Consider the following 72,089-nt stretch of genomic DNA (forward strand, 5'->3'; position numbering starts at 1 on the left):
TTCGCGCTTACAGAAATGGTTTACAGAAATATTTGAGACCCTTCGTGAACGCTACAAAATAGGCATGGAACTAATCGAGGGTATCTTGAATATTGGTTTTAAGTTCTGAATAATTACTATCTGCAAGGCTCATATTTACACTCTGGGCAAAAATTAACCGGCCACCTTAAAAATGGGTCATTTTTGATGTCTTCTATCTCCTAAACTTGTTGTCCGATTTAAGTTATTTTTTAATAGGTTATAGCTATATTCCTTGACAATATCGTTTTAATAATATTGTTGCTAAACAGGTAAAGTTTCATAGTGTGTTTCATACGGAGTTTACGAATCAAACTGTGTTTTTTTCTTAAAGTTTGCATCACCCTGTGGAATATTCTATCATTTGTAGGATACTGACATTAAAACCTGACTATAGCCTTATGCTTTCTCAACACTTTGTTGTTTGATTGATTCACTTATGTTGGATAATAAAAAGTTAGGTGCTTTAACAACTAGACATGTTTTTTTTCAATACAGGTTGTTTTTAAAAAATTTTGGCAAACTTTAAAGGGTAATTCTGCATGAAAAAATTATGACAGTTTACTTTATAAACTTATTTGTGCAAATGTTTTGTTTCCGAAATAGGGGGTCTTGAAATTTTTCTGACAAACTGACGATTTATTTATTGCTTTAAAACCGGTTGATATATGCAAATGCAATTTGGTGGGTTTTTTGAGGTAGTTATTGCATATTTTTTGACATAATATTAAGAATTTAATATTAACTATTGGCGCGCATACGGTTAATATGAGCCATCATATTACCCGTATACGCGCCAATGGTGAATATTTAATGCTTAATTATTGTATGCCAAAAATGTGCGATAACTACGTATTAAAACCCACCAAATTTCATGTGCATGTCTCAACCGGTTTTAAACTAATAAATAAATCGTCAGTTTGTCAGAAAAATTTTAACACTCCTTAACTCGGAAACGAAGCATTTGAGGATATAAGTTTATAAAGCAAACTGTCATTATTTTTTTAAACAGAATTACCCTTTAAACTTTGCCAAAGTTTTTTATAAAACTCCCTGTATTGATAAAAAACATGTCTAGTTGTTATAGCCAGTAACTTTTTATTATCCAACATAAGCGAATCAATCAAACAACAAAATGTTGACAAAGCATGAGGCTATAGTTAGGTTTTAATTTCAATATTCTACAAATGCTAGAATACTCCACAGGGGATGCAAACTTTAAGAAAAAACACAGTTTGATTCACACACACTGTATACAATGAAAATTTACCTGTTTATCAACAATATTGCCAAAACAATATTGTCAAGGAAAAAGGCTATAGCATATTAAAAAAATCACTTAAATCGGACAACACGTTTAGGAAATTTGAGACATCAAAAATGACCCATTTTTTATGTGGTCGGTTAATTTTGGCCCAGAGATATAAAAAGAATAATATTATGCATTTTAATATTCATTTCAGAACTGTTTATTTTGCCGCATACTGTATTATTTGCTACGGCTTTTTGTAATCCAATGTAACATACTCTTTCATTACTTAATAGTTTTTATCCCATTTCTTAGACAATAATCGTAATCGGAAAAGGACGGGACCAAAAACTTGCACGCTACGGGCAGTATTATTACGAAATTGACCGTTTCGTTATGGGCGAGAGTAAATAAAAAATCACTTTTATCTTACTTTTTTACTGATTGTATACTTGCACGCAAAGTACGCTAAATTGATTGGGTCAATATATTTTACTTGATTGTACTTTTTTGATGGCACGTAGAAATTTACCCCTGGTTATTTATTTATAAATAAATTCTTTTTCTTTTTTTTTATTTACACAAAGATACCCACATCAACCACCAAGGGCTTATTAGAGTGGACATGCAAAGACAGCAAGATGCATTAAAAATACTCTGTTATTTGTCGTATCGTCTAGTTATTTTGTATTAGTATTATTTATAAAATACTAAAATAGGGTGTCCCAAAAGTAGTGGAACGGTCAAATATTTCGCGAACTAAACATCGGATCGAAAAACTGAAAAATACGTGTTCAGTCATATTCAAAAATCTATCCAATGACACCAAACACCAACCCCCCCTACAACCCCTGGAGATGGGGTGGGGGGTAACTTTAAAATCTCAAATGGAAACCCCTAGTTTTTCTTGCAGATTTGGATTCGTTACGTAAAAGTAAGCAACTTTTATTCAAGACATTTTTTCGAACTGTGGATAGATGGCGCTATAATTGGGAAAAACGATTTATCCTGATACCATAGGTAAATTATAGAAACGGTCTAATATCTGGAGGAATACACTTCCAAATGAGAAACCAAAAAACAGGTTTTTAATATTTGTCGAAAACCTATCGATAAACACCAAAAATGACCCTCCAACCCACCCCCTGTAGACGGGGTGGGAGGTAAATTTAAAATCTTAAATAGCAACCCCCACTTTTTATTGCAGTCATGAAAAATTAAGCAACATTTATTCGAAACATTTTTTAAAATGGCAGGTACTTTTAGGGGGCGGCAAAATTTAACAATAAATAATAAAAATATTTTGTAAATATTGGAAATATTTTATATTTTTATCGCAAACCATTTTTTTTTGCATCGAACAAAGTTTTTTAGGTTTTTGGATCATTTCAAACAGAAAAGGTCTTTAGTGACTTTTCTCTAAAGTTGATAGTTTTTGACATATAAGCGATTGAAAATTTAAAAATTGAAATTTAGATTGATTAGATTGAAATTGATTAGAAATAAAACCCTCAAAATCTATGTGAAACTCCCAAAAATTGGAATGATACCAAGGTAAGTAGATATTCTAAGAATATCTATTGATGAAATCCCGAAGAGCTTTTTGCAATACAATATCGAAAACCCCTTTGTTTTTTAATTGCTAAGCAAGCGAGAGCGACACTATTTTCAACCGTTGCATGTGTATACATACGTAATCGGAGAACATTTTAAGTTTAAAAAAATTGTTTAAATTCCTTTTGACACATTTTTGATCCTGGAAACATGCAAATTTGTTAATAGGGAACCTTTTTAAGAAGATGGTGAAAAAAAAATTTTAATCAGAATATTTTTCCGCACATATTATGTATATTTACGCATATTACATACAATGTTGTATACATGCAACGGTTGAAAATAGTGTCGCTCCCGCTTGATTAGCAATTAAAAAAAAACAAAGGGGTTTTCGATACTGTATTACAAAAAACTCTTCGGGACTTCATCAATCGATATTCTTAGAATTTCTACGTACCTTGGTATCATTGAAATTTTCGGTGTTTTACATAGTTTTTGAGGGTTAAAAATGGCCGATTTTGCAATTTTTTAATTTTCATTCGCTTATATCTCGAAAACTATCACATTTACAGAAAAGTCGCTTGAGATATGTGCTATTTGGAATGATCCAAAAACCTAAAAAAAATTGTCCAATGCAAAAAAATTAGTTTCAGGAAAAAACAAAAAACAAACGTTTAAAAATTTTTTTGACTTTTTGATTCTGGCAACAAACAAATTTGTTAAGAGGGGATATTGTCAAGCAAGATGGTGAAAAAAAATTGAATCGAATTATTTTTCCGCACATATATTTACGTGTGTTACATATACATGCAACGGTTGCCAATCAAGTGCCCGCTTGATTGGCAATTAAAAAACAAAGGGGTTTTCGATATTTAATCAATAGATGTTCAAAGAATATGTTCTTACCTTGGCAACATCGATATTTTCAGTTTTTCACATAGTTCTGAGGGTTAAAATGGCCGATTTCGCAATTTTTAAATTTTTAATCGCTTATGACAAAAACTATCAAGAGAAAAGTTACTTAAGACCTTTTCTGTTTGAAATGATCCAAAAAACCTAAAAAAAACTTTGTTAGATGCAAAAAAAAAGTTTAGGAAAAAACAAAAAAAAAACGTTTAAAAAAATTTTGACCCATTTTTGGACCTGGCAACATGCAAATTTGTTAAAAGAAGTGCTTTTTGAGCAAGATTGTGCAAATAATCCAAATCGGAATATTTTTCCTAGCGGATGCGCAGTGGCTTTCTGGATTAAATAGAAAAAACTTTTTCTGTTTTTAATTTGACAGTTTTTGGACAATTATATTTTAAAATAAACGGGCAATCCAAATCAATCGTTTATAGGTTGGCGCAAATGGACATTAGATAAACTTTTTTATATAAAATCTAACCTGTATAATGCAAAATAATGATGACTGTCCTCGCCGAAAAGTTCTATACCTATAATTAATGTATGTAATGTGTAGTATACATTAAATTAAAATATGTACCTAAATAAGAGGGCGGCAAAATTGTCTTCCGCCCCGGGCGACCGACACTCACGCTACGCCACTGGACGACCAAGAGGTAAAAATGTAGTCTCAACCTCGGAGTATTTATTTAACGAATACAGTAATCAGGACGACGTGCTTTAAATAAAAACTTTTTTGACGACGCCTATTCTATAAATAATACGTCAGGATCGATTTCTACGGTATTATTGTTAAGAGCACACAGTAGCGATCAACAGGTAGCAACAAACGCGGTCCAAGATTGCGAAAGTTCTGCGAACTTTCAAAAGTGAGGCAACAGTGCGGCGGTAACTCGACACTGACAGTGACGTTTATACTATCTTCTTCTTCTTCTTCTTCTTCTTCTTCTTCTTGTAATAGGACTATGTCCTGTTTCTTCTGTTACAGTCTTTGCTGCGATCCTGAGCTCCAACTCTCGTACCATCGTCTTTTGGGTCTTCCTATGGGTCGCTTGGTGTTGGGCTTCTGTGTTTTCGCCCAATGCGCCATACGTTCAGGGTCCATCCGATCTACGTGGTCCCTCCACATGCGTCGTCGCGCTCTTGTCCATCTCACTACGTCCTGAACGCCTAGCTCTCTCAATGTGTCTTCGTTTCGTACTCTATCTCTGAGTGTGATACCTCTTATGGATCTTAGAGTTTTCATCTCTGTTGTTCTCATTATCTGTTTGGTCTTTGTTGTCTCGGCCCTTATCTCAGCTACGTATGTCAGTACGGGTCTAACACATGTCTTATAAATGCGGACTTTGCTTTCGGTGCTCATATATTTATTCCGCCAGATTATATCCCTCAGGAAACCAGATATTCTCGCTGCTTTCATTGCCTGCTGTTTTGATTCTTGCCACAGATGCCTGTCGCTAGATATTTCCATACCTAAGTATCTGCAATCCATTACCTGTTCGATTATATGGTCGTCCACTACTAACTTACATCTAATTGGGTTCCTGGATATTACCATCGATTGGGTTTTCTCTTTGGATAGTGTCAGGTTATACTTTTCGGCGGTTATTTTGAATTTTTGTAGTAGGCGTTGTAAGTCATCTTCGTTTTCGGCTATTAAGATTGCATCATCTGCGTAGCAAAGTATTCTCATGGTTCGGTTGCCCATTTTGTATCCCTGATTCATTATGTTAACACTACCTATAACTTCATCCATTATTAAATTAAATAGGCATGGACTGAGGCTGTCCCCTTGTCTAATGCCTGCATTGATTTTGATTTCTTGCGTGAGCCCGTGTGTGGTTTTAATTCGTGTTTTGTTGGATCTATTGAGCTCTTTGATTATGTTTCTATACCTCTGACCTATGTTTTTCTTTTCAAAGATACTGAGCACGTCCTTTAATCGTACTCTGTCGAATGCTTGTTTCAGATCTACAAAGCATGTGAACATGGGCTTGCCGAATTCTATTGATTTCTCAACTAATTGTCGCATTAGGAAAATAGCGTCTATTGTAGATCTGTTTGGGCGAAAACCCTGTTGTTCTTCCGATACACCGGCTTTCTTATATATTTTTTGGGATAGAATTTTTGTCAATAGTTTTGATGTAGAATTGAGTAGTGTAATTCCTCGGTAGTTCGTAGGATCTGTCTTTACGCCTTTCTTGTAGATGGGTATTGTTATACTCTCTCTCCATTCCTCTGGTACTGTCATGTTGTTTACAATTTTTTGGAATAATGTTGTTATCTCTTCTATTATTTTTGTACCTCCGTATTTAATTAATTCATTTGGTATATTATCCGGACCTGGTGATTTTCTATTTTTTGATCTTTTGATTGCTTCGTTTACTTCTTCTTGGGTGATATTGTCATTCTTTGTTTCTTCTTGGTGAATGTTTTGTAGGTCATTTCTTTGTACTTCATTATTATCGTCGTTATCGTCTTTGTATAGATTCTCGAAATGAGTTACCCATTCTTCTGGTTTTATTGCGTTAATTTGTAATTCTTCGCTAACCGGCTTCTTCCTGTTCCTCAACATGTTCCATACCTTCCTTTGACCTCCTCGTAAATCATGTTCCATGTCATTTGAGAATTTTTCTAGTTAGTTGTTCTATTTCTTTCTGATTTATATCTTTAATACTCTTCTGGGGTCCTATTGTTAATATATCTTACGTATGCATCTTTCTTCTCTTTTGCTAAATCTTTGACTTCCTGTGTGAACCATGGTTTTTGGTTTCTGCCGCCGTTTAAGTCAATTGTTCTTTCTCCAATGGCTTCTTTTGCACTACTAGTTATATGATTTTTTATTTTTTCCCATGCTTCGTTTATATTGTCTGTGATTTCAATAGGGCTAAGATTGATCTTTTCCTCAAGTCTTTTTTAGTAGAGATCTTTAGTACTTTCGTCTTGTAGGGATTCTATGTTGAACTTGGTGATGTAGTTAGGTGGTTTCTTTCTCTCTATTATGTACGGGTGACGGTACTTACATATAACCATTCCGTGTTGCGTTCCCACATTCGCAGACGTCATTGTGCGTACGTCAAGTACTTCCCGTGGGTGAACTTTTCTGTTGGTTATCACATAGTCATTCATCGATCTGTGGCCCCTTGTGTTAGTGAATATATATTTATGTTATTCTTTGTGGTCAAAGTATGTATGGTTGATACGCAACTCGTTGTGTGCACATATCTCTATTAGTGAATCTCCGTTATCATTTGTTGGTGCTTCGTTGAACTTGTGCATTATTCCTTGGATGGGTGTATTTCCTATTCTTGAGTTGAAATCTCCCAACAAGAATATTTTTTCTGTTTGTGGCAATCTATCTACGGTCTCTTGAAGTTTTTCGAAAAATTCGTCTCTCTCGTTCTTTGGTTTGTTTACATCTGGTGCATAAATGCTAACAATATGGATTTTTTCATTAGCTAACATCACTGAAATATCCATTATATGCTGGTTGGTGTAATTAACCTCTTCGACGTTATTTTCAAATTTTCTGTTTACTAATATGCCAACACCTGCTTGTGCTCTGATGTTCTTGTCTACTCCGCAGTAGAAGAATATATGATTTCTGTATACTGTGTTACCTTTACCCTTTTTTTGTCTCTGAGACTGTACATATGTCTATTTTGTGCTTTTCTACTTCTAATATAATTTCTTGGTCTTTAGCGTTCCACGATGTAGTGTTCCAGGATGCGAATCGTAGAATATTTCTCTTCAGGTTTTTTTTCCACATTCGTTTTTTCCGTTTTCTCGCTAGGTCGTCATCGTTATTCCATCCAATATCCGAGGCTACTGTTCCAGTTCTTTGAGCATTGTTTTTTTTTTACGAAGGGTAGGTCGCTAGCCTTGCTCTTCAACCCTCCTCCTTTACCCGGGCTTGGGACCGGCAGTGATGGTGACTTCCGAGCTACTCGATTCACCCAGCATCACCACTCCAGGCTATACTATCCAGGTTTATACTATCAAAAACAATAATTTTTGATACAAATAAGCGCAAAATGTTTCCAAGTCAGTGACGTTTGGTTTCTTGTTATAAAAAATCGATTTCTGGTAGTTCCAATGTGACACAAAATCAAGGCACGGGATAAAATTTTATTTGAAAAATGTTTTTTGTCTGTAATAATGGCGGTACAGGCTCATTTTTTCAATATTTTATTTAGTTATAGAGTAATTTCCACATACTAACATACTTCTGAAATTGGGCTCTGTACCGTCATTCTTTATTATATTACGAATATGTGTGAAAAATATCTCACAAAATATTCAAAATTAGAGCCGCAATTTTGAAACACGTTTGTTGCTACCTGTTGATCGCTACTGTTTGCTCTTAATAGTAATTTTTAACCTTTAACTACACACGCTGGCGTATTTTGTATGCCAGATATAAAAATTCTACTGCAAACATTATATTTAAAAATTTAATTTTTGACATTGTTTATCTACCTAACCTATCACTAGAATGTACCTTACAATTGGTTTTAGTTTCGTTATAATCGGCGTTCTGGGAAGTTCGTAATTTAGATTTCAGTATTTGTTGTTACCGGTGGTGGACAATATACGCTTCAATTATATTAATATAAGTAGTAATATAAGTACATCTTTCATTTGTTTTTAACTGATTATGGCACAAAATATGTTTTTCTTTATAAACAATACTTTTCTCACGTAAAAAATCACATTTCAAAAATTTTTTTATTAGTAATTTTATTTATCATGGAATCAGATTACAGTTATAAATCCCAATTGGCTTACTGCGAAGGAATCCCAAGTATTCGCTTATGTCGAATAAGGTTTATAACAAACAAGTAAGTATATTTTTTCAAAAAAAAAAAAATAAACAAATCCGCTGTTTTTAAGTATATTTTCTGGTGGCGTACAAAGTACGCCACGCATGTAGTTATGTTATAACTTGATGCGCGGGTAGTTAAAGGTTAAGTAAGACCAAGCTATGGTTTTTACAGGTTTTGTATTCGATAATTTTAAGATAATACTATAAAAGTATTTTCAGAAAGTTTACTACTGAAAAATTCATATTGAGCGACTCCCAAAACCCCAAATAATGGTTATTGATTAATAGTGAATGATTATAACATAAAACTCCAGGCGACAGGTTCCGCTCTGGGCACTAGGTAAACTTGGAGACCATCGCCGACATGAAATTCGTGCTCAGCGGCCACCAAAACGCCCCGAGTAATGGTTACTGACTGATTTTGTATGATTATAACATAAAATTCCAGGCGAGGAGTTCCACCCTGAGTACCAACTACTTTGGAGACCATTTCCGGCATAAAATTCGTGCTCAGGGACTCCCAAAACACCCTAGTAATGGTTATTCGCTGAATTTGAATGATTATAACATAAAACTTTAGACGACGAGTTCCACCGCGGGTACCAGGTAACTTGGAGACCATCGTCGACATGAAATTCGAGTTCAGCGACCCCCAAAACTCCGAGTATAAAAATTGAACAATAATTGAACAATTGAATAAATCCATTGCAGGATGCTAGATGGTCGCTTTGTGGGTGGATTTTAAAGGTGGTTGGTGGAGGGACGCTGCATCCTGGACGCAGTGAAAGAGTAAAATGAAGTCAGAATCAGTATGCAACTGACTACTGAGGAATCGTTTGTTTCATTTGTTACGTTAAATTTGATTTATTTTTTAGCATATCATCCTATTAGAGGTAAAACTCACTAACTATACTTTTCAGAAAGTGAAAAAAAATCGACTTAAAGAATGCTTAAAGGTACACATTGTTTTTTAATTCACCTAACTTAAATATTGGATTTTTTTAATGCAACTGCAAAGAATAAATAAAAACGGATATTTTAAGCCATGGTTCGTCACATAGTGGGTCTGCTGGGTCCCAATTGCCCTTCTTTTATACACAGCACTTATTACGCTTTCCTTCATAGCCAGGCCACCCGCATGGAATATCAAACACGAATTTTGAAAAAGACATAAATTGATGGAATTTGTGTTAACCCTTAAATTGTTCGATTAAATTTAAGAAAACTTAACATTCTCGTTCACCCTGTTATACCTCATTTTAAACGGAAGTCCTGATTCGGGTAGATCTAAACTCTTACGATCGTAAATCATACTGGTACTTGTCTAATGATCTATGGCAGTCGTAGACAATGGAATTCCAAGGATGATGACAAATTTACTACAATAATCCACAGTTACTGCCATCTCATTTCTACCTAAATTTTCTTGTTTTACAAAAAAAGGTCATTTATTACATTTTAAAATATATCTTTTCGTTTGCTACGGAGCTCAAAAAGTTTTTTATATCTGACGAGGTTGATTACGACATAAAAATAATGTTGCAGTAGGAATTTCTTATAAATACCGAGTTACTTATAAAAGAAAAATGTCACGGTATCGTGTGATATACAAGGGTATTATAAGGATAAATAATAACGCTAGAAGTCAATGGTGTATACAGTGCGTCCATAAAGTAATGCATAAATTCATTATTTCGTAAACCGTCGACTTTAAGGAAAAATCCCGACACAGGTCGATTTTTATTTTTAATTCTAAATTTTTTGGCATATATATCATACTAGTGACGCCATCCATCTGGGCGTGATGACGTAATCGATGATTTTTTTAAATGAGAATATGGGTCATGTGACAGCTCATTTGAAAGGGTATTCAATTCTCTATTCCATAATATAAACATTAACATAATTATTTGTACAAGGAGTTAAAAAAACATTTTTTAATTAAAATAATTGAGAAAAAAAGAAGAATGTATGTAATTTATCTAATTCAAAATACGTTTTAATGTTGTCAGAAAACAGGAAAAAATGTTTATTTGACAAATAAATATTGTTTTTCGCTTAAATTCAATGTTAAAGCTGCCACCCACTTGTCTCTTGCCAGTTTGAACATTTCGTTTGAGCGAAAATAAAAGTTTATTTGTCAAATAAATTTTTTTTCTGTTTTCTGACAGTAGTAAAATGCATTTTGAATTAAATAAATTACATACATTCTTCTTTTTGTCTCAATTTTTTTTAATTAAAAATATTTTTTTGAACACCCTGTATAAATAATTATGTTAATATTTACATACGTGAATAGAGAATTCAATACCCTTTCAAATAAGCTATCACATGACCCCTATTCTCATTTAAAAAAATCATCGATTACGTCATCACGCGTAGACGGATGACGTCACTAGTATGACATATATTTCAAAAAATAGTAATTTAAAAATAAAAATCGACCTGTTTCGCGATTTTTCATTAAAGTCATCGGTTTACGAAATATCGAATTTATGCGTTACTTTATGGACGCACTGTATACCGAGGGCCTTTGGCTTGAGGGATATACGTCGACCGAAAGCGTTATTATCTATAATACCCGTGGTGCCTTCAACGTTTAATGTCCGACTAAAGTATTCTTTATATTATACAAAAATTTTGAATGAATTTTGAATTAATTAGGTTTCAAATAAGTACATTTACCAACAATAGTCGTAACGTAATTGTGGTTAGGTTGTTATTTGTGAACTTGACAGTATTTAACTAGTTATTTAAATTTAATGCTTTAGTGCGTTATTTTTTAAAATAACGCCCGAGGGCATTTTATCATTTTTAACTGACTTCGAAATCATAATTTTGTCAAATAATATACCAGTCTGACATTAATTTATATTGAACCGCAGAAATCTGTGCAAAATATAATTCATCGAATAAAGCTAAAAATTATAGTGTAACTGTATACTTTTCTAAGCCTGCAGTTTATCAACAAAAAATATTGTTATGAAAATGTAGCATATAAAAAAGGAAAGGTGGATTTTATTGTGTCTGGAGCCTAAATGTAAGCGGAGAAATGGCTTTGGGGAGAATGAAAGAGGAGGAATAAAATTTATCTCTAAACAATCCATGGTTCAGCTCTCCCCGCTGACAGTCTCCTATGAGGGCCCCTTATTTAAGGATATAGACGAAGCCACAACGTCCATGAAGGTGGATGAGTAGAAAATTTGAATCGGCGAATTCGGCGGAAATGGTAGCTTGGCTTTTGGGCACAGTACCTACAGAATCGTAAAAGTACAAGTTGGTCAATAGCTGGTAACCTTACCGGCTACCAAGGCTATACCATGTATAAATACTAAATATGTATAATGGTAGGGGAGCAAAGTATGATAAATTTGCAGTTACTCGAGCGTTATGGGGACCTATTAGGTTGTGATGATTAGGTCCTAAAATCAAAAAAATTGGGGTGGCGAATAGACTAATGCTGATTACGCAAATCAAATTTTGAGTGTACTGTAGGGAAATTATAACAAAAAAATTCTTACCTTATTTAACTGGTAGGTGTTGATGTCTTCAGTTATTACTAAGGAAAGAAAGGAAGGATAGAGGGTTAATTTATTTTTTAGTATAACTGAACCGGCGATTTTTTTGTGGCGGCACTTGTTACTATACGAAACGACTTAACAATTGAATGTTAATTCAATTACTGAGACTACGACTAGTTACTACTAATATCTAAAAGTAATTAACGAAAAACCGAAAAATTTAGTACAGTATCTGGACCAGTAAATAGACCAGGTACTTCGAATAAAATAAATATAATGAGGCCAAAACAAAAAGTTAAGTAAAATTTTTCATTTTAGGGGGCGCTTTCCATTTTTTGATTTGATTTGCCATGTACAACAATAGTTTTTTCCGATTATAGCGTAATCTATCCATAATTCGAAAAAATGTCTCGAATAAAATTTACTTATTTTTATGTAAAGAATCCAAATCTGCAATAAAAATTTGGGGGTCCCATTTAAGATTTTAAAGTAACCCCCCATCTCCGTGGGGGTCCTGTTTGATACTATTCGATATATTTTTCATAAACATTTTGAAAGTGTATTTTGGAGTTTTTCGATCTGATGTTCATTTTGCGAAATATCGCGGTTTTTGTATTTAAAATTTTAAATTTACCCCCACCCCTCTCCGTGGGGGTCATGCTTAGTACGATTCGATAGATTTTTGAAAAATATTGAAGACGCATTTTTTAGTTTTTCAATCTGACGTTCATTTCGCGAAACATTCGCTTGTTTTTGTGAAACTTTTTGACTCACGCCATTTCCTTACGCCCCGCTCAAATCGTCAGATTTTTGAAATATACACTCTTTTGCATGTACTTAACTTACCTTATCTTAATATGACAATTTCGAGCATTTTTGAGGATATATTTTTTTTTCTGGCCCCCCTTAACGAACTTCCCTGTGTTAAGAGCCAATATATGGTAGATGTACATCTGCAGGGTACCAGGTTTCTCCCCATATGATAATATGACGCGCTCGAGTAACTGCAAAAATCCCTGCTTTAAGTAAACCTAAATATTTCTATATTCATTTCAGTATTGTTTATTTTTCCGCATATTGTAAATGTTACTTAAACGTAGCTGATAAATTTTCTCAATATTTTTTTCATATTTCTCTGTACACGTAATTAGAAATCAGACATTTTATCTAATTAACATATCCTTACCTTCTATTAAGATTATATTAAATTCTAATAACAACGTAATATGTCAAAAGCGTGTATGTATGACTTAAAGCGACTTTACGTCTTACATTTATTAGATTATAAGCTAATAAAGAGCAAACGCGATCAAAGGGGTTGGTATTTTCTAGCTTCTCCAAATCATGTACAAAATTTCATTACGGTGTTACGTAAGTGGAGAAATGAGGAGTAGAAACAGAAAATGTATAAAACTTATATTAAGAAAAGAGATAATTATATGGCATAAGTGAATAGAATAAAATTAGTAGTGAACATAAACATTATTCACGGTAGATTGAATTTTTATGCCTGTGCTGTGCCTTTGAAACAAATAATCTCAATTGTCAACAAACAATTTCAATTAAGACTTTATTCTTGTTTTATTTTTTATGTTTACTTGTCTACAAAGCAGTTTTGAAGCCAATATGGAGTTACGGGATCCAACTTAGGGCCAATTTCTCATATCGAGTTCAACTCCAGTTTAACCTGAACTTCTAGTAAACGTCAGTTTAAAGTCAAAATCGTCTTTCTCAATTCGCACGTTCAACCGATGGCAGTTTAAACTTGAACGATGCTTGAACGGTGGAATTCGGCCGTTCAAAGATTTCAGAACTCAGTTCAGATGATTCCATGGACTACGCATGCGTTGTATTAACACGAAACGCTGTCATAATATAAATATATCCTATTTTATTATATTAAGCCTAACGATAAACGATAACATTATTTTTGTTTTTATAACATTTATTTATAATTATTAAAATGACTATTTGACTATAAATACTTAAATTTAACTTTATTCAAAAACAGCATAAAAATGGTAGTTCAAAATGGCGACAGTTTTTTACCTTTTGCCCTCTATTGGCATTTCTCGAAAGCTGTGGAACGAGCGCTGACATGAACGCGCAATGAGAAATGCATTTCAAACAAAACCACAGATCACGGGTGAACCTGGTTCAACTGAACCATAGATTAAAACCTGTATATACCATATACGTATAAACCATAGGTAAAAACCTGTCGCCATTTTGAACTACCTTTTTTATGCTGTTTTTGAATAAAGTTAAATTTAAGTATTTATAATCAAATAGTCATTTTAATAATTATAAATAAATATTATAAAAACACAAATAATGTTATCGTTTATCGTTAGGCTTAATATAATAAAATAGGATATATTTATATTATGACAGCGTTTCGTGTTAATACAACGCATGCGTAGTCCATGAAATCATCTGAACTGAGTTCTGAAACCTTTGAACGGCCGAATTCCACCGTTCAAGCATCGTTCAAGTTTAAACTGCCATCGGTTGAACGGGAATTGAGAAAGACGATTTTGACTTTAAACTGACGTTTACTAGAAGTTCAGGTTAAACTGGAGTTGAACTCGATATGAGAAATTGGCCCTTAGGGGTACTACATCACTCGATCCAGTACCCCATACATGCAGTGGGTACATGCAGTATCAAACAATATCGAAATCTTGGAGGGGTTCCAGTCGAAGATTCTTCGAATAATCACAAATGCCCCATGATATGTTACAAATAATATTATTAGACGCGATCTAGAAATTGCAACAGTAAAAGAAGAAATTACTAGCTTTGCACAGAAATACGAAGATAGACTGACCCAACATCCAAATGTACTAGCCAGAAACCTGATGAGACAACCAGTCAGACTAAGACTTAGACGAAATACACCTAGTGATTTACCATCGCGATTTTAGATATATATGCCGTAATTCCCAGAGAAAAACAATTTTATATCTATTATTGTGTATCAATTTATCAATCAAAGATAGAATAAAAACTTTATTAATTTTAATATAACGCGGGCACATAAATTTTATACACCCTGTATATTGATTTGTAACTATTTATTATAAGTAGTTTTTAAGAAGTGGGTTATCGTTAATGAGTTTTTTCCCTGAAAAATAAAAGACATTAGGAAAGAAAGTGATATAAATAGACAATAATTGTTCAGGGTATTTGGAGATTATAATGGTGCTTTGTTATGCACGAGGCCAAAAGCCACAGGTAATGATATCTTTAGAAAATAATGTAAAAGAAAGCTTGGAATTTTAATCTCTTTTTGTTTAACCCCGAATAAATGTAGAATTTCCCGAAAGTAATTATTATGATGGTAGGAATATTTTTGAAAGTATAAGTGGGTTTTTTCGAATGAAAAAAGAATGGGGAAGAAGAAATGTCTCTGATTGGTTTGGCAATTTGGAATGGGAAGGAGAGAAGGTTGAATTTTCAGATAGTTTTGGAAAAAGGGATGATTATGTGACCGGCATCCCGGAAGAGTAGTCAAAGTTTTCGTGGATAGTTAAAAAGCAAGTATCAGTGGTTGTTTGATAGTCGAGTGTGGAGCTGAAAAGTGGAACGAGAGACAGATCAAATCGAGAAGAAATACCTCTTTGATTCTGTATTATTGTGAGAAGGAGAGGAGAGAATTTTGGAGTTGTTTGAATCGAGTACTGGTTAAAAGAGGCCTGGCTCGTTGTTTTTTGGAGAATTAGTGTTGGTATGCTGTTGGATTGAAGCTTGAGAACGGAGAGGGCTTTGATGGGTAGCCTAACATAGTCAACAAGGGAGAGCTGTTTGGGTCAAGAGGAGACATCATTGTGAGTGGAGCAAAAGGTCAGTCAATTTATGTGAAAGATATTTTTATGTTCGAAAACTAAAATTTTGAGTAAAAGCATATGAATTAAGATTCCAATATTTCAAAAATTAAATAGGAAGTAAAAGTAATTTTGCGAATACTTAAATTTGTTTGTTTAGCTTGTTTTATCAAAGTCATCGGGAACAAACCGATAAATTTTTATTTGAACTAGAATAAATTTAAGTGGAAAAATTTCATTCGGATAGCTATGTCCACAAGTTTTAATTGATCGATTTTTAGAGTATTGATATTGATACTAAAAGATATTTCTTTATGCTTATTTTATATTTCTATTTATTTCCCTTTCTTATTTTTCTTCCGATAAGAACCAACTAAGATATATTGAAACCACGAGAGAAGATAAGTATAACATAAGATAATTTATATATTTTTTTGTATTATAAAAAGACACCCTGAGATTTTTTCTTAATTTTTTTGTATGATTTGCGACAATTGGATAATTGATTAAATAATTAATTGAAGTAATCAAATAAAGACTAATTGATAGAAAAGTAATAAAAAGTAGATCATAACACTATGTAAAATATTTGTAAAGATTTTCTTCAAGTCGCCTACACTAGTGTTGGTCACAACATTTACCCATTGTAACTTGTTTTACAGATTGTAAATAAATTGGGAGGTTAAATAAAAAAATTCCATGTATTCGTGACTAAATTGCTTTAGAATAAATATTCGAATTCGTATGTTATTTTTTTTAATTCGCTTGAAATAATACATATCAAATAATTCCATATAATTTTGGTAATCTGTATAATCTCTAGCCATACCAAATAATAATATATTAATCTGACCAAAAATTTATAACTAAGGTATAGAAAGTTAAGATCTAAGTCATTTGTCATAATTATTATTTTTCTTTAAAAGTATAAATGATTATAATCTTTCACCACAGGTATAAATAAAAGTTTCTCGCCCATATTTCACCCCCTATACTTAATGAAGTTACAGCACGTTTCATGAGATAATTACAAGTTGCAGTAGGCAGAGAAAAATAGCATAAATTATGATACACGCGACCTAGTTATTTTAATAAAACAAAGAAAGAACTTGTTAAATTAGAATACTTGATTAGCACCTTGTTTAATTTATTGTATTTTTCGATGTGCATTTTGCAACATTGCCGTAAAATTTAATTCCTATGTAGGACTCAAAACGTTAGCTGCACAATAATTAAATCTTTTTTTTATTAATTTGATGGCTTTGGTAGGGACTAATTAGCCAGATTATTTTATTCATAGGAGATTCTGACCAATAAAAAGCTACAGAAATCTAAATTAAACTGATTATTTTTTGATGATTTTAACTTCCAATCGTATAGTAAGATATTTGATCACGTGTTTAATTCTGTCCAATCAAATTAAAATTATACTGAGAATTATTTACTGTAGAAAATTCCCGATAGAATTTTTTTAAATAGATTGTTTCTGTTTAATGGCAACCAGTTTCCTAGTTTTGACTAAGAAAATATTCATAATATACGTATTAAAAAATAATCTTACGAATATCACACGACAGTAAGAATAAATAAGAAAATAATGCTTCATTTTTACTCAAATTTGTTGTCATTGGGCAATAGCCACTCGAGCCCTGCGGGCCCTCGTGTTTATTGCCAGACAACAAATTTTCGAAAAACTGTCGCATTATTTTCAATTTATTCTCACTCTCTTGCGATATTATACCCGATAATTTTTGACAATTTCCCGTCTTCAAATATATTACGTCAGATGCTCTTCGTTGCTACGAAAAAATACATTTAGTGGCATTAATGACAATTAATGTTTTAAAAATTATAAAATTGATGACTTTGAAACGTCAAATATTTATAAAAACTGTGTGTTTAATTGTACTAATTTGTACTTACATAAATAAATTACAATAAAATTTTGGTTTTGAACAGTTTTATTCATTAAATAATCGCAACAAATTGCACTCCATCTCTAAAATTAATATAGAATTTTAGAGCTCTTGTGCAATTACTACTGACAATTTTTTCTTTAACTATAACAATTCTTTTTATTTAAAACTCATCCTTCCTCACGATTACAATGCTGAAAATATTAGTAAGGTAAAATTAATGAGTGTAAGTAATTTTTCTTTTGTTTTCTTTATAACTTAATTTTTAATAATAATAATAGTCTCCTGTTTTATACCGCTGTGGCTTTGTGAGTATAGCAGGGTAGTCTACTATATCTAGGGCCTACGGTATACAAGGAAGGTAACAGGGCTAGTGTTACGCTTCAACCGCCTATTATTACCCCTGGTTTTACCCAAGGTACTCATTTTATTCAGGCTGAGTCGACCTGGGGCCTATAAACATTTTAAAAATGTCTAGTTGTTCTTGCCGGCGGTAGGATTTGAACTCCGGACCACCGGAATGCTAACCAAGCACACTACTACTTCGCTACGCCGGCCCTATAATTTAATTTTTACTTATATTTATAATTTAGTTTGTTTTTTTTACTTCCTATTATTCTTTTTTACTATTGTTTTTTTGTTGTGATTTTTGTTTTGTTTTTTTTTATTTATTTTTTTGTTTTTTTTGTTAACTTTTCTTTTGTTTTTTTTTATTTTTTTTATTTTTTCGGTGCATTGGATTGCATATACAGGGTGTTTCATTAATAATTGTCCATATACTAACTGGAGAAACCTTAGCACAAAATACGAAGATTTAGCCTAAAACACTTAAATAAAATGTGGTTCCTTACTAAGTTACAGGGTGTTTTATCTAAAAATTTAAAAAATATTTTTGCTCATCATTTTAAAACTATTTCACGTATCCTTTTCGTACTAGGCAGAAAGTGCGACTACTAGACAGCCTACTAAATTATAATAAACCAACGTTTTTAACTGCTACCAGAGGAGTACGACAGGGGATGGTGAATGGTTGACCCTTCTCAAATTCTACGCCACTGGAGGAATTACTATGTTAGTGCCATTTTTAGATTCTCCAATACTTTCTACGTAAATAATATAGTTTCATCGGTAACGATAAAGTCATTAGTTTTCGAGATATTTGCAGTTAAATATGAAACGGCGCAGTTATTTTGATTAATTTATATGATTCATATGATTAAAATTTAAAAACTATTTGTACCCAGTACCTACTTTAAAACTATTTGTCGTATCCTTATCATACTTGGCAGAAAGTGTAGGTACTGTACACCATACTAAATTAAGATAAATAAATAAAGATAATAAATAAATAAATAAATAAATAAGATAAATAAATTCTAGCTACTACCAGAGACGTACGACAGGGGATAGTGGCTGGTTTACCCTTCCCAAATTCTACGACACTGACAAAATTGCAATTTTAGTGTAATTTCTTGATTTTGCAATACTTTTATGTAAATAATATACTTTTCATTCGTAACGATAAAATGATTAGTTTTCGAGATATTTGAAATTAAAAATGAAGCGACACAATACATTAATCAAAATAACCGTGTCGTTTCATTTTTAACTTCAAAGATCTCGAAAACTAATGACAATGACTTTATCGTTACGAATGAAGAGTATATTATTTTGATAGAAGTATTGGAGAATCCAAAAATTGAACTAAAATAGCAATTTCGCCAGTGGCGTAGAATTTGGAAAGGGTCAACCATTCACTTTCCCCCGTCGTACGCCTCTGGTAATAGAAAGAAACTTTTGTTTTTAACATAATTTAGTAGTTTGTACAGTACCTATACTTTCTGCCAAGTATGAAAAGGATACGTCAAATAGTTTTAAAATGCTGAGCAAAAATAATTTTTAAATTTTTAGATAAAACACCCTGTAACTGAGTAAGGAACCATATTTTATTTAAGTGTTTTAGGTTAAATCTTTGTATTTTGTGCTAAGGTTTCTCCAGTTACTATATGGACAATTATTAATGAAACACCCCGTATATTTATACGTCGTATAATATGCGTCATATATATTTATGGATCTATAGTTGGGTCCTCTAAGGCTTTTCGAGCATGTATATCTGCCAGTTCATTTCCAGCGATTTCAATATTAGGTCTGGATCCCGTGTATGAAAAAAAAGTTGATTAATAGCAAGCTGAAAATTTGTTAATAGCTTAAGGGTGTCTAGTCGAATAAACTTTGATATATGGGAACACTGAAACAGGGGTAGTTTTAATTGTGGAACAGGTTAAAAATTTGGAACGGTCACAGCACGAAAACGGCACATTTATTTTGTCCGACAGAACAGACTTAAACTCTCCGAACAGAGATTAAACTCTCATGAAAAAATCAGACTGCTATTTATTACCTGTCATAATTCCTGTCATTTGACATATTCTACATGTTCCACTCATTAAAACGCCCATTTGGTGATAAATAGCAGTCTGATTTTTGCATGAGAGTTTAATCTCTGTTCGAAGAGTTTAAGTCTGTTCTGTCGGACAAAATAAATGTGCCGTTTTCGTGCTGTGACCGTTCCAAATTTTTAACCTGTTCCACAATTAAAACTACCCCTGTTCCAGTGTTCACACATATCAAAGTTTATTCGACTAGACACCCTTAAGCTATTAACAAATTTTCAGCTTGCTATTAATCAACTTTTTTTTCATACGCGGGATCCAGACCTATATGAGATGGAACCCACAGCAAAGCAAAGTTTTTGTGATTTACATTGTGCAATTCTTGTCTCATGAGTTTGGCCACAGGGTGGGGAGAATAGATTTTAGAGATGATTTCTAAAGAATTTATTGTATATACATTGTAAATTCCAAATAATGATTATTATTGTTCAAAGCGTGAACGAGTTTCTTCTGAATATTGGTTAATCTCGTTCATAATAGTTTCAGGATATAATAACAGGACAGTCATCTACAAAAGAAATTAAATTGTAGAGATTCAGGCTAAGAAATATGTCTGTAGCGCAGTGAAGTAAATAAAATGTTATAAATTAATTGTGTTTTTAGAATTTGAGTGAAAAGGCTGTGCATAAATTAAAATAAAATAAAATACCAGTTCAACTGCTTTAAGCACATGATCTAGACACAACAAACGATACGGCGACTTTGATGATGGACAAATAAAAAGTACACCGAAACGTAGTGGCTAAATTGAGATTTTGTTTGTTTCATGGCATAGACTTGGGTATCAATTTAGCCAGTCACAACTATTCATACATAAAGAAGGCAATTAGGTCCTTAGAGTTCCATAGCAAACTCTTCCACAGCTCCCTACTCAGTTCAAAAGCTGCAGGTGGCCGCTATGGACTGTCCAAGTTGCTGACCACATTTTGCCATTATACATCTTCTTCTTTTTCTTTTTTCATATGTACATAATATGTCAAATTATCAGGATTAATAAATTTAGAGGTTAATTTTAGTTTCAGAGATAAATTTCATTAAACAATCATATATATTTTTGCTGTTCAGAGACAATAGATAGGATATATTGAAAGGTGGAAAAACATTACATTTTATTAAATTTTCGATTAAATTATAGGTGTATGGAATGTATTTTGTGCACTCAAAGAAAGTGTGATTCAAATCACCCACCTTCTGACATTCAGTACAAAGATTTGAATCAAAAACTTTAATTCTTGCTAGATGTAGAGGGAAACATGCATGTCCAAACTTCATTCTGATTAATGTTGTTATATATCTTCGAGGTACTTCATAATTTTTAAACCAATATATATTTGGAACAGAAGGTTGAATCAGTGAATACTGAGATTTGGATTGTTAACAAAGATGATTGATTCCACTGATTTTTAACTCGATGCTTAATTGAGACAAAAGACAAAATAAGTAAGTATTTCTATTAGATCTCTTTGCTAAATATTTGTACCTATTGAAATACTTTTCTAATTAAGATATCTTAATACAAAAATGAATATACTGACCGAAAGATATTTTTTTATGAAAATGAGTATTGATCTAAAATTATTAATTAATATTACAGATTGCATTAAGAATAATTAATAATATTAATCCAATTTGTGATTTGATCCATTGAGCACTATTCTTTTTAAATAATATAACATTCTTAATACGTTGCCAAACAGTCAGTTCTTCTGTTATATTTAACTGCTTTCTCCTACTAAGTTTTATCGCAGACAAGGCGTTGCTAGGAAGACAATTTTCTGTTTGTATATCTCTAATGAAGCCCCATTTGCAAATGCACCTATAAAAAAAAACATAAAATATTGTAGCTTATAGAAAAAAGATAAAACAATAGGAAAGTAAATAATATGAACAATGGTTTAAAAAAAGTTCAAATATATTAGACCTGGATCCAGCGTCCCAAAAAATGTTGATTAATAGCAAGCTGAAAATTTGTTAATAGCTTAACAATGTCTAGTCGGACAAACTTTGATGTATGGGAACACTGGAAAAGGGGAAGTTCTAATTGTGGAACAGGTTAAAAGTTTGGAACGTCATACTACGAAAACGTTCCATGTATTTTGTCGGACAGAACTTCCAATTGATTTGTTACGATTTCATTAAACTCTCATGCAAAAATCAGACTGGTGTTTATCACCAACTAGGCAATTTAATGAGTGAAACACGAAGAACATATCAAATGACAGGAATCATGTTTGTTAGTAATAGCAGTCTGATTTTTGCAAGAAAGTTTAATGAAAGGGTAACAAATCAATTGGATTTTCTGTCCGACAAAATACATGGAACGTTTTCGTAATCTGACGTTCCAAATTTTTAAACTGTTCCACAATTAAAACTTCCCCTGTCCCAGTGTTCCCATACATCAAAGTTTATCCGACTAGACACCGTTAAGCTGTTAACAAATTTTCAGCTTGCCATTAATCAATTTTTTTTGGCACACGGGATCCAGGCCTAACCCGAAAAATATCTTAAATCCATAATAATTGTGCCAGTTCTCATATTTATGTTATTCCATCGCAAATTCCATTTGAAGAAATTTGCGATACATTTTTGGAAATTTTTATGGTTTTAAGTTATTTTTTCGGATGTAACTACAATGATATTACGCAAAAAATTATGTTGCCCCGCAGAATTAACATATTATACTCTGGGCTAATTAACAAAATACAAGGAAAAGTTATTTACCAGCAATTTTATTGCTGGAATCGAACCTTATTATTGTATGTATTAATAATATAGATATGCAAAGTCCGCAGATAGTGTGCTACTTTTTTTATAAACAAAATGGCGCCCGAAAATCGTGTTTTTTTTTCAATTTTTGCTCTATAACTCCAAAGATTTTAACTTTAGACCAAAAACACTCAAATAAAAATTCACCGTAATTAAATTCTGCATGGAGACGTGTTTTTTACGATTTACTTCGACGAAAACTTTCCCCGGAAAAAGCGGGTTTTTCCAACAACATCTTTAATTTTAAACTAAACTTTTAGATACGTAGTTGTTAATCAATAATTAAATAACTTGGTAACGTAAAAGCCCTTTCCGTATGTATTATAATTCCAGAAGTCTATAGAAATTGAGTTAACAGTTTAGCAACAATTAAAATATTAATTAAAAATTTACGGTCGCTATAATAACGACAATAATTATGATGAATAAGAATAACTATGATTTTTTCATAAAAAGACACTATACCTATCTAATTTACTTTACAGAATTGAAATTGAACTATTTAAGCGGCCTCAGGAATATTTTAAATTTATAAACAATTTTTTGGTTTAAAAACAAATAAAATATCTCGGGAAATATTAAACAAAATTAAATTGTGAAAACGGTATTTAAAAGACAGGGACAGCACGCTTCTTTTAAAAGAAAAGACGTTTAATTGTGACGAGTGGTTCCTGAGATAGAACCAGTCAAAGTTGAACGGAATTTACGGCAAAGATATAAAAAATAGGATCATAATTTTCAAATCATCACCATTTTGTTTTTATCCTCTTTCTCCATACCAGTTTTCATACCTTTAAAACCCTCATAACATATATTATTATGATAAAAACTATCGATAATACGTGTGAAAATTGACAAAAATAGCAAAATTCCAATCAAAAATTAGGTTGAAGAAAATGTAACCCTCAAAGTTCAAAATCGGTATACGTTAACAAAATGCATTTTCTCGGCTTCCCATGGAGCAATTTCCTTCATTATTTTTTTGTTCCCTAATAACTCGAGTAGAGCCATCGAACTAAAGCATTATTAAATGTCAAACTTGCTTTTGTTTTGTTATAATAGATTAATTTATTTATAAGAACAGAAAATTACCTATTTTTTCCAGTTGTAGGTTATTTTTTAGATAAACTTACTACAAGTGTACCTTTTAAAGTTAAAAACATATACATTCTCATTTTACAGCTGTATAAGTATTTAAACAATTTTTATTTAATCATATTAAAATATTGTGTTATAATAAATAAATTAATTTATTGTAAGAAAAGAAAAGCAAGTTTGACATTTAATAATGCGTTAGTTCGATGTGTCTACTCGAGTTACTTGGGAACAGAAAAAGGAATGAAGGAAATTGCTCCATGGGAAGCCGAGAAAATGCATTTTTTTAATATATACCGATTTTGAACTTTGAGGTTTACATTTTCTCCAACCTAATTTTTGACTGGAATTTTGCTATTTTTGGCAATTTTCACACGTATTATCGATAGTTTTTATTATAATAATATATCGCACACCTAGTTCAATAGTGCCACAAGTGCAAAACACAATATTCTCGAGAAATGAGCAGAACGTTCTGTAGTAAACGCGTTATGCCCTGTAAATAATTTATTTTGAGAATGACTGGCTTCAAAATGACAATTTAGGTAGCAAATTATACACTTATTGGCTGGATCTTATTACAATTTATTAAAAATAAAACGTAATTATTATTTTGATAGTTATGGCGATATTGCATTGTGAAGAAAGTCATTTATAAAACGATACCTAGTTGTGGCCGTATTGAATTATATCGGTTGTATTGTGGCAGTGTATGTTATCGCCACATCTCTCTTGATTTTTGCAGTTGTGGCCGTATTGAACGTATTGAATTACATCGGTTGTATTTTGGCAGTGTATATTATCGCCACATCTCCCAGTTATGGCCATATTGCATTTTCAAAACCTCCAAAAACCCTACAGTGAAATACCGAAGTAACTTACTTTATACTTATTCAAAACAATATTTTAGTTCAGGCTGTATTGCATTAGATGGGCCATTATATAGGTAATATTTTACAGCCTTAACCAAAAATTAGAATTTTTTTGCAATTGTGGCACAATTGAACTAGGTGTGCGATATGTTATGAGGATTTTAAAGATATAAAAATTGGTGTGGAGAAAGAGGATAAAAATAAAAAGGTGATGGTTTGAAAATTATGATCCTACTGTTTATATCTTTGCCGTAAATTTTGGTCAACTTTGACCGGTTGTATCTCAGGAACTACTCGTCATAATTAAACCTTTTTTCTTTTAAAAGAAGCATCCTGCCGCTGTATTTCGAACAACGTTTTCACAATTTAATTTAGTTTAATGTTTCCTGAGATATTCTATTTGTTTATAAGCCAAAAAATTGTTTATAATTTTAAAATATTCCTGAGGCCACCTAAATAGTCCAATTTCAATTCTGTAAAGTAAATTAGATAGGTATAGTGCATTTTTATGAAAAAATCATAGGTATTCTTATATATCACAATTATTGTCGTTATGATAGCGACCGTAAATTTTTAATTAACATTTCAATTGTTGCTAAACTGTTAATTTAATTTCCATCGGCTTCTGGAATTATGATATATATGGAAAGGGCTTTTAAGTTACCAAGATATTTAATTATTGATTAACAACTACTTATCTAAAAGTTTAGTTGAAAATTAAAGATTTTGCTGGAAATACCCGCTTTTTCCGGGGTAAGTTTTCGTCGAAGTAAACCGGAAAAAACACGTCTCTGTGCAGAATTTAATTGTGGTGAATTTTTATTTGGGTGTTTTTCGTCTAAAGTTAAAATTTTTGGAGTTATAGAGCAAAAGTTTAAAAAAACATGATTTTCGGGCGCCATTTTGTTTATAAAAAAAGTAGCACACTATCTGCGGACTTTGCATATCTATATTAATAATATATACAATCATAAGATTCGATTCCAGCAATAAAATTGCTGGTAAATAACTTTTCCCAAAATGGCCTATTCTCCGATAATCAGCCCAGACTGATACGTTTATCTCGAAAACGGTTAAGTTTAGCGAGATGAATGTAGTATACCTTTTTTAAGTAAAAATATTATAGTGTAGGAAACAAAGGTTGAACCTTGCAAAATGGACACAAGTCCGGTTTTATTTTTTTTCTGGTATATCAAGGGGTGTTTATTATAAGACTAACTTTTTCTGAAAAAATTTCGCCCCGGAACCTCCCTTTTCACCCCTTTAAAGGGGGTAATTTGTGGTTTTTGCGGAACGTAGCCCTTCCTGTAACTTTTACAAAAAATTTCTTTTACAGAAATATGAAGAGGACTATATTTTCTACGATTTATTTTCAACACCATCTCTCTATCATCCACCGTTTAGCGGGGGTGGCGCCCTAAAGTTGACAAGTTTTTAAAAAAGATGTTTTTAAAAAATATATATTTTTCCCTAACTGTAACGGAAATTAAGAAGAAATCCTGCGGCAATTATTCACAAATAATTGACTGATTTTTTGGTATAGGTTTTACTTAAGAATAATTGCCCTTTTTTTAATTACAGGGTGTTACATTTTAAAAAACCTCTTTTTATACCATCTGAACCGTTTATGCTAGAGTAAAAATACTTTCAGCGATTACTCATGTACTGGTGCTATTTACAAATTTGTATAATGCACCCCCATTTTTTCCCCGGAACCACCCCAAAAAAAAAGAAGAATTAATAAATAAATTGATTTTCTTGGAATCCTTCACACACAATGCCCTTTATTAATATGCTTCATACATCATTTTGTGGACGTTATTATTACCCATGCATGGACACCAAAAGCAATTTCCTAGTGCAACCCCTTAAGCAAAAAAAAATAAATAAAATGGGGTGTTGAAAATTCTTTTTTGTTTTTTGCTTTTTGATCCATATGGGCATATGCTTCATCAATAGTGCTTTTCAAAAATATATATGGTTATTGCAACATCTCTGCGAAAACCACCCCTATCCTTGAAAATGTACTGCAGAAACTACCCCTATCCCTTGGCGAGCATGTTTTTACGATTTTCTCATTACCTATGTATTATTTTTAAACAAAACTTATACAAGGTTAAAGACCACTATTTACTCCAAAAATTATGTCCCATTCATTTTTTCGTATAAGCAACGGTTACGGCACAGTGGCGCCGTAAACCTCATATATGCTTTGGCGGGCTCCAGTTTTTGTTTTTTTTTTCGTCATCTGTTCGTTTTATTGATAAAGTACTTATGCAAAATAAAACAACACAGTGTAACCTACAAATTATGACTTATGGACATTTTACATTCTTTGCTCCCCAAAGCCACAGTGGTGGCCCAAAATAAATTTTTGCATATTTTCGCCACCTACATGCATTTTATTGCATTAATGCTACCTTAACAGCACAATATTTACCCTTAGGTGGTCGCTACGCAGTGGCGGATCCAGGGAGGGCTGATGGGGGTGAACATCTCCCCCCCCCCCTCTCAAACCAAGTCATATTATATTCAAAGATTATAAAAATATTCATTTATTTTTATAGAAATTTAACCAATTGGCACCCCCCTCTTAACGATGCTGGATCCGCCACTGTCGCTAAAGCATAAAAAGTCATTCTTATAAAAATAATATTAATATTATATAAGTATTTCTATAAAAATAAATGAATATTTTTATAATCTTCAAATATAATATCACTTGGTTTGAGAGGGGTGGGGGTGATCGCCCCCATCACCCCTCCCTGGATACGCCACTGCTTAGCGACCACTTAGGGGTGAATATTGTGCTATTAAGGTAGCATTAACGCAATAAAATGCGTGTAGGTGGCGAAAATATGAAAAAATTTATTTTGGGCCACCACTGTAGCTTTGGGAAGCAAAGAATGTAAAATGTGCATAGGTCATGATTTGTAGGTTACACTGTGTTGTTTTATTTTACATAAGTACTTTATCAATAAAACAAACAGATGACGAAAAAATAAACAAAAACTGGAGCCCGTCAAAGCATATATGTGGTTTACGGCGCCACTGTGCCGTAACGGTTGCTTAAACGAAAAAAATGAATAGGACCTAATTTTTAGAGTAAATAGTGGTCTTTAACCTTGTATAAGTTTTGTTTAAAAAAAATGAATAGGTAATGAGAAAATCGTAAAAACATGCTGGATAAGGTATAGGGGTAGTTTCTGCAGTATATTTTCAAGGATAGGGGAGGTTTGCGCAGGGATGTTGCAATAACCATATATATTTTTGACAAGCACTATTGATGAAGCATATGCCCATATGGATCAAAAAGCAAAAAACAAAAAAAAAATTTTAACCCCCCATTTTATTTATTGTTTTTGGCTACAAGGGTTGCACTAGGAAATCGCGTTTAGTGTCCATGCATGGGTAATAATAACTTGCACAAAATGATATATGAAGCATATTAATGAAGGGCATTGTGTGTTAAGGATTCCAAGAAAATCACTTTATTTGTTAATTCTTCTTCTTTTTTGGGTGGTTCCGGGGAAAAAATGGGGGTGCATTATACAAATTTGTAAATAACACCAGTACATGGGTAATCGCTGAAAGTCTTTTTACTCTAGCATAAACGGTTCAGATGGTATAAAAAGGGGTTTTTTAAAATGTAACACCCTGTAATTAAAAAAAAGGCAATTACCCTTAAGTGAAACCTATACAAAAAAATCAATCATATATTTGTGAATAATCTCCGTAGCATTTCTTTTTAATTTCCGTTACAGTTAGCGAAAAATATATTTTTTCTAAAAACATCTTTTTTAAAAACTTGTCAAATTTGGGGCGCCACCCTTACTAAACGGTGGATGATAGAGAGATGCTGTTGGAAATAAATCGTAGAAAATATAGTCCTCTTCATATTTCTATAAAAGAAATTTTTTGTAAAAGGTACAGGAAGGGCTACGTTCTGCAAAAACCATAAATTACCCCCTTTAAAGGGGTGAAAAGGGGGGTTCCGGGGCGAAATTTTTTCAGAAAAAGTTAGTCTTATAATAAGCACCCCTTGATATGCCAGAAAAAAAATAAAACCGGACTTGTGTCCATTTTGCAAGGTTCAACCTCTGTTTCCTACACTATTAAGATAATATAAGTTTTGATTCAAGAAGTCAGTAGAGTGCGTAATAAAAAAAATAGAACATACTAAATGAGCGCTGAAATGCGTATGTGGCGCCCTCTAAGTAACACATCATTTTTGGCAACAAATTTAGATTTCTCGTTCCAAAAACCCCCTTTTACCAAATGTCGTGTTATTATGCCTTGCCTGCTAGGAAATATTCAAGAATAAATGATGAAATAAAAGTTTAACTTTGACACCCTCTATTTCGGTTATTATCAACTTTCGTACTAAGGTAAGTTAGCTTAAATCGACCTATTTTAACCTCAGAACTCAAAGGTTAAGCTATAGCTATAGCCCATTCTTTACCAAACACCCTGTATAATAATATTATTAAAAACAATACGCATGATTCGTATAGAAATATGTGTGTTAATAAAGTCAATTTTGCCGAATATTATTTTCATCTGAATTCATTTTTTAATACACCTACATAAAACCCGACAAAAGAATGCGTTAAAACACGTTGTCCTACCAAACCAACCTTCTTTTACTACCTACCTTAATCACATTATCTGTCCCTTTCCCACTGACTCACCTAAAACTCCCCGGCAAATTAAGGCAACTCTCGGAGTCCCGGTGGCAGTTATGAGTTTTCGATGCGCATTCATCCACGTCTATACAAATTCCGTAGAGCGAATTCCATTCGTAGCCTTCTCGGGGACATCCACAGCTAACGTTCCATCTATTCAGAATAATATCGCTGAAAATTGCCTCGAATTACTCTCTTGATTAAGCCGTTGATGAAATAGAAAAGATTTCGTTCTGGGTTTGGTCTATTTTCGTCAGAACGCGAAGTTTTATATTTGTAATTATGAGCACAAAAAAGTTGTTTTATAATAATTATTATTAGAAACTTCAATTTGGTGATTCTGGAAAATAAGTAAGTAAGTGGTAGAATATGTCTGAGAGAAACAGGTCCAGGGAAGCAAGATTTTTGTCAGGACTTTGAATATTCCAGGTACCTGACAACTTTTTTAGATATTGTTGACTATGGAAAGAGTCCCTACCTGTTTCCTGTCAAGAGTTCGGAGCCTTTTTTAATTATTAACAATTTAGTACTAAAAACGCCATTTGTTCGATTTTTTTCACCCCAATAAAAAGATGGCCTCAATATTTTCCTGGAGAAGAAGTCTTTTTTCATGACTTTCTGCGTGTTTTTGGATTTCTTTGTCGACGGGCTCCATTCGTAGATCCTTGTGGAGGTCGTCATTACGGATGTACCAGGGTGCGTTAACTATGACTCTTAATATTTTGTTTTGAAAAGTTTGTATTGTTTTCAAGTCCATAGTTGGATGCCATACGTCCATACTGGTTTTATAACTTGTTTGTAGATTAGCATCTTGTTATACGTTGACGACCCTGAGTATGTTCCCAGTAGCCAGTACAATTTTTAATATTTGATATTTAATTATTCCTTCTTTTTCTTTACATGGGCTTTCCAGCGAAGCTTCTTGTCTAGGGTTAAGCCCAAGTATTTGGCTGTGTTGGCATAAGAAATGTCTTGTCCATTAGTTTTTATTGGTGCGTACAGAATTTTTTTATTAGTGAAATCAACATGTATTGATTTGCTTTCATTCAATGTAATCTTCCACGTCTTAGTCCATTTTTGGAATTTGCTCATCGCATTTTGTAGTTTATTGGCTCTTTCTACGTTATCTTTATCTACTGCTAATATTTCGGTGTCGTCGGCAAAGGTAGCTTAACAGTAGTTATCGAATTCTGGTAGATCACATGTATAAAGGAGATATAGGACCGGGCCCAATACGCTACCCTGGGGGACTCCGGCTTTTATTTCTTTAATCTCAGAATAAGCATCATCTTGCTTGATTCTGAAATATCTATCAGTTAAGTACTATTTAATTATGTCTGTGTATGATTTTGGAAAAATAGTCTCTAATTTATGAAATAGTCCCCCATGCCAAACTCTGTCAAATGCCTGGGCAACATCTAAGAATAAAGCTTAACAAACTTTTCTTTCCTCTAGTGCATTTTCTATAATATCGGTAACTCTGTGGAGTTGGTCTATAGTTGAGTGTTTCTGCCTAAAGCCAAACTGGTGATTTGGAATTAATTTTTTGTTTACTATAATTGGTTGCAATCTTCTTAGGAGAAGTTTTTCAAATAATTTAGACATTGTGGATAGCAGTGATATTGGTCTATAGGAAGAGGTTATATGCGGTAATTTGCCTGGTTTTGGTATCGTTACTATTTCCGCCACTTTCCACAATGAAGGAACATATTTTAATCTGATCGCAGCATTAATTAAATAGGTCAACTTGACAACTGCTTTTCTTGGGAGCTGTTTTGGGAAAACAGAGAGTTAATGGAAAATGTGATCGCTAACATCCTTTAGTGGATTTGCATCTGAAGGAGATGAAGTCCATGTTCATTGAACTTTGTACTTGCTAAATAGTCCCAGAACCAGTTGGTTGCATTTAAATTAATAGCTTTAATTTAAAGCAAAATTATTTTTAGCGTCTCGACCATATGGAAGAACAAATAGTTTTAGTATATTGTGCCCAAATTTTAAAATGCACCAAAGTGTATATCTGTACATATTATATAGCTATTACACAACTTACTTAAAATTTATATTTGCCGTCTTATTAAACTCACAAGTTCTCTTTTTCTTCGGATTTAGTCGATAACATGGATTTTCTGGAGAGTCCCAACAATCTTTTAGATTCGTTAAATGTTTAAATGGACAACACGGATCTGGACAAAAGCTGTACAGGGCACAACTAAAATAAAAATCTAACTGTTTAAAAGAGTTGTTGCACATTTTTGTACTTAAAATAAATTGGCATAACTATAGTCATTCGTATGTACCTATATAATATGAATTTGTATTTTCCCTAAAACTGGTAAATTTTATCAATTAGGTAATAAAGGAAACGATATATTCCTGACTATTTCACTAGACTGTTTTTAACTGATAAAACGGCATAGCAACGCATTGTTTCCTACTGAAAAAACTCCTTAGCGACGTGATTTCTCAGCGACAAAACTATGACAGATCTGTCACGAAAGTGTATGGTAATAACTAGACTTAGGCAAATATGCAAATAAAAACCTGTGAAATATGCGCATAAATATGCAGTATTTTGCACAAAAATATGCATGTTTATCTCGAAAATATGCATGTAATAATAAGCAAATATTTAAACAAATATGTTGTTCAAAATTTTTTAACAAACACTTATGACTTCTGAGTGCATATATTTGTAAATGGAAAAACTTCTTTTTATATCAACTGATATAACTGAGGATTTTTTCAAATTTAATTCAAAATATTTAAATTTAACATATCAATAGAAATCGATGTAGGAATCTTGAAAATATCAAGATATGACTGCTAAAGGATGACACTTGGTTTTTTCTATTTATCGAAGAAAAAATACTGTGAGCATAAATTAAAAGCACTTAATTTAGTCCAATATATGTGATTTTATTTTTAGCCAAAAAAACGCAAACTGATACTATTGTGAGAAAACAATTTTTAGCCACCTTTTATCACATTATTAAATGATTTGAATTTTTGAGATATTATTTTTTCATTGCAAGAAATTTAAAATATATATGCCTGATAAAAGATTAAATACATGGGTCTATTGCGAACTAACCTTGCGTCGGCATGTATTAAAAATGATCCCATATAAAATAAACTAACACATAATACGTAGTCCTTCCGGTTTTACCACAAATTGAGCGGTAAACGTTATCCATATCCATAGCACTGTTTATTTTTGCCAGTTTCAAATCAAAATTCACATACAAAGACACTTGTTGAGATTTTAAAGCCATTTTTGTTGATTTATTTCATGAATATCTACAGTTACAAATACAATCTCAAATTGTAAATATGCACTTTATGCAAATTTTTATAAAAATATGCAAAATTTTACATTTTTGCATTTTTTATGCATAATATGCAAAATATGCAATTTGCATATTTGCCTAAGTGTAGTAATAACTAATAAATAAAGATTATATTTCGTTGATATGGTGCATTAATTGTCTCTTGAAATAGTCTTGTCGAATATCATTCGAGAGAAAATTATTTCCGGCAAAATTTTCTCCTGGTTTCATTCAAGTTCGTTGCCTTTTGGTAATTTTCGCTTATGAAATTTTGACAAAATCACTCGACTAACGTCTCGTGATTTAAGTCAAAATCTAATTCGCGAAAATTGCCAGGCAACAAACTTTCATACCAGTCGAAAATATTGCCGGCAAAATTTTCTCTCTTGTCATAGCAATGCCACGTTTCCTACTGACAAAACTCCTTCCTGTCCGTGATTTCTCAGTGACAAAATTATGACAGATCCGTCACGAAGGTCTCTGGTAATTCTATTTTTGTCAGTTTGACAAACGTCAGTCAGGTGAAAAAATCAAAAAATTGATGTCAGAAAATGTCCCATTGAACACGCAGAGGTCCAGAAGCTCTATTTAGACCCAATTTTTGGAATTCCTACTGGCGAGAAATTTTACGCTTGAAAGATGTACTACCATAACGGAACTAGCAAAAATTCTCGAGGATTATGCTTTTAGCATGAAAAAAGGCAATGGCGAAGACTATAAAGAGTCGTCTGTAAAGTAAATGTGGAATACTACAGCAAAAATGGTATAAGAAAAACATTTTACGGAGTACGGCATAAAAATCGACCCTTTCACAGATATATCTTTCAATTGTGCAAGATTGGCCAGAGATAACAAGCGGATGCAGCTTCAAAGTGTTCAATAAAAAAGAAAACTCAGTTCACAAGCATTATCCACCGAAGAACTATTAAAAATCATCCAAAGCTACGGCGAGGAAACCTCCTATGTAGCACAAAAAAAGTTTTTTCACCTTTGCTCATTTATTATAATAGTATAAAAAGTATACTTTGTATATATCAGCTGTTTACCCAATTATTTCCTCGTCGTTAGCAATTTATGGTACATTATAATCAAGTATATTCAAATGGTAAATAAGCCACAATTTTACCTAAAAATGATTTCATTAACGTTTCGACGCCCAAGTCGGGTGTCGTTGTCAAAATACAAAATAATACGAAATAAACAAAAATGTTGTAGACTTTTAAAGTAGACGACTTTAAAATGATATTGCCAATATTGATGAGTTGCGTTCCTGGGACGACTTTACTAAAAGATTGTTCATTCGATTACATGAAATCAATCCCAACTCAAGAATATCCGACACAAAAAATCATAGCATGTGATCTGTCTTTAAAAAGACAACCAAATGCAACGGTGGCACTGAAATTCTCGCGTTAGAGATTCCATAGTAAATCACGAGGGAAAACCAGGAAAAACCTCGTGATACTATCCCGACATCGTAAGTATTTGGGTTTACATTTAGTTTACTCTCAAAACTAATACCAAATTCTGACTTGATATTTTAAATTTTAAATAATACTAAAATACTCAATATGTACTAACATCGTTTTAAAGTCGTCTACTTTAAAATGTATAATACGTGTCTGAATTGCCGATATAAATGAGTCAGATTAAATAAATTATTAGAAGAATTTTTTACTAAGCAACAACATTTTTGTTTATTTGGTATTATTTTGTATTTTGACAACGACACCCGACTTGGGCGTCGAAACGTTAATAAAATAATTTTTAGGTAAAATTGTGGCTTATTTCCCATTTGAATATACTTGATTATAAAAATGCCACAAGAAAATAGCTTCAGAACAACATTATGGTACATTTATATATGTTGCATTAAAACATAAGTGCATTAAAACTGAATATAAATTACCTAAAAGGTCTCCAATCCTCCACTCTATCATCTTCATTTCTCGGCCCGTAATCATAATCCAGACAGCTGGCAAAATTATCACATTTCTCGTAGAGACGTCTCATTTCCGGTGTCTTTAATAGAGTATACCAGCACATATAATAACTTGCCGTTACTCGCCATTGGAATCTTTCCAGGGGCCCTAAGCAACGGAAATCATTTTATTATCTGGCTGAGTGGTAATTGGATGTGTTATCGAAGATGATTTGGTATTATCAATTATTAAAGTTAACCAGGTAAACAATATTCCAAAATAAAATAACTGAAAAACAAATATACATACACTGCTGAGCATAAAAATAGGATCACCTCGAAATTTGAATTGTCTTTAGAATTTATAATTCTTTGTTAACTCAAAAATGAATAACCATTTTCAATTTCGTTGCAACACGAAACTACAGCCGCATCATTATTCCAGTTCAATCAGAGAATGCAGCAAGCACCTCTACCGGTTTCGTTTATTAGTGTCTCATCAGGAGGCACATATGCTGCTTTCTCTGACCCAACTAGGAAAAACACAGGCGTGCAGTCACGGATTGCAACGAACGAAATGGCAGGGATGCCCTAGCGGCAACTGCTAGCAAAAAACTAAGTTTTCAATCTAATAACACATAAAACAACATCCAAAAATGTTGCTCTACATCTTAACAGATTGAAAACAATGGGAACCTTCTCTGGTAACACCTCCGAGGCTTCTACAATTTACAAGCCATAACGGATGCTGAGACTAAGGAAGATGAGGGAATTTTACAATTTGTAATTCACGTCCCATCTGCTCAGCGCGGTAAAGTTCCAACGAGAATGGTTCCCTTCGTACTCCAATCAGAGTAAACATGTAAATCAAAAATGAATAACCATTTTCAATTTCGTTGCAAAACGAAAATACAGCCGCATCATATTCTAGACCAATCAGAGGGTTAAGCAAGCACCTCTAGCGGTTTCGAAACTTATTAGTCTCTCATCAGGAGGCACATATTCTGCTCTCTCTGACCCAACTAGGACAAACCCCGAAGTTGGGTCAGAAAGATCAGCATATGTGCCTCCTGATGAGAGACTAATAAGTTTCGAAACCGGTAGAGGTGCTTGCTGCGCTCTCTGATTGAACTGGACATGATCGTATAAGAAATGAAGACATACGTGAAAGATGCGGTGTTGGAAGGACCTTAGACAGACTTGAAACGAAACAGTTATCGTGGTTCGGACATATGGCGAGAATAAGTGAAGGTAGAACTGTAAAGATGGTATGGAAAACGGCATCTGACAACAAAAGACGAAGAGGTAGGCCAGCAAGGACGTGGAAAGCAAATATTGGAAAGGCTAGCGGAAAAAGAAATATTGGGTGGAGAGAAGCAGAAAGACTAGCTACTGACCGAAAGGCATGGAGACGTCTGATTTCTCTACTTACCTCGACACCGTAAGGTACAAGAGGACGGCTTAAGTAAGTAAGTAAGTAAGTAAGTGTATTCCCACTTGAACCTTACCTAAACCTTATTAAGTTCAGTCCACATAATTATACCTTCTGAGATTATATTATTTATACTCTCACATATGTACAAGCTTTATCGTACACATATCTCTCGCCACATTTTAACACGTTTTGTGTATGCCCGTAAGACGGAATCTCGATTTTTCGGAAAAATCTGAAACAGTAACTCTACTTCGTGAAAGATAAATTTGCAGAGCAGATTTAGTTAGTTAGCAGAATTAAACTGCCTAGCAGATTAAAAAACCAGATATTCCCTGAAAACTTTGGTTATAGTAATATCAAAAACAAACTAGTACAAAATATACAAACTACAGTACAAATTAGAAACAAGTATTTTACTTTTTACTCAAATTAAGTTCCATTTGATTTACATACATTTTGCCGTGCTTAGCGAAAACGCCGTATCTGCAAAAATTTGAAAAATTAGATTTATACATTTTTATAACCAAAATGTGCATATCTATCTTCTTTGCTTACTAAAAATGACGTAAGTTAACCCAAAATACATTAAACAAAACGCATTTTATGCCGTATCTGCAAAAATGTTCATGGATACTTAGAATAAATGCGTCATTTGAAAAATACTTAGAAAAAACGCCGTATTTAAAGTTCACTTGCCGCGTTTATCCTAAGCAGGCACTAGATGCGGCGTTCTGCCTAAGCATTTGACAGATTTTTACAGCATGTGTAAAATTTTTAATAAGGTTAGTTTGTTGCCATTTTTCAACGAGAACGGCTGTTTGATATAATTTTTTAAATATGGCAAATAAAACAAAGTTAATACTGCGGAAGGCTAGTTTTTCTTTATCAACAGAAAATCTAAACACATATATTATATTTGAGTTGTTGGTGATCAAGAAATAATGTGTGGTTCTAAAAACAATGCCGTACTACTAAGTGAGACATATACTTCCATTAAATGTGGAGTTTCCTGAGGTATAGCGGAGTTTCCTATGTGTATGTATATTGTTGTTGATGCGACATTGTATTATTACGTTACATCAGGCATTTTAAACAGTGCAAATTTTATGTAGTTTTATTTTATAAAGTTTGTTCGAAATATGTACGAATTTTGGTACGAAGTATTTTGGTGGCCGTAGGTCGTAGAATTTCCAAATAAAAAATGTGTTATAAAAGTACATAGTTAAATCAATGTCTAATAATTAATAATTAAAAATAAACTTTATCGTAAATGTTAATCGTTTCTGGAATGTTTTTAATTTTAAATTACAAGAAACGCCCCTTAGCGGAAAACTTATTAATTCCAAAATTATTTCCAGCACTTTTTTTGTCCATTTTCATGACACACTTTTATAAAAAATGTTTTTTATTCTCCTTTTTCATCGTTATATTGTATTTATTATACAGTAGACTCCCTCTATAACGAGAACTGAAATGGCAGACTAATTACCTCGTTATACGCGGATCTCGTTATATCAGACAACAACAATATTGTGCATACATATATTATAGTTGCCTAAAATATTAACTTTCTATAGTGATGCCATTCGGAGCAATATAAGATGCTAAATATTGTTTTCTCTACAATAAGGCTTCGCTATCATAAATTATATTTTTTTTACAATATTCAGTATCGGCCAATAGATAAACAGAACAGAAAGAAGTTTATTATAGGTAGGCGGTGGATTTCTATTAAAGCACTACCCTCGATAACCGCACAGATGTTGGGAATTCATGTATACAGGTAGTTCGGGTATTTACTTATAGCCATTACAGCGCTAAAAATAGATAAAGAACAATAAAGGTACATATTTTACGATTTCATTTTTCCTCGTTATATCCAAATATGCCTCGTTATAAAGGTGTTCAGTTCAATAGGAATTTCATGGGACATCTAGTGTACCTCGTTATAAGTGACACCTCGTAATAACCGTGTTCGTTATAGAGAGAGTGTCTACTGTATTATAAAATAAGAAAATGCTTAGCGCAAACGCAGTATTGCATTCTTCCTAAAGAGGAAGAAGTTAAATTTATGTAGTATACTTAGAAAGAACGCAGTAACATGAGTTTTTAGAGTAAATAAAATATATTTTGTCAATATTATGCATAAATATGAATTCTATGATATTTATTATGTATATAAAGTAGAAAACAAAACAAAATTCTAAATAGTTTTCAACGGCTAGACATTTAAACAAAAACCGATTTTACTCAAATGTGATCTCTCTGCAGATACGGCGTTTTTCCTAAGGACGGCAGCATTACCTTCAAAATGATCTGCAACTGTATCATCGATACGCTTGTTCCTTAAACACTCAGCATCCACTTGAACTATCTGCTGTTCATTTTTCCTCCACGACCATCTTTGCTCGAGCATCACAACAGATGTGTCGTCAGAACGTCTAAGAGCAACATGATGTAGTTTTTTTGACAAATATTCGACACAATCGTGAAACGAAGGTTCGCAGAACTGATGAACTTCCCAATGAAGGGAACGAAGGGGAGGTTTGGGGAAGAATTTGTAATAAGGCCTTAAACAAAAATTGTTCGAAAATAATTTTTATGTTTATAGCCCGGGAGCAGTCGCGCTCACTTCTGTAACGTAATGAGTCGCGCTTAGAGAAAAAAACTCACATTATAGATTTAAATACGAATTGAAATCAAATTTCTTAACCTTCGGATGACCAAGCGGGGGAAATTGTGATCCCAGCGTATGTTTTTCTTTAATAAATTCAAAAGTATTTTAAATTTTTAACTCATTATTTTTTTATTTGACTTTAATATCATTGTAGATATCCTCATATTTTGAAATAAAAAAAATTCCCTATATTTTACGAATAAAAAATATATTCAGAAGTTGATGTTTAGTAAAATACCGTCTATTATATGTAATTCCAAGTAGTTTTACGCTAATGACGTCGACTTTGCAAAGTAACAAGACACTTACTCAATATACACACTATACATGGCACTAATACTCATGTTGTAACTGGCTGAATGACATAAAGTCCATGCCATAAAAATAAAAAAATAAAAAAAAACTTTATTTTTTTGTTAATGGCCATTTTTGACATTTTTGACCTGGGGTCATTTTCCCCCCTTGGTCATCCGTGTAACAAAAATAGGTTGGTCATCGGAAGGTTAATTAGTTCTCACCAAAGCCATAAATTCCACAAAAAAAAAATAAAAAAATAAAAAAAAATTTCTACGTTCAAGGCTCTTTACTGAGTCCCTAGCTGTTTAATATTATTATGGATGAACAACTGACCAAGAAGATAAGAGATGGTGCTCCTTGGTCATGGCTCTTTGCCGATGATAACGTGTTTGGGAAGTTGCACCAAGAAGGGTTGGAGATGAAGTTGTAGGGTTGGGAAAGGGCTATTGAAGAGGGGGACTTAAGGTTAGCAAGTCGAAAACGAAATATAAGTGGTGGGAAGAACAGGAATGGTTGAGGAGAGGAATGCTTGGAATATTCTTCTTCTTCTACGGCACTAAAGCCCAAATTGAGCATTGGCCTTCTTTATTCTTTGCCTCCACCCTTGATTGTGTGTGGCAGCTCTTCTCCATAAACGGACTCGTAAAAGGGCTTGTGCGTTGCTATTTATTGTATCTTACCAGCGCTTTCTTGGCTTTCCAACCGGTCTCTTTCCCTACATTCTACCATTCAGTGCTCTTTTTGGTAGCCTATCCTCTCCCATTCTCATCACAAGTCCGATGTTCGGCCCACTGCAATTTTTGTATTCTAATAAAGTCTGACAGGAGTGTTTCCTTATAAAGTTGATAAAACTCGTTGTTGTATCGACTTCTCAAGATTCCGTTTTTCCTCACAGGTCCTATTATTCTCCTCAGTACTTTCCTTTCAAATGTGTCGAGTTTGTTTTTGGATGTTTCGTTCAGGACCCAGGCTTCACTGCCATAGCATGTTATTGGTCGAATTACAATTTTGTATATTCTCATCTTTGTATTTCGGTGGACACTTTTAGACCGAAATATATGGGAGAGGGCAAAATAAGCTCTGTTGGCCTGCGTTATTCTCTTCCGTACGTCTCCATCTTCTGATAGGTCGGCATATATTTCTACCCCCAGGTATGTAAACTTTCCAACCATTTCAATGTCATCTTCATGTATAATGTTTTGTGTGGGACTATATTTTTCTCGCCTGTGTCATTATTATTGTTTTTTGTGTGTTAATTTCCAGACCTAGCAATTTTATTTGTATTTTTAACTCTGCGTATGTTTCCTGTGCTCCTGTTGATGTTCTACTCATAATATTAATATCATCGACATAAGCGGCCAGTTGAACCGTTCGGTTGGTCAGTAGATTTCCTCGTCCAGTTTGCATTTGCCTAACCCAGTGATTCTCAACCTGTGGGGCTCGCCCCCTAGGGGGGCGCGCTTTTAGCAATGGGGGGGCGTGAAAATATAAAAAAAAACACCTAAAAGATTGACTAATTTACTAAAATCAAAGCAAAACAAAATTCTGACAAACAAAAAAATAAAATACCCATGAACAAGGAGCTATACATAGTTATGAGCACTGAATACTAAATCAACAAGTTTAATGTAAATTAGTGACTTCCTTGGAATTTGTTTTGCAGAGCAAAGCTTATCGAAACAGGGTGTAATATTAGAAATAGACGCTCTCAGTCCTTTCTCTATAATTAGCTGCGATCTATATTTGGTCTTTAAAGCAGCCATCGCGGAAAATCCTGTTTCGCATAGGTAGGATGGTGAAAACAGTAAGAGTATACGGAACGCTCTGGTTTTCAGTGTAGAAAACTCATCATTTACCCCTGCCCAAAATTCAAAGAGGGATCTAATATTAAACTGTTTCTTGATTTCGGCATTTGCTGTGAAGTCTATAAAGGTTTCTTCTTCTGCAGTAGAGAGCTCTTCGGGTGTAATTTGAAACGGATTCCCGACCCATATAACTATTACGTACATATTAATTGGTCGTCGACAAAAAAGTATCTTTAAAAAATTTTTGTCAGCATTCCTAAATGATTTTCAATGGTTACAAAAACAACTTTCACGTGTTGTTCTTCAACCTGGTAACTTTTAAAACATTCATCCACATTTTCAAATATTTTTAGGTTTTTTGCTTTAAATTTCTGCTCCACAATTTCAATTTTCTACAGAAAGCGTTAACTTTATCATTAGTATCAAATATATGTGTATTGGCCCCTTGAAGTTGTAAGTTCAAAATATTTAGTTTCTCGAATATATCAACCAAGTAACTCAATTTTATCAAAAATAAACCATCGTGAAACATCTTGGCTTGCGGCCTATTTTCTTCTTCTAGAAAAATGGCGATTTCAAGTCATATTTCAAAACACGTTGTAAAAATTCCCCACGTAATAACCATCTTGCCTCACAATAAAATAATAATGCTGAATGTACCGCATCCATGTCTTTGCAAAGTACAGAATAAATTCTAGTTTTCAAAGGTCTCATTTTTATGTAGATAATTAACTATTGTTACAACCGTAGTTAGCACAATATTCAAGCCAGAGCTTTTTTGTTGATCATACAGTGTCTCTATTTTTGCTTCATTTATATAATCATTTAACATAGCAAATAATGCAAGCGACTTTGCTATCAATTCTATTGGTTTGCAGAAAAGTAGTTCTAATACTGTTCTGCCATCACAAAATCGAACGTAGGCAATAAAATGAGCATATTTATTACTACTGTTGCCTCATCAAGCTGAATCGAAAACAGCTTTTCACGCAACTTCCTGATTACCTGATCCTGTACATATTCAGCTATATCACCAATTCGGCGGGCAACAGTATCATTTGATAGAGGTATAAACTCCAATTTTTTAGCAACAGTGGATCCAAACACAGTTTCTACAATTTTGATTGCAGTTGGTAATATAAGATCTTCACCAATAGTGTTAGGCTTTTTAGATCTGGCTATTTAATATCAGACTTTATAAGAGGCAAGTAAAACTATTTCATTCACAGTCAAAGTTTTTATTAAAACTAATTTTTGCTTTTCACGCCATTTTAATTTTAACTCGAAGAATTCTCGGGGTTTGTTAATGTATTCACCTATTCACTATGAAGCATGAAGCGTTTCCCAATGTATTTTTAGTTTATTAGGTTTCATGCTGCTCAAGGTATATTATTATTACATAGATATATTGTTATTGAACGAGGGGGGGGGGCGGCGGTGAAAATAATTATGGAAAATTGGGGCGCAAATGGTAAAACGTTGAGAAACGCTGGCCTAACCGCATACTCCAGTGCCAGGTTAAACATGCGAAATTTTGAAGAAGTCTGTCCGGTGGTTTTGTATTCCTACACATGCCTGAGTTTCATCAATTGTGGCTTTAATGAGTCTTATTAGCTTGCGTGGTATTGCCAATTCAGCCAATATATAGTTTGTTCTTTTAACTGAGTCGTATGCCTGTTTGAAGTCTACAAACACGTTGTGAACATCAATATCGTGTTCTCATCATTTGCTCAAGATCTGCTTGACTGTAAATATTTGATCCAGTGTCGATCTTCCCAGTCGGAAGCCCGTCTGATTCTCTCCAATAATATTTTCTGCTAATGGTTGGAGCCGCGGGATTATAATGTACGTGAGGACTTTATATGCTGCACATAGAGAGAGATTCCACGGTAGTTTTTGCACTGAATTTTGTCTCCTTTTTTAGAGATGGGGCATACTATACTTTTCTTCCAGTCGTCGGGTATTTTCTCTTCTTGCCATATGTCTTTGATGAGCGAGTAGATGTGACTTGCTAGATGGTCGTCACCTACCTTATACAATTCTGCTGGTATTTCGTCAACTTCCAGAGCTTTATTGTTTTTTTGAGCCTTAATAGCTTCGAGAACTTCCTCTATGTTTGGAGCTTCTACTCAATTATTTTCTACGTAGTTCATACCCATTTCATCTTCTATGTCTACTTGTGTTCCAAGTAGGGTCTGAAATTAATGCTTCCAGGTTTCTGTGACTTTCTGTTGGTCACTGATTATTTGCCCACTTTCATCTTTACATAGACTTGTTTGAGGTTTATACCCACTCTTTATCTTTTTTAGGTATTCGTGAGCCCCTCTAATATCGTTGTTTTTGAAATTTCCTTCCATTTTTTATATTTGTCCTTTTTCATAAGCTCTCCTTTTATTTCTACATATCTTGTTTGCTTTCAGTCTTGCGACTTCAAATAATGTTCTTCTTTCCCGTGATCTTCTTGATATGTACATTTTGTGTGCTTCATTTCTTTCCTCTATTGCTTGTCTGCACTCGTCATCAAACCATGCTCCCCTTCTTTCCTTTTTCTTGTTTCCTAAGGTGGACGCTGCTGCTGTCAGTACTGCTGTTTTGATATTACTCCATTTGCCATCTATGGAGTGCAGTTCTAGCATCCTTAACTCATTTGCGTGCGACTTCTTGTTCGAACTTCTCTTTACGACATTCCTGAATCTTCAGTTTTTCCAGGTCCAGTTTGTTTATACTTTGTTGTCTTTCGTTCCTTTCCCTGCTAACTCTGCATCTAAATTTGATTTATATGCTTGGAATATTAGGAAAATTTAAATACATTGGCTCCTAGGTATTGGAAAATGGGACAATAGATCGAGAAATTATCCACAGGGTACAGGTGATTGGTTTAATTGAAAGCTAATGAGCAGAGTACCCTCTGATCGAAAAAATCGGGCAACGGCTGAAAGGAAAGATCTATAAAACTGTGGTGACACCAACTTTAGTGTACACGGGTAAAGAATGGCCCATAAGGATGGTTCAGGTAGAGAAGATGGTAGTAGCTGAAGTGAAAATGTTACGTTAAATGCTGGATAGGAAGAGGACTTGATTACGAAAAGCTTAGAAAAAGGAAGGCTATGTAGGCGTGGTGACTGCAGTCTCAAAAAAGTTCCAAGAGCAAAAACTGCAATAATTTGATTACGTTAGACGTAGAAATGATTACTCTGTGGGACGGAACGGAGCTGTTATAAGTTGGTAAAAGAAATGTGTTGCAGAAGATTGGATAGAGAATGACATTACACGATGGACAGAATTTAGTAGGGAATAATATGTAGTAACGAACAGCTATCATTTAAAAGGGAAAACTTGAGGAAGGAGAAGAAGAGTTAGAGGGTACCAGTTAAAATAAACCCCTTGTTGACAATATTTACCGAAAAATTACACTACATCCTCGAAAACCAAAGTTCCTGGATATTGTGGATGATATGGCTCTACCAAGAAGATTAAAGAAGAGATAAAAGACATACACAGAAGGCTAAAGACTGAAAATCGACAAATAAAAAAATAATTGAAAAGTAAACGTCTACAAGAAAATAGTATTAGAAGCATACTTTTTTTAAAAGGGATATGTGAAAACACTGGTACCTGCTAGCATTAGTTGGGTCAGTCTCATATCTCCTATCATATTCATTAAACTTGTAATTTCGCAAGTAATAAGCAATATTTTGAAGTTTTTCTAACAGCAATTTTGTGTCATCTTTGGTTGTTGTTTCTATAGTGGGGTCTGTTGTAATATTACCATGTTTATCCGCTACAAGAGACTGTTCTCTGTTGTCGTTCTTTCCTTCTATGTTCTCGTTAGTATTGCTGTTGGCGTTTTTAATTCCAGTCAATATACAAATCAAGAGAAGTAAATTGTGTATTGTTTGGAATTGCATTTTAATTGTTTCCTTCAAAAAATGACTTGTCACGAACATCCCATTTTGTCATTTAAAGCTTCTTCTTCTTTCTCTTTTAATTGGCTTGCACTTGTATACTTGTTCATCTTCCAGTATATTTGGTTATATTGCAGTTCGTCTTGCTATAAGTAATACTACAACAGTAAAAACCCAAAAAAAACTGAAATGGCGTATACTCGTACGTTTCATTATTATGTATTATGTATACAGTTTAAGTATAAAAGCTAAAAAAACAGAGTCCCGGAAGCTCATGACTGATAATTAATTTACTATAAAGGAGCTCAGAGAAATAAAGAATATGTGTGTACTTTGAACACACGTAAAAAGTTATACTTCTATTATATGATTTCAACGCAATAAATATACTTGAAACAGTTTATTTTTATTTTATTTAAATATTAAACTTAAACTAATTATTTTAATGCTTAGCACTTTCCAAAAATTAAAAAAAAAAAGAATAGGAATGGTCCGGATTTGAACCCAAGACCTCTCGATCTGTAGCCGAATGCTACACCAATAACCCTACGAGCTCTCTGTTTATATATGTTGTTCTGAAGCTATTTCCTTGTAAATTTTGACAACGAAGGGCTTCGAAACGTTAATAAAATAATTTTTTCAATTTAATTGTGGCTTATTTTCCATCTAAATAGTTAATATCTATTTATATAGTCTCGGACATAATGATAATTCACGGTAACAAAGAGACGAAGTGAGGTACATATAATAAAAATATAAACATTTTAATACCTAATACCTACTTATCTTACTCCCGAGGAAGACAAATACAAAGACACAAAAATTATAATAAATATATTTACTAAAAACACTAATTTATATTCTTTTCACACCTTTTTCTTGCACTAATATATTTATACATAACTTGAAATATTTAGCAACAAAATACCATACTGTCTGTGCGCGCATGCGCGCAGGATAATAAAAATTCACTCCCAATCGCGTCTAAAGAAGTATAACTTCAGAAAAACAATAGTATACATTGTATTAGTGGACCTTCGTGGAACGACCTATGGTAGTGTTTGAGTCAACAACCTGGGAAAAGCACTGAAAAGTTACGGAGTAGGTAAAACCTACATATTAAGTGCCATATAGTATATTAAGTATGGAGAACGGTAAGGGTTTTATACCGATCGAAGACAATTGTTTGTCGTTAGTCGTCGCTCCGCTCCTCCTCCAATTATTAGGTCCATGTCACCAGCCCCCCCCTTTTCGATTTGAGGGTCAAAAAAAAGCTCATTCGTTTGTATTGCGTTAGTACTGGATTGTATCACCCTTCATTCGTTTGTACTGCCCCCACCCTTTTAAATCTGCCTGGAGGGGCTGGTGACATGCCATCCCCCCCTTTTTCGATTTGAGGGTCAAAAAAAAGCTCATTGGTTTGTATTGCGTTAGTACTGGATTGTATCACCCATCATTCGTTTGTACTGCCCCCACCCTTTTAAATCTGCCTGAAGGGGCTGGTGACATGCCATCCCCCCTTTTTCGATCTGGGGGTCCGGGATGGGTATGTTCGTTTGTACTACGTTAGTATCGGATTGTATCGCCCTTATTTTGTTTGTACTGCCCCCACCCGTCTAGATTGGCCGGGGGGGGCCAGTGACATGCTACCCTGTACTCTGCACTTTTTGCCTTCTAAATGTCGAAAATAGGCTATTTCGTTTGTACTGCGTTAGTACTGGATTGTATCACCCTTCATTCGTTTGTACTGCCTCCACCCTTTTAAATCTGCCTGGAGGGGCTGGTGACATGCCATCCCCCCCTTTTTCGATGTGGGGTTCCGGGATGGGTATGTTCGTTTGTGCTACGTTAGTATCGGATTGTATCGCCCTTATTTTGTTTGTACCGCCCCCACCCGTCTAGATTGGCCTGGGGGGCCAGTGACATGCTACCCCTCTACTATGCATTCTTTGCCATCTGAATGTCAAAAATAGGCTATTTCGTTTGTACTGCGTTAGTACTGGATTGTACCGCCCTTATTTTGTTTGTACTACCCCTACCCTTCTACATTTAAAACAGAGAAGGATTAGTGCTAGGATTAAGGACACAAAATCAGCCAAACCTTGCACATAGTAACACCGTGGGTGTAAAATTTGGTAAATTCGTCAAAAATGAAACGAATTAAATTTTGAAACTGAAAAACAGGCTTACAAGCCACTCTCCACTCTCCATGGGGAATGGAAATTTACCCCCTCAGATGGATCTCGGAGTAGTAGCGATTTGAAAAATGGTACATGTATTTGTTGGAGATATTTTGAACACCATTTTCAATCAGAAATCAGAGCAGCGACCTTGTCTTTTCCTACTAGGAAGAAATTTATCCATCCCCTCAATAAATTTTACAGTTTCAGACGCTATCGATATGATTATCAAAGATCTTATGCGGCGTATTCCGAAATGCACTCTTCGTTGTACAATTTCAATTTCAACCTCTCTGGATAACTGATTAACTGAAACATACATACGGCAGAATTCATTGGAATCGAAAATTATTAAAAGTATGTATTTGGAACATTAAATGAAAAGTTCCCACAATCAATATCTTTCTTACCATCTAATGTCAGAGACCAAATAACAATAATTGCAGCTGCTATGTTCTGGCAATTTGTTTTCTAGAAAGGTTTGTATTGTTCATTTATGACTGCAATAAGATTCAGAATTTCCGTAGGTATTTCATTATTTGTAAAATAAATATAGTGTCAAAAACTTGCTTATACATTTGACGCGCTGTCCGTCAACGTGTTAATTGACTCTACAGATTCAGTGCCAAAACGAGACATTTTTATAGAAAAATATTTGCAAGTATATTAAATGCCAAACTGACCTATTAAATAAACAATGACATTGCAATTTTCGATTTCTACTATGGAATTATCGCTGTATAGACCAGGGCGGATCTGTTTTGAGGTGGATGTGAGAGGTGGCATTCCGATTTTTGCAGATAAAATTAGGTGACAACTTCAGTAATTATAATTGACTTACGCTCCTTCTCAAATATGTTTGGAACATTATTAAAAAAATTTAAATATTTAAAAATTTCGAAAAACATCGATTTTTTTCAACTTTCATTGCTTGTAACTTAAAAACGATTCATTTTGGAACAAAGTCATAGGGAAATAAAATAAAGATAATTGAATTTTGTATGATATACGACACGACTGCTATAAAATACAGTCGAACCCGCTTATTGGAATAGCCTTCGTGCCAAGCAAAAGTATTCCTATAACGGGGATATTCTAATAACCAATCATTGGTGCCTAGTAGAAACGTTTCGGGACCTCAAAATTCAATTCCTTAAAGCGGGATATTCGTTTAACAGGTATTCTTATAAGCGGGTTCGACTGTATCTTAAATGATTATCCTTTCTGCAAAATAGCAATAAATACAAAATAAGAGGGCAAAATAAGCCTCTTTTTATTCAATCTTTTTCAACCACTTTGGTTGCACTTAGAACCTTCGTATTTTACTTAGAAAGTTCTTACAACATACTCAATCCGTCCACCAAATTTTATTAAAATCGACATAATAGATTTTGCATAATAATTTTGCAATCTAAATTTTTTTAGAAAAAGTTCAAATTTTTTAAAAACTTTCTGAACAAAAAGTAGACCTGTTAGAAGTTTGCTATTTTTTTTACATATCGAGAGGTACTTTACCAATCCAATACACTTTACAAAATTAAAATCGGATTATTTAAGCGGCCTCAGCACTGTTTTAAGGATATAAACAATTTTTTTGCTTATAAACAAATATAGTGAGGACGTTTGAGTTGGAATAAATTCATTTTCTCGAGAATGGGCAACTTTGGAGATAAATCCCTAAACAGGTCGATTTTTATATTTAAATTATAATTTTTGGGATATCTATCATACTACTAACGTCATCCATCTGGGTGTGATGACGTAATCGATGATTTTTTTAAACGAAAATGTGGGTCGTGTGCTAGCTTATTTTAAACGTTATTCAATTCTCTATTTATTATATAATTATTTATACAGGGTGCCCAAATTTTTTTTAATTAATTGAGACAAACAGAAGAAAGTATTTAATTTAGTTAATTCGAGATACATTTTACTGTTGTCCTAAAACAGAAAAAAATGTTTATTTGATAAATAACAGAAAAATGAATTTATTCGTATTTATTAACTCAAACTTCCTCACTGTATTTGTTTATAAGCCAAAAAATTGTGTATAACTTTAAAACATTGCTGAGGCCGATTAAATAAACCAACTTAAGTTCTGTAAAGTGTATTAGATAGGTAGGGCGTATCTTTATATGCAAAAAAATGAGCAAACTTCTAAATAATGGTCTACTTTTTGTTCAGAAAGTTTATAAAAAATTTTAACTTTTTTAAAAAAATTTAGATTGCAAAATTATTATGCAAAACCTATTAAGTGTATTTTATAGTCGTATATCATAAAAAATTCAATTATCTTTATTTTATTTCCCTACGACTTTGTTCCAAAATGAATGGTTTTAAAAACGATTGAAAAGTTTTTAACAGAGAGGTTGAAATTGTACAACGAAGAGTGCATTTCGGAATGCGCCGCATGAAATCTTTGATTTTCATATCGATAGCGTGTAAAACTGTAAAATTTATTGAGGGGATGGATAAATTTCTTCCTGGGAGGAAAAGGCAAGGTCGCTCCTCTGATTTCTGATCGAAAATGGTGTTCAAAATATCTCCAACAAATACATGTACCATTTTTCAAATCGGTAGCGTAGAACTACTCCGAGATCCATCTGAGGGTGTAACTTTCCATTCCCCATGGAGAGTGACTTGCAAGCCTGTTTTTCAGTTTCAAAATGTAATTCGTTACATTTTTGACGAATTTACCAAATTTTACACCCGCGGTGTTACTATAATAGTTTTGGCTAATTTTGTGTCCTTACTCCTAGCATTAATCCTCCCCTGTTTTAAATGTAGAAGGGTAGCATGTCACTGGCCCCCCAGGCCAATCTAGACGGGTGGGGGCGGTACAAACAAAATAAGGGCGATACAATCCGATACTAACGCAGTACAAACGAACATACCCATCCCGGACCACCATATCGAAAAAGGGGGGATGGTATGTCACCAACCCCTCCAGATAGATTTAGAAGGGTGGAGGCAGTACAAACGAATGAAGAGTGATACAATCCAGTACTAACGCAGTACAAACGAAATAGCCTATTTTCGACGTTCAGAAGGCAAAGAGTGCAGAGTAGAGGGTAGCATGTCGCTGGCCCCCCCAGGCCAATCTAGACGGGTCGGGGCGGTACAAACAAAATAAGGGCAATACAATCCGATACTAACGCAGTACAAACGAACATACCCATCCCGGACCCCGTGATCGAAAAAAGGGATCCCCCTCCAGTCAGATTTAAAAGGGTGGGGCAGTACAAATGGATGAAGGGTGATACAATCCAGTACTAACGCAGTACAAACGAAATAGCCTACTTTCGACGTCAGATGGCAAAAAGTGTAGATTAGAGGGGTAGCATGTCACTGCCCCCCCAGGCCAATCTAGACGGGTGGGGACGGTACAAACAAAATAAGGGCGATACAATCCGATACTAACGTAGTACAAACGAACATACCCATTCCGGACCCCCATATCAAAAAAGGTGGGGATGGCATGTCACCAGCCCCTCCAGGCAGATTTAAAAGGGTGGAGGCAGTACAAAAGAATGAAGGATGATACAATCCAGTACTAACGCAGTACAAACGAAATAGCCTATTTTCGACTTTCAGAAGGCAAAAAGTGCAGAGTAGAGGGTAGCATGTCACTGGCCCCCCCCAGGCCAATCTAGACGGGTGGGGGCAGTAGAAACAAAATAAGGACGATACAATCCGATACTAACGCAGTACAAACGAACATACCCATCCCGGACCTTCAGATCGAAAAAGGGGGGGATGGCATGTCACCAGCCCCTCCAGGCAGATTTAAAAGGGTGGGGGCAGTACAAACGAATGAAGGGTGATACAATCCAGTACTAACGCAATACAAACGAATGAACCTTTTTTTGACCCTCAAATCGAAAAAGGGGGGGATGGCATGTCACCAGCCCCTCCAGGCAGATTTAAAAGGGTGGGGGCAGTACAAACGAATGAAGGGTGATACAATCCAGTACTAACGCAATACAAACGAATGAGCTTTTTTTTGACCCTCAAATTGAAAAAGGGGGGGCTGGTGACATGGACCTCCAATTATTGTCTGAGATCGGTTACCCTTAACGTTCGACATGCTTATAATGTTTTTTGCACGATTAATACCATTATAAATTATAACATTAAACATTTTCGTCATATTGACTAGTTTCATTCATTTTATCAAGATATATACTTTGGTTGTTAGGTAGTAACTAGGGTGCATAACAACAATGGAGAAATGAGTTTTTATTTAGTTGTCAATAATTTTAAGTACAATTTTGATTATTATAAATTAAAATATGAGCGAAAGTGAATTTGAAGAAATTGAACGGGCTTGGGAAGAAGGGTGTTCCGCAATTATTCCCGAAAAATCGAAAATCCGTTATCAAAATACCTACCAAAATTTTAAAAAATGCTGCGAAGGCAAGAATTTAAGAATCGAAGAAAAGACTCTATTGGCATATTTCGTTCAAAGACATATGCAGTTGAAAGCTCCTGGAAGCCCCTGGGCAGAATATTCAATGATTAAATCCACCGTTTTTCTTTATAATGGCATTGATATTTCCAAGTTTTCAACTTTGATCGCGTATTTGAAGAGAAAAATGTTGGATACTACTAATGTATGCGATTCTACAGGAGTTTCTGTTAGAAGTAAAACTACAGCCCAGAAAAGGGGGATTTCATTAAATAATTTAACAAATTGTACCATAAGTTTCAATATTAATAAATAATTTGTTAGTTTTCTTTATTCTTTCAAAAAATAAATTAAAATTAAGAGATTTTTTAACTCGACGGTAAGTGAATTACTTACCGTCGAGTTGGAGTACTTACCGTCGAGTTGGATTACTTACCGTCGAGTTGCTAGTAAATGTCACATACTGACGTAAAATCTGTCACGGTAAACAGTCAAAAATGATCAATCGTGCAAAAAAAATATTTTACGAAGGCAATGAATGTAGAATTAAAGTGGAACAAAACTACTCAGAACCGTTTAAAGTCGATAAATGATTTCGATAAGGATGCTGCATGTCACCGTCGACAAATATTATATCCATAGTTTCTTTTTCCGGTGATCAAGTAATTTTAGCAGAAGACAAAGACAACATCGTCTAAATAGACCTCACTGAGAAAGATATAATATGACAAGAAGAATTGGCGATTGGTTTGTGGTAATCGCAAAACAGACTATGCTGTATAATGCCACGCAAAAGTAAGTAAAAGATTAATTGGTTAAAGTCATCTCAAAAATATATATTTTTAAAAAATTTGTAACGTTGAAATCGTCACATATTTGCTATTTTATTTTTAAATAATTATTTTATTCTATTTTCTTTAATATTTCATTAATAATTTTGTTCGATTTGTTTTACCTGTTTTCGTCGTTAAAAACTCGTTGGCGCCCTCGTTTATTATCTTCTATTTCCTATCTCTCTTTTTATCTAACATCTAAATCATCAACTGAACATACTGAACGTACCCCGTATATCCTTACTCTCTAGATATCTGTCTTTCAATACGGAATATGCTTGCTTTATATATCTACCCCCACTAATGCTTTGTTAGCAGAAAGTGGATTTCATTAGATGCAAGAAGAAAAATACTGTGCGCTAAGTTCTATCTGAAAATCCTAGCTGATCTGAAAAATCCATTGAACGAAATCCTGTCAGAGTTGGGAACCAAAGTAAATTATAAAATAGGATTTTGTAAATCACAAAAGCCACCATATTTGATTGAAATCAAAAATAATTTTGACAAATACCTCATTAATCTAAATAAAGAGAACATTAAATCCTGCTTTCAGATCGAACTGAATTATCTTACGGGAACATTTCAGACAATTTTCTCAACCCACAAAAAAATGGAAAGCTATACTCATCAGGAATTTCTTAATGAATTTTCAGCTTCATATGGAAATTATACATGGGTATTTACAGATGGTTCTTTAGATCCCGAGTCGAGGACAGTAGGTTTTGGGGTACACATACTTTCAATCAATTATAACTATGCATCCAGATTACATGAGCACACTCAAATATGCACTGCAGAAATTATTGCAATTAACAAGGCAGTATCTTTTTGTATTGAAAAAGATATTAAAGAAGCAACAATTTTTTCAGATGCTAAAACTGCTATCCAAAAATTACATAACACCACCTGGGGGACAAACAACCATATTGTAAACCTAACTAAAAGACTTATTATTGAGTCAATGGAAGCAGGATTTAATATAATCTTAGCTTAGATTCCAGGCCATACTGGAGTAAAGGGGAATAAACAGGCTGATAAATTGGCAAATATAGGCAAGACTTTAAATGTTCCTGCAGACATTAAAATAGATAAATTTGACTTTTTGCTTTTTATTAAACAAAAAATTGTAAATGAGTTTAAAGTTGAATGGACAAAGCAGTTTAAAACTAAAGGGAAATGGTATCAACAATGCCAAAGTGATTTTTCTATAAACCCTTGGTTCCACAAATTCACATTTGTGGATCGAAGGCACTTGACATCAATTATTAGAATGCGAACGGGCCATTGTCACACACCAGACCATTTATTTAAAATTAATTGTAGTGATACTCCTTTTTGTGAATGTGGACAAATGGGAAGTATAACTCATATGTTACTTGAATGCCCAATTAACAAAACAAATCAATTTGACCTGTATCAGGAACTTGTTAATATAGGAAGTCCAACCCCCATTTCAATACAAAATCTCCTACATAATATTAATGACCAAACCTTAAGAAAGATCAATCAATTTTTAACAATATTTCAAATTAAAATATAAAATAAAAATAGTTATTTGAAAATCATATCACAATAAATTTAAAGAAGGGAATATGGAAAATCCAGACCCTTTGAAAAGAGGATTCCCTTCCAGTTAGTCTAAATACGAGGACTGGCCAAGTACCTAAGAGGTGGAGGTCATGAAACTACAAGAAGAAGAAGAAGAATATGCCTGCTACTTCATACGTACTTGGTCGTCATTTAAAATGACGTTTTCAATGACAGTGACACTTTTTCCCTACCCGCTGACACAAACTGAAAATGGAAGGGAAGAATTAATTTATTAAAAGAGATAAGCTTTAGATAAGGCCTCATTTTGTCCAAATGAAATCTTCTCTTGGGGTAAGAACATTATCATATTTTAATTACATTTCTACATCTAACAGTCTTTCTAATATTTTTTATGCCCTACCTCCAATCTTCTAAAAGCATGTGTTCTGATATTTTAGTTTAAATATTATATTTATCTTTTTAACTTACATATATATGCATGTGAGTAATCAAATTATTTAACTATTCCGTCAGTATTAATTTTATTTTATTCCTTTGCCAATTACTACTTTTTACGATTATTTGACAAAGGCTCGTTTTGGTTTTTCTTGCTGATGTTTGACATGTGTTTTTGTCTTATAGTTTTTAGGAATAAATCAACCTTTCTCCCTTCGGGAGCCTCAAGCCGTCAACATCGCCGGTGATGCTACTTATAAGACGAAGACAACATGGCATCTAGATAGACTGCAACGACTACCATCTCCAGCTGCAGGGGCCTAGGGCAGAATCTTCCCAGGTCTACAAGAAGTCTACAGCAGTACCATTCGACATCAAGAAGTTACCATCGAACCAGATACCAAAAGCCATAAGTATAATCCAGAATTGTTAGTTTTTGGCAAGAATTTGGATATATTTGTTAATGCATTTAATAAATCATATTTTCATTATATCGTTATTGAACAATAAACTTCTTCTTCTGTAAGTTCCATCTTCTCTCGAAGGTTGGAAATTATCATGGCAATGCGGAGCCTGTTGACTGCCGCTCTAAATAGCTCTGCACAACTGCATTCGAACTATTCCCGTAAGTTCTTAAGCCAGGATGTTCTTCGTCTTCCCATATTTCGCTTTCCTCGGATTTTGCCTTGCATAATAAGTTGTAATAATGAGTAATTTTGCCCTCTCATCACATGTCCCAAGTACTCAAGTTTTCGTCTTATCAAGTTTTACCCACGAAAAATAACATGATTAGTTAAAAAATTGTTTTGTTTGCTTCCATTCTAAATTCTCAGAGTTCATATTCTAAGATTAGGACATTAGGACAAGACGAATACACACTCTGAGAAACTGAGCTAGGCTGAGGTGAACGATAGCTATCTTGGTTGGTTGAAATATTATTTTCGAATGGTATTTCAATTAGCTAGGGTAGTCTATTGTAGTTTTAGTTTCAAATTTAAAGCAAGGAAAAGGAATCCGGGCAGCAGAAGAATGTCGTGAATGAGAAACTTAAAAGAGTTGTTTAGTTTCACCTCAAACGAATTGCTGTAAAATTATAGAGTACTCTTGATGATGTCCAATCTCCGATTAAAGAAGAACTTCATTATCAATTAGCTCTGATTGTTGAACGTAGGTCTCCTCCAGATATTTCTATCTTCTTCTTTTCTGCGCCTCTTCTATCGAATTGGTTACAATCCTTTTGAGGTCGTCGGTTCATAAGGTTGGGGAAATTCCTCGGCTTTGTTTGTTTGCCTGTGGTCTCTACTCAGACAACTTTTTGCCAATCTGTCGTCTTTTATTCTTACCCTGTAATCCCCAGCTCCATTTTTGTCTTGTAATACGTTCGATGATATGTTCGAGACTTAGAGAGACTTAGAAAAAAAACTGGAACAGTGGAGACAAGCTCTGGAGAAAAAAGTTTTAAAACTTAGTAGGACAAAAACAGAGTATTTGGAATGTTCATTTTAAGATGAAGTTTCTACAAATAAAATGGTATCTTTGGATGGTGAAATGATTGTAAAAAGAAATAGTTTTAAGTACCTAGGATCGGTATTACAGAGTAATGGAGAAATAGATGGAGATGCATGCAGTAGAATTAGGGCTGGATGGATGAAGTGGAAAAAAGCGAGTGATGTGTTGTATGGCAGAAAAATTCCAATGAAGCTGAAGGGAAAATTCTATAAAACAGCCATAAGACTGGCTATGATGTACGGAACTGAATTTTGGGCAGTGAAAAATAAAGAGGAACAACGAATGCATGTGGCGGAAATGAGAATGCTTAGATGGATGAGTCGAGTGACAAAGAAGGATAAAATTAGAAATAAGTATATTAGGGGAAGTCTAGGTGTGGCACCAATTGAGGCCAAAATGAGAAAGCATAGGTTAAGATGGTTTGGTCATGTTCAACGTCGAGACGTTAGTCATCCAATATGAAGAATAGCTGAAGTGCAGATTCCTGGAAGGAGTAGGAGAGGAAGACCAAAGAAGACCTGGGGTGAGACGATAAGGCAGGACATGTTGGCAAAGGGGATTAATATTGATATGACCCAAGATAGAATTATGTGGAGAAATGCAATTAGGGAAGCCGACCCCGCATAGGGATAAGGCAAAGAGAATGATGATGGCGTTTGATGATATCTTCCAATCCTGTTCGTCTACAAACTTCCTCGTGTCTTACTCTATTTTTGAAATTTTTTCCAAGAATTGGTCTCTCCATATTTCGTTGTGCCTTCTCAATTTTGTCGCTGATGTTTTTGCGAGATTTAAGGCTTCTGCTCCGTATGAGCGGACTGGTATTATAATACTTAGGTTAAAAGATTTTTTTTTAATGAATTGAGATATTTGTTTTAAACATGTCTCTGAATGCAGTCTAACCTAAACTTATTCATTTGAGTAGCCCGCATTCTTGGTTGTTTTGCGATAACCTTATTTCATGAAAGAACAAATTTACGGATTAATATCTGTTGAAAATTTCAAATAAAATTGGTTCAAAGAGTAACCTGGGTACAGAAAATTCTAAATAGGTAAAAATGGGTACAATTATGCAGAATTCTAAGTCCATGATTGAGTACTTTATCTCCCTCAAAAAATATCAGAATACGAATTCCTTTAACTCACCTCATCTCTATTGAAAACAGTATGCACTCACGACCCGTCATTTTATAGATTTTCACATCTACATTTTCCATTGCCATCGTCATATTGCGAAATACAATATTGTACATCTATATATAGTTAAATCCCTTTCCCGAGACTGTAGCATTTAGATCGTTTCTGAGAATCAGATATGCACAAAGTGTTTGATAAATTCAATTTTACAAAGACAAGGAACTTTCGTAAGCCTTTTATGCCTTAATAATAAATCAGTTTAGAATATAGTAGTCAATTGAAAAATCGATTAACCCTATAGAATAGAGCAGAAAGCAGATTAAAGTGACAGGTTAAACACAATGTTAAAAACTTTAATATTGAAGTGAAAACTTCTGTTGTAATTGGTTTTTATTTAATTAAAAAATTAATTTTAGCATTGTATGAGAGAAATATATTTTGTGGCCAGACGGATTACAATTAACAAGGTTAATCGATTTTTCAATTTACTATAATTTACTACATAATACAGCTTATCGTCGGCTTAAGATGCAAATGGCCTAACTCCAAAAATTTAAATTATTCAGGAGATGCAAAAACTTGTCAGAATTAGAAAATAATAATAAAACAAGGTAAGTTTCCAAAATATTTTATTTTGTTTAATGCTACAACATAGAAAATACTTGCTCTTGTCAAAAATAGGCTTTATTCTTGAAAAATTGGGAGTTAGGTAATATGCGTTCCCTGAGCATGGGTTGGCATCAGGAGATAGGCAATAATCTAATTAATTGTGCAACTTAAGTATAAAAAAAATTTAAAGACGGCAACACAAGACAAAAGACAAAAAGAAAGAGGCATTTTACAAATGTGGTAAGTTATCATAAAAAAAATGAAAGTCCTTAGGAATTGACGATTTAAGGTCCATTAAGTGTTGAAATTTTTCCGATTTAATTGGTATTGGAGTCGGATACATTAACGGCAACTCTTCTAAATTCCAGATTTTTTTATCTTTTTTCGTGATTCTGTAAGGCAAAGGCATCCATTCTTCTGTATGCCTGATTTTAAAGAGAATTCCGTGTTCATTATACTGAAGTGCTCTAATGTTTGTTACAGTAGGATCACCTGACGATCTACCAGGACGGATGGAACTAATGTATTGAACTTCTTGAAAGTTTTTGAAATATGTATGATCCAAGTACTCCACCACGTAGGGTTTCTGATTTATACGAGCAGTTTGACAAATATTGACATAGTCTGCTGGGACATTTATGACTCGGTTTTTTAGTTTTCGCTCGATTGTGGAGTGCATTGAATCGCACTCCATTTGCGTATGCCCTTTTTCTAAAAATTTTTGCTCAATTGTAATCCCATGCTTTTGTGCAAAGTTGAAAAGTGCATTGGCAAGAATTGCATTTCTGTTTTGTCCAGTGCAACCATCACTGTACAAAATGACTTTACTAGTAGAGTTTTTTTGGGGTATAATATTAGTCTCTAAAAACTTGTAAATGATGGTAGCAAATGTGTTGGCAGTTAGTCCAGCATGACCCTCATGCCAGAGGAAACAATATCCATCCAAGGATTTAATGTCCATAATTGTAAAATTTATGGATCCGGGATTGCGGATTCATTCTGAAATATACAGCGTTAATTAGAAAGTATACTTTTATGTACCTAGCTAAGCAAAAATTCAGAATGTTATTATAGGGAAAAAAGATTAAAGGTAGGTACCTATGTGGTTTATCATCGAAACTATAATGGCCTATCTCCTATCCAAAGTAAGTAAATATAAAATGAAAATTGCCTAACTCCAACACGATATTTTAACATCAGATTTACCCAAGAACGCGCAAAAATTAAATACTAAATTTATATTCTCTAGATAATTTGAACGTCAAAGGTAATTAAAGCATTAAAAAATTATTGATACTTACCTCAGATATTGTTTTATGCACATAAAATTAAGAACAACAACGTTTCACCTGTTATTACCATTACACACTGGGAGTTAGGCCAACTGCGTATTGTTGAAAATCAAGCCGGAGATAGGCGAGTTTCGACTGGTATTTTGTCGCGGCATTTTTGACATTTCGGTTGTTAGGCGTATTTAAGTCGACGCGGTTAATTTTTATGAACCCAACCAACCTAAAATGTTAATTTGAGCTAAAAGTGGAGTTAGGCCATTTGCATCTTAAGCCGACGTTATGTAAATATAAAAACTTACTATTTACACTTTTATTAAAAAAAATATAATAGTACTAAAATTTATAATTTATATCACTAATACTAAAACCATGTAACAGTTTTTTATTAGAGATGAATAAAATATATTTGATAAAATTAATGCCTGGTTGCACCAACAGATCTAAGCTCCAGCTTAGCTAAGCTCTACTTATAGATAGGGCCTCCTTGAGTATCACTTACGTTGCACCATAATTTTAGATTCGTACCTTATTATCAAATCTATTATTATATTATGGTATTCTTATTGTAATATATTATAATTATATTATATTAATTCTTATGATGTTCTCGATTTAAGCTTAAGAGCTGTTGGTGCAACCGGGCATTAGAGACCTAAAATACGAACAAAATTTGACGTCATTTTGTCTACACGGTCTGTGCAAAACGCTAGAGTTAGTAGGTTGCATGCAAAAGCAATTTTTGAAAAACGTACAAAAATGTCTTGTTTACATTTCTTGCAATATATAGGGTGAGGCAGATAAAGGGCCTATTAGAAATATCTCGAGAACTAAAGACAATTGAATTATGAAAATTGGAATAAGGGGGTTTTGAAGGATGATCTATTTAATGAAAATATTTTCATCTATTTGGTACTTCCGGTTATACCGGAAGTTGCTTATAACTTCGTTTTTTTAAATGGGACACCCTGTATATTTTTACATTTTTGGATTCTCCTCGATTTCTTCTTTCTTAAAATATAAGGTTTTGTAATAATATACAGGGTAGTTTAAATGATAATTAAGATTTCTTATTAATTTCGTAGCAATATTCCCACCCTGTAGGATTGTAGTAGTTTGACATAATAAACTCTATTTATGTTCAAATGATTTTTAATATAGTCTACTATTGTTAACAATTATTAGTGTAGCTAAATTTTTAATTTTAGTATACAGGGTGGGTCGAAACTCGGAATGAGTATTTTCTGAGTTTTCTTAAATGGAACACCCCATATTTTAGTATTTTAATGAAATGATATTTCATGGTACTTTTTACTTCTTAACCATTCCCTATACCTAACTGCTTTAGTTTGTGCTTAATTGTTAATCGCACCAACAATCTTAACTTCGATGGTATTTTGATACCTCAACCACTATTGGCAATTTTAAGTATCAGATCAGTATAGATTAATATGTATTTATTTCCAAAAAATTATTTGTGACTGAATATTTTCACGGCCAACCTAATACAATTTCACCTATTTTGTGTTGCAATTAATGTTTGGTTTTAATCACCAATAACTCACAAATTAAAGAGGTTAGGTATAGGGAATGCTTAAGAAATTAAAAAGTACCATAAAATAACATTTCATTACAATACTAAAATACAGGGTGTTCCATTTAAGAAAACTCAGAAAATACTCATTCCGAGTTTCGACCAACCCTGTATATTAAAATGAAAAGTATAACTATATCAATATCTCTTAACAATAGTAGACTATATTAAAAATCATTTGAACATTAATAGAGCTTATTATACCAATCTACTACAATCCTACAGGGTGTTAATGTTGCTACGAAATTAATAAGAAAACGTAATTATCTTTTAACCTACCCTCTATAATATTACAAAATCTTATATTTTAAGAAAGAAGAGATCGAGGAGAATACATCGAGGAGAAAAAATCGAGGAGAAGAGATCGAGGAGAAAAAATGTAAAAATATACAGGGTGTCCCTTTTAAAAAAACGAAGTTACAGTCAACTTCCGGTATAACCGGAAGTAGCAAAGAGAAGAAAATATTTTCATTAAATAGTTCATACCTCAAAACCCCTGTATTCCAATTTTCAAGATTCTCTCAGCTTTAGTTCTCGAGATATTTCTAATAGGCCCTTTATCTGCCTCACCTTGTATACAGTGTCTTTTTTTATTGTAAATGTTCTGATAGAGGTTTAGAGTTTCCGTATTTGGCAATTGCAGGCTGAGTATATATGAATGTAAGCCTGACGTAGAGGTTCTGGAACCCATATGTTATTTTATTAGTTCAATTCGAAAATTTCTTATAAATAGTCTCCTATTTCCCTATTTTTCTAAAACAAAATCAATGGGAAAATCCCAATAGTTAGCAGTATACCATAGTTTAAAAAACTCATGCAGAAGTAAAAACTTCAAATTTTATACTAGTATAAAATAGTTAATTAAAAACTATCTAAAATGTTATCCAACTGGATTGCAAAACGTTTTCGTTCTAATTCAGAACATATTCAGTGTATTCTGCTGAGTAATTGGAACTAGCACACTATTCAAAGTGGTATCCTCATAATATATAGTTTACATATTTTATTTTAAGAAAAAATAGTGAGTACAAGTCGATTTTGTTAGATTAATTTGAATACATGCTCAAAGGGCAACATGTTTCCCTGCTCGAAAATACTAGGTTCTTGCCAGTTCAATGGACACAGACCAACTGTTAGTCTTATTGAGGGCAGGAAGTCCCTCAGAATAAATAAAAAGTGTCTTTTGAATGAGATATTTGAAATTAAAAATCACACTACATTTTCTCTTAGTTTTTCACCCCTGTAACATTAAAATAAACATTATAGAAGTTTTCAGGGACTTTCGGCCTTAATTCTGCATTTAGATTTTTCAAAAAAACTTAGTTTTTTCAGGATTCGAAAAAAATTAATTCCATTTTAATAGCATAGGAGCCGAAACCTCATACAGATCCCCTTAAACGATACTTTTAAATACAACACAAATACAACGTCAACTTCAGTCTGCACGTTTTAAATAATAAAATATTCCTGATATTAGGTAAAACCCGGAAAACCTTCACGAATAACAAAACTGCATGTTCTTGTTCCTCTTATTTCCTTCCTGAGAGGTTATTAGTGGAATGAAAACACAATTTCCTGCAACATTATCTGATGTAGCTCGCATCGAGTATAGTGTGTTTGTTGCATAAGAAAGTCTCTCAAAATTTATAGTCAACCATCCTGGAAAATAACTCGCTGTTGTGCAATAGAGAAATATTATAGTTGCAGGGTTGAATTTTAAGCCGTGCACACAAAACTGTGTTCGGCGTATTAGAGCAAAACGTAAAAATTATTTATCCTTTCAAAATGAGTTGGAATATTTTTGGGATCCATTTTATTGCCATCTGTTTTACACAAAACAATTACCAAAATATGTGAATCTTAACCTTAGAGTCTAAGAGCTAGTGAACCCTCCAAGTAACGGTGTAGGGAAGCGAAGTATACTAAATGTGCAATCATTTCGAGCGCTTTGGGGACCTATTGGGTTGGGAAGAGTACTCCCTAAAAACAAAAAAAGTTAAGTAAAATTTTCCATTTTAGTGGGGACTTGCCATTTTTTAATTTAATTTTTCATTTCCAATAATCGTTTTTTCCGATTATAGCGCCATATACCCATAATTTGAAAAAATGTTTCAAATAAAAGTTGCTTATTTTTACATAAAGAATCCAAATCTGGAATAAAAAGTTGCGGCTACTATTTAAGATTTTAAAGTAACCCCCCACTCCACCCTCGTGGGGGGTCGTGTTTGGTACCATTCGATAGATTTTTCAAAATATTGATTAAGTGTATTTTGCAGTGTTTCAATATAATGTTTATTTTGCGAAATATCGCGGGATTTGTATTTAAAATTTTAAATTTTCCCCCCACCCCTCTCCGTGTGGGTTCATGTTTGGCATCATTCGATAAATTTTTGAAAATTATTAAACACGTATTTAGTATTTCGATGTAACGTTCATTTCGCAAATTATTCCCTTTTTTTTGTGAAATTTTTAACTTGCCCATTTCCTTACGCCCCGCTCAAATCGTCAGATTTCTGAATTATACAGTATTTCTCATGATCATCTTTCAGTGCGTCACAGTTTTTCGATTTGTTTCTAACGCATTAAATTGTATGTGACAGAAAAAAATGCACGTCGGTGATTACATTTCGTCGGTGACATTTTTATAACATGTATTCTAGTTATTCTAGTTGTCGATAGATGGCGCCATAATAAAAAAATAATTTTTTTTAATTAGATAATAATATTACAAATATAATCTGTATAATTTATAAGACTATACAAATCAAAGAAAATGCCATTTTATAAATGCAAGAAACACTTTTGATTTGTTTTTACTCCAAATTGAAAATAAAATGTGACAACTGTCAGATTTAACTAAAATGTCATGTTAGAATAAATGTCATAAATGTGTATTATCACGGACTTACCCTTTTTCCTATAATTTGTTACGCACTGAAAAATGATCATGAGAAATACTGTACACTGTTTTGCATGTCCTTAACTTACCTTATTTTAATCTGACAATTTCGAGTATTTTTAAGGATAGATTTTTTTCTCGGGCCTCCCTTAACGAACTCCCCTGTGTTAAGAGCTATTATATGGTAGTAATACATCTGCAGGGCACAAGATTTCTCCCCATATGATATTCTGACGCACTTGAGTAACTGCAAAAATCCTTGCTTGGGCTCCCCTACCATAAGGCTAGAAATTTGTATAGTGATCATTTATAGCACACCAAGGCTAAACACCATGACCTGGCAGGCATCAGCTCTGCACATGAATCTACCAGCTGAATCGAAAAGTGCATAGTTTAGGGAGTAAAATAAACTTTCTCCTGGTGCTGAGTCGAATAAAATATGGTGAAAAGACAGTGACAATTTTAGATCTTCGACATGGCATCGGGAATATTTTGAGTTGTAGATTAAATAATATTGATAGTGGATTTGACAAATAATTGATTTAAGACGTGAACTTAATAAAAATTATTTTATTGTTTATTATTTATGGAAGATCCAAGCAGAGAATACACCCAGATATATTCTGTGATCCAAGTATTTTGTTGTTAAAGATGTTCAAAATAGTAAGAGTTCCATAGTAACAATATATTATTAAAAAATCATTTTACCACTATTCCTCTTTTCTCGATTCAGTATTAGTTTTTGTTGTACAGTATATAAATGATTAAAATCACTGAATACATAGTTAGTGAAAAAATTATCATATTAATTAACTGAATTAATAATTTAAGCGATTATACAGGTAGCAGTTATCCAAGAACATTCAAAAGCCATCTCTTTAAAGTTAATGATGACATTGTCAAGTAATGTTTACATAATAATATCCATACCAGTGAGAATTTTACTACACGTAATTTACCGTGTAAATACAGAAAAATTAGGGATAGCGGTAAAATATTTGCGCCTACACTCTTAGGCAAAAAGTTTTATTTTGTCGAATACTCTTCTTCGTCTTCTTCTTCTTCTTTTTCTTCTTCTTCTTCTTCTTCTTCTCCTTCTTCTCCTTCTTCTCCTTCTTCTTCTTCTTCTTCTTCTACTTCTTCTTCTTCTTCTTCTTCTTCTTCTTCTTCTTCTTCTTCTTCTTCTTCTTATTCTTCTTCTTCTTCTTCTTCTTCTTCTTCTTCTTCTTCTTCTTCTTCTTCTTCTTATGGTAGCACTACAACCCGTGGTGGGTCTTGGCTGACTGCACAACTCGCTTCCATCTCGAACGGTCGCCCATGATAGTTGGGTCAGTGGGTAGCCCCATTGTTCTTAGATCTGACCATATATTGTCTCTCCATCGCATTCGTGGGCGTCCTAAAAGCCTTCTTCCTGTGGGGGCTTCCTCCCATATCAGTTTGGCAAGGTGGTTATTAGGGAGTCTAAGGACATAGCCAGCCCATCTCAGACGCTGAGATTTAATTTCTTGGACTACGTGGCTAGCCCTATACATCTTCTTGAGCTCACCATTTGTTCTTATTCGGTATTGGTTGCTATTAGGGTCGTGATAGGGTCAAAAGATTCTTCTGAGGATTTTTCTCTCAAAACATATAAGTTTTATTTCAATTGCTTTGGTCAGAGTACACGTCTTACACCCATACATGAGCACCGCTCTAATCATTGTTTTATATATTCTGATCTTTGATGCTCGTGTTAGGCTCTTAGATTTAATAGTATTGTGGAGGCTCTACATATATTTGTTTGCTGCCTGAATAGTATGGTATAGTTAGACCCAAACCCAGACATCCAAAGTGAAAATTATCCTCCAACACCAAATTTTTCTATATGGTCCACATAATGTTCAGAAAAAAGTCACACCATTTTGAGCTTCGGCTTTGGGTGTGAGAGGGGAGAGAAATCTGCAAATTCGTAGTTTTTTAAGTTTTTCGTCAATGTTTCTAAAACTAAGCGGTTTATCATGAACAACCTTCTACACAAAATTGTTCTACATTAAATTTGAAATAAAAAAGGCCCTATGCATAACCCTTCTAAAATAAACGGTTCCAAAGTTACGGAGGTAGTACAGTATAATTGGTCCAAAAAAGGCCTAACCCAGACATCCAAAGTAAAAGTTTTCCTTCAACACCAAATTGTTCTATATGGTCCACATATTGTTCAGTAAAAAGTTACACCATTTTGAGCGTCCGGTTTGGGGGGGAGATGGGGGAGAAGTCGGTAAATTAGTAGTTTTTTTACGTTTTTCGTCAATATTTCTAAAACTATGCTTTAGCGTAAGGAATGTTCTATAGAAAAATGTTCTACATAAAATTTAAAACAAAAAAGGTTGTATACATAATTGTTATAAAATCAACGGTTCCAGAGTTACAGAGGGTGAAAAGTGGAGGTTTTCGATACTTTTTATATTTACCGATTTCTCCCCCCCCCCCCCCAAACCCGACGCTAAAAATGGTGTGACTTTTTTCTGAACATTATGTGGACCATATAGAACAATTTGGTGTTGGAGGATAACTTTCACTTTGGATGTCTGGGTTTTTGGTATAGTTATATCATAAATATTGCCCAAAAAATATAAAAAGTATCGAAAACTTCGACTTTTCACCCTCCGTAACTCTGGAAATGTTGATTTTATAACAATTATGTATACAACATTTTTTGTTTTAAATTTCATGTAGAACATTTTTGTATATAACATTGTTTACGCTAAAGCATAGTTTTAGAAATATTGACGAAAAACGTAAAAAAACTACTAATTTACCGGCTTCTCTCCCATCTCCCTCCCAAACCGGACGCTCAAAATGGTGTAACTTTTTACTGAACAATATGTGGACCATATACAACATTTTGGTGTTGGAGGAAAACTTTTACTTTGGATGTTTGGGTTAGCCCTTTTTTTGGACCAGTTATATTATACTACCTCCGTAACTTTGGAACCATTCATTTTAGAAAGATTATACATAGGGCCTTTTTTATTTCAAAGTTCATGTAGAACAATTTTGTATAGAGGGTTGTTCATGCTAAACGGCATAGTTTTTGAAATATTGGCGAAAAACTTAAAAAACTACAAATTTACCGATTTCTACCCCCTCTCCCCCCCAAACCCGACGCTCAAAATGGAGTGACTTTTTTCTGGACATTGTGTGGACCATATAGAACAATTTGGTGTTGAAGGATAACTTTCACTTTGGATGTCTGGGTTATGCCATCTTTTGGATCAACTATACTATACTAGAATTCTTCCTTTAATCTCTTCCTTGATATCGTTATCTGCAGTTATTGTTGCTCCGAGGTATTTAAAATTCTCCCCTTTTTCAAAGTTATAACGGTGTGGTTATTACTTTATTGGCATAACTTGCAGTTCAGGTAAAGATTTAGGATCTTTTTATTGCATTTTATCGTTAAGTTTTGGTCAAGTCTTATTTATAGATATTCTTTGAAGCCGAACAAAAACGTTGGAATGGAATTATGGGAAATGGTTCCTAGCGACGATGAAAATTATTTTGACGATGAAGGAAGTGAAAATAAAAGCGGTTTTTCATTTTAAATCTGTTATTTTTCAATAAAACATTTTCAAAAATATTTTTCAGTCATTCCTATACAGAATATAAAATATTTGTGCGAATTTTATAGCAATAACTATTTTTTTAAATTGTCGGTCTCTGACACCGTAGCGACTCTTGATGCTCCGTTTATTATAGCGACTAACGGAGGGTTAATGTAGAAAATTTTTGTATAGAAGTTTTTTCATGCTAAACCGCATAGTTTTAGAAATATTGACGAAAAACGTAAAAAACTACGAATTTACCGATTTCTCCCTCATCTCCCCCCCAAACCCGACGCTCAAAATGGTGTGACTTTTTCTGAACATTATATGAACCATATAGAAAAATTTGGCGTTGGCGGATAACTTTCACTTTGGATGGCTGGGTTATGCCATTATTTGGATCAATTATATCAGCGTTTCTCAACCTTTTACCCTTTGCGACCCAATTTTCCATAATTATTTTCACCGCGCCCCCCCCCTCGTACAATAACAATATATCTATGCAATAATATTTATTGTACCTTGAGTATTTTGACAAAAAACAGTAAAATCTTACTTTTTAGTATTGAGTGCGCTCTTTATGATTATAACTCCTCATTAGTGTTCATGAGTATTTTATTTTTTATTTTGTCAGAATTTTGTTTTGCTTTGAGTTTAGTAAATTAGGTAATGTTGTTGGTGTGTATTTTTATATGCTCACGCCCCCCCATTACTAAAAGCGCGCCCCCTTAGGGGGGCGCGCCCCACAGGTTGAGAATCACTGAATTATATCATACTACTATCAGATCTTCTACAAACGGTGTTGGTCTACTTAATAAGATGTTCGATAACATTTTATACGCCGCATTAAGTAAGGAGATGCCTCTATAATTAGAGCACTTGGTTTTGTCTCCCTTTTTATGGATGGGGATTATTACACTTTCGTGCAATTTTGTTGGTATTTTCCCTTCTTTTCATATAAGTGTTATTAGTTTGTGTATTTGTAAAGTTTCTCCTCCGCACTTATAGACCAGGGCGCATCTGTAAAAATATTAGTCCATTTGGACGTTGAGAAGTGACTCAAATTTTTTTGCAGAAATTGCTTGAAATTAAATCAAATAATAATATTTGAGTTATCCTCCCTCTCAAAAAGGTCGATTCGAAAAATTCGATTTTTTTCTTGGTTTTTTGATTATAACTTTAAAAGTATTCATTTCCGAGAAAAGTTGTACTGACATAAAAGTTGCGTAATTAAATTTCCTACAATACAGAATTGGCTAAAAATTTAAGAAATAGTCACCCTTGTTGCAAAATAGCAATAATTGTGAAAAAAACATACAAAAACAAGTATTCGTATTTTACGTTTTTCAACCATTTATGCTACACTTAGGACCTTCATATTTCACCCTGAAAAATTTTATGATACAGTAAAACAGTATTGTAAATTTCATTAAGATCGGTTCGATAGATTTTGCAAAATAAATTTTGCAATCCAGCTTTCGTAAAAAAAATTCATGTTTTCAAAATGTTACAGGACTGAAAATGAAGCAGATAGCCAGTTGAAAATTTTTTTGCATATAGAAGTGTACTGTACCTTTCACTTGCAATTTTGCAAAATTAAAATCACTTAACACCACGGCGTAAGAAATTTTTTTAAATAAACATTAATTATTGGTGCTACGCGCAGGACAGCGGATAGGTTGCTTTGATTGGGCATTCCAATGACCTTTGATAATGATTGATACATTTTAATTTTTATGACATTTCGATATAAATAAATAAATTTGTTTATTTCAAAATAAAAACACATACTTTATCCTTTGAAATAACACTTTTATTAGCAAAAATTTTTGTGTTCATATATTTTAACTTAAATAATAAAAGTTTATTATTTTTAAACATATGCAATTGTTTAAACAATATTTCACAAACAATAATAAAATTAGTTTGATTTTTGTGGAATTAAAAAATTAAAATACAACAAAATATAGAGTAAAAAAATAATATATTAGATAAAGATTGGAAGAAATTTTGGTGGAAATCAACCTGTATGAATCGAACACCGCTGTCCTGCGCGTAGCACCAAAAATTATTGTTTATTTCAAAAATTTTCTGACGCCGTGGTAATCAATCGATTTTAATTTTGAAAATTGCAAATGAAAGGTACAGTACTCTTCTATAAGCAAAAAAAAATTCAACTTGCTATCTGCTTTATTTTCAGTCCTGTAACATTTTGAAAAAATGAATTTTTTTTGCGAAAGCTGTATTGCAAAATTTATTTTGCAAAATCTGTTAAACCGATCTTAATGAAATTTACAGTATTGTTTTACTGTATCATAAAGTTTTTCTGGGTGAAATATGAAGGTCCTAAGTGTAGCATAAAATGGTTGAAAAACGTAAAATGCGAATACTTGTTTTTGTATGGTTTTTTCGCAATTATTGCTATTTTGCAACTAGGGTGACTATTTTTTAAATTTTTAACCAATTCTATATTGTAGTAAATTGAATTACGCAACTTTTATGCCAGTACAACTTTTCTCAGAAATGAATACTTTTAAAGTTATAATCAAAAAACGAAGAAAAAAATCGAATTTTTCCTTCAATTCTTGACATTTTAATTATTTAAACAATGTTCCGGACCTTTTTGAGAGGGAGGATAACTCAAATATTATCATTTGATTTATTTTCAAGCAATTTCTGCAAAAAAATTTGAATCACCTCTCAACGTCCATCTCAAAACAGATCCGCCCTGGACTATTAAGGAACTCAGACGTTATGTTGTCGGAGCCTGGAGCTCGTGCGGTGTTTAATTTGTTAATTGCTTGCAATGTTTCATATATGTTTGGGACTTCTACCGATAAGTCCACCCCAAGATATATATAAACTGGCACCAAATAGCACAAAACAGAGAATAATGGAGAACTCATGGGGAGGCCTTTGTCCAGGAGTGGATGAAAATAGGCTGAAGAAGAAGAATAATTACCTTTAAATTAAATACATTAAGTCTGCAATATCAAAATATTGGTGAACCATGAAATAATAAAACTATTTTTGCCAATTCCCTAGGCAAAATGATATAACTTTTCTGTGATATGTAGATCAATAATAATAGAATGCTGCAAAATAAAATTGGGAAATACAAACTTTTTCTAATTATTAATATCGATCATGTATTAAAAAAATTGATCTAAATTTAAAAATACGTGTCTATTTTACGTTCGAAATAGTTTTCAAATCAACAGAAATTTTAATTTTAGTACCAAAATCACAATATCCATTAATTCATACGCTAAAATTCAATGGTTGAATGAAATTAAAGAAAGATAATATCAAAAACGGGAGAGTTATACCACTGAATATAATAAAAGCAATTAAAATGGACAGAACCGTACTAGCCGATGTATAATTTAAAATCTGCGACTGATGATATTACATACAGAGAGAGTCTGTAAAGTGGAATAAACTCAATATCTCAAATACTAATTGTTTTTTTGGAAAATGCTCAGACCCGTCGATTAGTATTTCAAATTGTCCTTTTTGACATTCAATAATAATGTATACAGGGTGTCCCAATTTAGAGATATGACGTCATCGTCGATTTTCTTAAATGGCAACACTGTCATTTTGATAGCTAATTTGATAGGGTTTGTAAAGTTATACATAACTGCAAAATATCAAATTTTTATTCTCTATCATTTACAAGATAATAGAAAATAACAAAGTTATATCTGTAATTTGGAATATATTCAATAATTAAAATACTAACTGTTTTTTTGAAAAATGCTCAGACCCGTCGATTAGTATATCAAATTGTCCTTTTTGAAATATAATAATAATGTATACAGGGTGTCCCAATTTAGAGATATGACGTCATCGTTGATTTTCTTAAATGGCAACACTTTCATTTTGATAGCTATTTTGATAGGGTGTGTAAAGTTATACACAACTGCAAAATTTCAAATTTGTATTCTCTACCATTTAGATGATAATAAAAAATAACAAAGTTATGAAAAAGAAGTAATCAACTAATAATTGAATTTAATTATTTCAATAAATTAAGCAAAAACTCATAATGTTGCCCTCAATTATTGTCAAATTGTCAATGGGCAACGTTATGAGCATTTGCTTAATTGAAATAAATAAATTCAATTATTATTTGATTACTTCTTGTTCTTCATAACTTTGTTATTTTTTATTATCTTGTAAATGGTAGGGAATAAAATTTTGAAATTTTTCAGATGTGTATAACTTTACACACGCTATCAAAATAGCTATCAAAATGATAGTGTTGCCATTTAAGAAAATAAACGATGACGTCATATCTCTAAATTGGGACACCCTGTATACATTATTATTATATGTCAAAAATGAAAATTTGATATACTAATCGACGGGTCTGAGCATTTTTCAAAAAAACAGTTAGTATTTTAATTATTGAATATATTCCAAATTACAGATATAACTTTGTTATTTTCTATTATCTTGTAAATGGTAGAGAATAAAAATTTGATATTTTGCAGTTATGTATAACTTTACAAACCCTATCAAATTAGCTATCAAAATGACAGTGTTGCCATTTAAGAAAATCGACGATGACGTCATATCTCTAAATTGGGACACCCTGTATACATTTTTATTGAATGTCAAAAAGGACAATTTGAAATACTAATCGACGGGTCTGAGCATTTTCCAAAAAAACAATTAGTATTTGAGATATTGAATTTATTCCACTTTACAGACTCTCTCTGTATATGAATAGATGTTATTTATACATTTTTTTAGATATTATTCATATTTTTGATACTTTAATATTATGTTTCAATTTTTTTAGGATTTGATTTCTAAGTTTTCGGGATATTTGATTATTTTTACAAATTTTTGAAGTTTATTCATTCTCAACATTGTTCTGAAAGTGTATGTTTGTAGAATAATACTGTCGGAAATGTTTTCTTTTGAAATAAACCAAACTTTCTATTAAATTGTAGAATCGAAGCAAAACCATTAAATAATTAGCTTTGTTCTAAAC

At 33.2% G+C, this 72,089-nt stretch overlaps 1 protein-coding gene across 2 annotated transcripts; it reads right to left on the minus strand.

The window, feature by feature from the left end:
• Positions 1-21,356: 21,356 nt before the first annotated feature.
• On the minus strand, positions 21,357-45,088 carry LOC126886773 (uncharacterized). 2 transcript variants are annotated; one of them, XM_050653800.1, is made up of 6 exons: positions 44,770-45,088; positions 38,680-38,945; positions 34,929-35,109; positions 31,744-31,902; positions 29,697-29,861; positions 21,360-22,088 (listed from the first exon to the last, which is right to left on the minus strand). In XM_050653800.1, the coding sequence occupies exons 1-6, from the start codon at positions 45,060-45,062 to the stop codon at positions 21,851-21,853; spliced, it is 1,302 nt and encodes a 433-aa protein (XP_050509757.1). In that variant the 5' UTR covers positions 45,063-45,088; the 3' UTR covers positions 21,360-21,850. The 2 variants fall into 2 exon arrangements, with proteins under 2 accessions (XP_050509758.1, XP_050509757.1); XM_050653801.1 differs by lacking the exon at positions 29,697-29,861 and having other exon boundaries at positions 21,357-22,088.
• Between the last annotated feature and the right edge of the window lie 27,001 nt (positions 45,089-72,089).

The sequence above is a fragment of the Diabrotica virgifera genome, chromosome 6 (genome assembly GCF_917563875.1).
Source record: "Diabrotica virgifera virgifera chromosome 6, PGI_DIABVI_V3a".
Taxonomy (NCBI): Eukaryota; Metazoa; Arthropoda; class Insecta; order Coleoptera; family Chrysomelidae; genus Diabrotica; species Diabrotica virgifera.

Coding starts and splice junctions, on each gene's coding strand:
- LOC126886773 (XM_050653800.1), bottom strand. CDS start 45,062: ATGCAATTCCAAACAATACACAATTTACTTCTCTTGATTTGTATATTG. Junction 35,110..38,679: donor AGTTGCAGATCATTTTGAAG/GTAATGCTGCCG, acceptor TCCGTTGCTTAG/GGCCCCTGGAAAGATTCCAA. Junction 29,862..31,743: donor ACGGCAAATATAAATTTTAA/GTAAGTTGTGTA, acceptor GGCAATTTTCAG/CGATATTATTCTGAATAGAT.